At 34.5% G+C, this 62,851-nt stretch overlaps 1 protein-coding gene across 3 annotated transcripts; it reads right to left on the reverse strand.

The window, feature by feature from the left end:
• Window positions 1-36,402: 36,402 nt before the first annotated feature.
• Window positions 36,403-51,859, reverse strand: LOC149801719 (uncharacterized). 3 transcript variants are annotated; one of them, XM_089956022.1, is made up of 2 exons: window positions 51,669-51,859; window positions 36,403-43,296 (listed from the first exon to the last, which is right to left on the reverse strand). In XM_089956022.1, exon 2 carries the CDS (start codon window positions 43,274-43,276, stop codon window positions 41,714-41,716), a length of 1,563 nt encoding a protein of 520 aa, XP_089812148.1. In that variant the 5' UTR covers window positions 43,277-43,296; window positions 51,669-51,859; the 3' UTR covers window positions 36,403-41,713. The 3 variants fall into 3 exon arrangements, with proteins under 3 accessions (XP_089812148.1, XP_089812149.1, XP_089812147.1); XM_089956023.1 differs by lacking the exon at window positions 51,669-51,859 and adding an exon at window positions 51,494-51,640; XM_089956021.1 differs by lacking the exon at window positions 51,669-51,859 and adding an exon at window positions 51,469-51,640.
• Between the last annotated feature and the right edge of the window lie 10,992 nt (window positions 51,860-62,851).

A 62,851-nucleotide genomic window follows, 5' to 3' on the forward strand; every position in this document is an offset into this window, starting at 1 on the left:
AAATATACGTTCTTTTTATATTACATACCCAGCTTTAAATGATTACCTAATTTTCCTTAATTTGCTAAGCTTGTAAGAATTTTGAATATATGTTCATTTGACTGATAAATTAATAAGGTGGAAAAATTAATCTTTTACTTCAATTAATTTAGAAGTTTCTATCAGTAAGTTGTCATCACTAGAGGCGCATATATATAATGATTGTAGCACATTTCAAAACTAATTGTGAATTAAATGAATATGTATGCAAGCTACCTGTCGTTGCTATTGAAACATACTGGCAATCTTGTTGATAAAAACATAATGTGTCCGTTTAAACATAGTATCTCGCCGCTATCGGTATATTTGGGTGACGAGCGGTAATAGTAGCTTTGGTGGATGAATGGTTGGTAATAGCTTTGGGTAATGGGTGGTAATAGCTTTGGGTAACGGGTGGTAATACCTTTGTGTAATGAATGGTAATAGCAGCTTTGGGTAATGGGTGGTAATAGCTTTGGGTAATGAGTGGTAATAGCTTTGGCTAATGAGTGCTAATAGCTTTAGGTAATGGGTGGTAATAGTTTTGGGTAATGAGTGGTAATAGCTTTGGGTAATGAGTGGTAATAGCTTTTGCTAATGAGTGCTAATAACTTTGGGTAATGGGTGGTAATAGCTTTGGGTAATGAGTAGTAATAGCTTTGGGTAATAAGTGGTAATAGCTTTGGGTAATGAGTGGTAATAGTAGTTTTTGGCTGAAAATTAGTAACAGTAGCTTTGGCAGATAACTGCTAATAGTAGCTTTGGTGATAACTGCTAATAGTAGCTTTGGTGATAACTGCTAATAGTTGCTTTGGTGATAACTGCTAATAGTAGCTTTGGTGATAACTGATAATAGTAACTTTGGTGATAACTGCTAATAGTAACTTTGGTGATAACTGCTAATAGTAACTTTGGTGATAACTGCTAATAGCAACTTTGGTGATAACTGATAATAGTAACTTTGGTGATAACTGATAATAGTAGCTTCATCTGGCTCACAAGTATGATGACGGCTCTATGTTATTGCCAAACATAATGATTTGTGTGTGTGTGAGTTGGATTTTTAACGTAGCTTTTTAACAATTTTTCAGTCATATCGCTACGATGGCTGCAGTGTGACAATTTATAGTGATGTCTAGCACTGGGGCATCATGCCGCAGACATGTCGCATGATGTTCCACCCAGTCACATTATCCTGACACCATTCCGACCAGTCCTAACACTAGCCTCTGTCAAACATAATGAAAACTAGTACATAATTTGTATAAAATGTTATTATCAACTTTGTATTCAGCTAAATTATGTCCTTTGAAACAAAACCATGAATTTATATTTTTATTATAGTATCTAAAATCAATAAAATACAACTGTGAATATATAAGAACACTCTTACACGTTATTCGTTTGCCATTTGCTAGACATGTACAGCCTTTGTGCTTTCTGTATATAACTTAATGACAGAAGAGATCAGAGGCGTATATGTTGTGTTGACGACAGGTGACAGGTGTATCAATAAGTGTAACATTTAACCAATACTTCTCTCTCTCTCTCTCTCTCTGATTCCTAGTTACGAAATTAATTTCCCTTTACAAGAAGTAATGGAACATACAGTCTGATCAAAATCGAAGAGGTTTACATGTGAATGCTTTTAGCCTACGACATTTCAAAAATATAACTTCCACATAAACCGGTTGCGTTATTAACAGTACATAATTTCTTTCAGTGTTTCGACGAAGAAAGAGGAAAACACTTCAATTTATTACAGTACATCACGAGTTATTGCCATGAATACATTGTCAACACCGACTGCACAAGTTTTATTGATTTATGCCAAATATTAACAACGGCTTTGATACTGGAACAAGATACAGTTTAGGCAGTCAACATGGATAAAACCACCTACTGATGAACTAGACTTATAAACTGTAATGCCTGCTGCTTGGATAGAAAGCGATGTAGTTACGGTCAAATGAGAGACAGTGCGACAGCTATGTGAAGATCTAAGTCTTCAATTATCGACCAATTCGCAAGAGAAATTAAAGAATTCACATAAAAGAAATAGGAAATACGAATATGCCAGTATAATATAAAATATATCAGTATGTATTATTTGTCCTACATTGAAAGGCTTTTATTTCCGATTGGATGGATCGAAGATACAATATGGGCATAAGATAAAGATCTGTCCATAGCTCTGTGTGTAAGCTGGTTAGAAAAAAAAAACGCATGAAGATAGTTATCTGGTAATACACCCATACTGCTTTCCAAAAGGATTAAAAATTTACTCATAAAACATTTCTTCACGATCTTCTTTTATTGTAAATGAATAAATTGCGAATCTTACAGATTACAGTAAATATTCTGAAACACTTTTAATCTTTTCTAGGGTCGGAATCGTAAAAGATTGGCAGTAAAATTACGTAATACACAAATACATGTTTTTTAGTTCGCTGGCTATGAGTGTTCGTATGCCACATGATAGATAGATAGATAGATAGATAGATAGATAGATAGATAGATAGACAGACAGACTGATAGATAGATAGATAGACAGACATACAGACAGACAGATAGATAGATAGATAGATAGATAGATAGATAGATAGATAGATAGGTAGGTAGGTAGGTAGACAGACAGACAGACAGATAGACAGACAGACAGAGAGACAGACAGACAGATAGACAGATAGATAGATAGACCGGCATATTAAAATTTCTGGATATTGTATTCATAATCATCGATACCGCCATGTATTCTGGTATTGTCGTTAAAATCATGAAGTATACATTCTTGAAAAAAGTAACATAATAAAATGTGTTTCTATTTTACCAACGACATTGCATGCAAACACAAGTTATATATCGATGTGTTTTTGTATTACCAGTGACATTGCTTGCAAACACAAGTTTTACATCAACGTGTTTCTATTTTACCAACGACATTGCTTGCAAACACAAGTTATACATCAACGTGTTTCTATTTTACCAACGACATTGCATGCAAACACAAGTTATACATCAACGTGTTTCTGTTTTACCAACGACATTGCATGCAAACACAAGTTATACATCAACGTGTTTCTATTTTACCAACGACATTGCATGCAAACACAAGTTATACATCAACGTGTTTCTATTTTACCAACGACATTGCATGCAAACACAAGTTATGCAGTTATACATCAACGTGTTTCATCATGTCTAGTAAATAAATATTGTTGTCCTTGTTACACAAGGAACATATCAGATGATTTGCATACACCAAATTAGAATTCACGAGAATAACAAACTCACTAAAAAGTATTAGCTTTTCAAGAAACGCAAAATAAATCACAAGAATAGTTGCCAAAAGACAAAATCGCTAGCACAGACACATAATGGAACTGAAGTCAATGGGTGTTCAACACGAATGTCTTCCAAACACGTATGCATATCCAATTGCTGAAGAAAGCTGCTTTGAAGCTGTAGATATGACCTAAACTGTAAATTAGACATAATTAGAGTTTTGTATATTAAACGGGATGAAAATTGCTGGAATTCCCGAGCAAAGAATTGATGATCTAACCTATTAGATGCTACTATTTAAGCAAATTATTAATTACTAATTAATTCTTTTGCGTATTACACCAAATAAAGCAAAAAACAAATCCTAATTAATGGTGTCAGTTTTTCAAATATTCCATTCAAACATTTTCTCTGGTCTTTTGAACTGATAATATATGCATTAATTTTACATGAATGACATTTTTTAAAAAGTAAACAGTTTTGTCCAGTGTTAAAATACCGAATGGCGGCAAACACACTGTTGATTATATAAACCACGTGACTTAAAATCTAAACATGGCGAACGTAATGTCGAGTCTATGGACTTACTTCACCTAGCATTTTAGTATACGTTACCCTAAAATCCAATATGGCAGCTGTAATGTTAAGACTATGAACTCTTTTCATCATTTAGTTAAATTTAATCTGGTTAAAGAAAATAAATATGTTTATTATTATCTTATTTTAGAAATACAAATTCCACATATTCATCTTTATAATAATTGCAGGAGACAAGGGGTATGCATGTGAAAACATTCTAGAGCTGGTTCTCTTTATTCCGAATGATTTTGAAAACATGCATCGAAGAAAACCAGTTTTGTTTTAGAGTGTTTGATTTTGAGTTCTTTTAAATTTAATTTTTATTTTAAAATTTCAATCCATCAATCGATTTTTAATTTTTAAAAAAATCTATTTTAAAGGGGAAAAACCATTATTTTCATACATGAAGAAAAACATCCACAGTTTTAAGTTCAAACACAACACTTATCAATCCAGTGTGAGTTAAATTGAATAAGTTATTGAAATCGTCTCGGGCATGAGAGATAGAGAGAGAGAAAGAGAGAGAGAGAGAGACAGAGAGAGAGAGAGAGATTGCTTCGTTTTCATTTTAATGGCTCTTAATATTCTTTACTTCTTTCATCTAGGTCGCACACTTCCCCACCCAGTTATAAAATTGAGGGATTGCCTACTCGTGTATTGTGGAAATTCTCTTACTGTTCTTGCCGCTTATAGCTGCAATTTTCAAGATTTTATATGAATCTATCAACGAAAATCCACCCCAGACTATGCATATTCCAACTCTGGCCTGATATAATGTATTTACAGTATACATAAACTTTGCCAGATAGAATTTTATATTAGTTTCGAAGATTGACTATTCGGGATAATTCTGTTTTCAAATTGCTATTACTATGACGAGTTCATTCGATATTTGACGAACTATGAATCTACAATGACGATGAGAATTTGCATATTTAAAATCAGTGCTCTCAAAAACAAGTTTTGGAAGATTTGTCACTTTGTTGTTCGCAAAATAATATAGCCACTGTTTTGTTGGGGTTTTTTTCTTCCTTTCTGGATTATACCTTAAGAGGCATTGCTTGAACCATTTACGCACTTTTATTATGCCAGTATTCATGAGTAGTTCTAATGCAGGACAACATGGGGAATAATAATTCAGAGAGGAGTCATTTTCTGAGAGACTAGTGGGAGAAACCCGTACCATAAGCAATACCGTTTATGTAGATCAGCTACTAATTCAGCATTTGTAATCGTTTCTCATGAATAATTATCATACAAAAGGACCATTTGTCTTATATTACTTAGACAGTTTTCGGACCATTTCAACAAATCGCATGAAACACCGTGGTTCAATGTGAAGATTAATCGTCTGGGCCACACACGATCAAACGCTTTTGATTGATCACAAAATACAATACAAAAATGTTGAGACTTACATATACTATGATTGAGCTGAATACGTTGACAAACAGTGGAGTGACTAAGAAAGAATCCTTGTTGTTGATACTTGTAAGAAAACACAATTTTTATCAAACTGATCTTAAAATATTTGCATCTTTCCAGACATTTTCCGACACAGCTAAGTAGAGATATAGGTATATAATTATATACCAGGTGCAAATGACCATTATATATATATATATATATATATATATATATATATATATATATATATATATATATATATATATATATATATATATATATATATATATATATATATATATATATATATATATATATATATATATATATATATATATATATATATATATATATATATATATATATATGTGTGTGTGTGTGTGTGTGTGTGTGTGTGTGTGTGTGTGTGTGTGTGTGTGTGTGTGCAATAGTTCTCATTTGTTTTGGAAATTTGATTTCCTCTCAATGGAAGATTTAGCCGACTTTTTAGTTGTGCTGCTGTGATTTCTCAGACGTGTTTAAGCATTCTTTGACCCAATAACTTAATTGAAGGGAATGGATTTAATTATATCTGTTATTCCTCTTCCAGAGATCGTAATTCAAAATCATCCTTTTTGAAAAACAGATACATTACAACAATCAATAATCGAAATTGACGTAAAATTCTCATCTAATAAATTGGTCTTTTAGTTTTCATCATAAATCAAACAGAATCATGTTGCTTGCATCTTTGAGTGATGAGAATTGAAGGGATTGTTATTTTTCCAAAATATTTTGGGATCTCTGTTATCTCGGAATCAGAAAGACATACATCAATAGTAAACATATCTTGCTTTCTACCATATTTTCTTCATGTCATTTACTTTATTCTTGATTTGCTTGTATTTATTCGAATCGATTGGCCTTCCAATGATTGGGGCAAATTTGCGTGTACTGTTCGTTTTCCTTATCATTTTCCTTGATTGAGAATCAGACAACGTTTTATCACTCCGGTGAATTGTTACATGTTTAGAAGGAATACATAAAGCTGGAAATTCAAATAAGTTGGTTGTTAATGCATCAGTTGCAGCTTCACTGCCTACTGGGGTTAGCCATAGATCGGTCGGGTTATTTCCCGCTGTCAGAGCGTTGAAATTTGTTTTGCTGTAAATCCAAACACGACTGAGTGTATAATCTCTTCTTTATGTTTCTTTGAGTAAGATTTTCCCCACTAGTCTCCACATAACGAAATCCTTAGAGCAATAAATGGATAGACTTTTAACGATTGTGTAACTTCCACTTATTTTTTTGTTTTTTTTTTTAAATTATTTGCAACAGAACAATTATCCCATATCTCATAAGTATATTTCAAAATATGGACGTATAAATAGTAGATACGGTTAGGTCAAAATTGTTCTGCGAAAAGAGTTGTTATATCCCGGGTTATTTCGATATCCACACATAGAGCTAGTAAAATAAGAAATTAGTTAAGACAAGTGGAATGATTTTTTATGATTGGCAAATGCAGTAACTGGATACGAGTTCTTTAAAAAAAAAAATGTCTCGACGCCTTTGTGACGTTCATGTTAATGCCTTGACCACAGAAAAGCAAAGAATCATTGTTGAATACCGGTGGAGATTCTTTGCTGCATTATAGATTTATCCTTAATAATTATGAATTTTATTAAGTTGGAGCTGTTCTCTATAGTGGTATTCGCTATGAAGACAATGTATGGAAAAATCATGTACGACAATGTGTCCGGATGAACGGAGGACACAAGAATAGAGCTAAAGAGATAAACAAAACAACAGATGAGAACATGTTTACAAGGTCAGTGTTATTCAGATAATTTTCTGGTTAATTTTGGCATACAACTGGAAAGATATACTTACTTTAAAGTTGAAAAGTAGTTTTGACAGTGTTAAAACTGTATACTAAATAATTTCAATACAGATCGAATAAATTCTGATTTATTTTTCTACTTGAAATCAAAGTGTCAAACTATGTAAGACATGACATCACCCTTATCACCTGGAATTAGCCAATGAAAATTAAAATAAAATTTTTTAGTGCCGTGAAATAAAACATTGATGGACATAAAAAGACACACAAGGACAAATATAAGTATTATAATTGGTTACATTTATAACCAGTCTTAAGTCCTATGACCATGTATAGTATGTTTTCATTTAGGATATTCTTACGGCCAATAGCTTCCCTTAGGTTTTTCTTGCCGGGTTTTCCCGGGTTCTTCCTACACCGGTTATAATAGCCGCCATGTATGGCCCATCTTACGCTGATAATGGATGCTTAAAATAATTGCGGATTTTATGGTGGGTGGGGTGGGTATGGACGAGACAGGGAAGGTATTTGTATGTTAAATAATAAATTGAGGTGCATTATTTATTTAAACATACAACGGGTGGAGTTTGATGATTAAGTTTACAAAGAGTACATAATCATTGAGAGTCTTATTCTTGTGAGTTACAAATGGGAGACTCCAGTCTTTTGTTGAATTGATGTGAGTTAGGAGTGTTAGAGGAAAGATACTGGAATATCTGGTTCTAGTTGTACATGAAATAGCTCACCTTTATCTACCTTCCTAAATGAAATATTTCCATCCCTTGTCCAAAACAATGGACTCTGGGAGTTCCTTTTGCATGTTCTCTCAGCTTTTTATTAGGTTGTACCTAATCTTATGTTCTCTCGTCCTTTCATAAGATTATACAAAGTCTTTGTTACATACTCAGTAATTAAAGTTTCATTTTCATTGCTTTGCAGTTTCTTTTGCTCCTGCAAAATAGCACATCACGTGTGCCATAACACAGACTTCATGATTATTTATGCCATTTACGATTTCTTATCGATTGATCCAAGAATGGGATAGTGGTCGATTGCATCAAGGGGCGTATCAAGTCTTTCTCTAAAGAAAGAAATTACCGCAATATTTGTGTTTAACTCATCTGGGTCAGCAGAGGGGATTGGAATATTTATAATCACGTGTTGTTTAGCCTCATACACTGCCCCGAATTAGTCTGGAACACATGTTCTGGTACCTAGATCTTTTAGCATCTTTTGAAATCGTCTGTTGTAATGTTAATCTCTTGGTCCTTCTCAGCCAACTTTGGATAATCAAGATTTAGGCTGCTCCTGTGTGACTGCCTCAATAGCTGATGATACAGCCTCGGCTACGAACACCGTTATCTCTCTACGATAGATGGAACAATAGAACTGACAAAACGCGTAGTATTCAATGTTCCCACGGCGACCTTTGTTAGTGAGGCCTCTGTAGTGAGCGTCGACTGCTTCATTGTAGAAACGGCACTTGGTAAATCCATATCCGATAAAGCATCTGTAACTGACACGGAGAAAACTCTACTACGCTTATTGACACGAAGAATGCTCTATTACGCTTCTTGTAAGGGAAACGATCCGGAGAGTCTTTGATACTTGTGTTCAATGGTCGATTATGTTCAGAGTCAACAAAGGGAGACACAAACTAAAGAAAAACTATGTAAAAGGTAAAAAACTAACAATCCTTCTCTGTAAAAACGTTCCAGTTACCTAAGAATCTGATTTCAAATGAAAAGCATGCACATACACTAAATAAACCAAATCACATCAAACCAGTTGTTTTATCTTAAGATGTTCATACCAGTTTACACACTGCCTCCATGTTGTTTGCAATTGGCAAGAACTAAAGCTTCATGATCACAACATAAGTCTGGAAACGTTTGTATTCATAGGTTCCGAATTATGTGGTTGATTATTAATAAAACTTTAAAAAATTGCGCTTTCAAAAACTAAAGGATTTTTATTATTAGCTTCCTCTTGCGTCAGAAAAAATCACCGTGGAAAGATAATCTTAAAGTCATTTTTCCAAGTAATACAAATTAATCCTTTGTTTGTCATTTCTCCTTCTATCTACTTACTTCACTTACTACCGTTTAGTTCTCTTTTCTTCTTATTCGAGCCGAATTTTCAAATTTAAAGTACATCCTAACCCAATATATTGGGGTGGAAAGGGGTGGGGGTAGGGAGGTATACAGTACCCTTTTCCCTTGGATAGAAGAGGGAGCGATTCCATTTTCCTTTTTTCAATTGATTAAGAAACAACTAGAAACAAGAATGTATTGCACGAAAAATACCTTCAAATTAAGCAACACTGAACATTTTGACACCCATGTCATTGATTTTTTTTATATCAAAGAACGCTTTATTTAATGATTAAATCAATCGAAAGAAATATTACTTTTAAATTCCCTGAACTAGTATGAATTATTTAAATTCTTGTAAAAATAAAAATAATTATATCAAATCACAATTCAGCCAAACAAGATACAACAAAAATGTGTGTGTGATTTGGAATTTTAACGTAGCTTTATCAATGGTTCAGTCATGTCGCTACGATGTATGCAGTATGACAGTTTATAGTGATGTCTAGCACTGGGGCATCATGCCGCAGACATGTAGTATGATGTCCCACCCAGTCACATTATCCTGACACCAGGCCGACCAGTCCTAACACTAACCTTTTAATGCTGAGCGCCAAGCGAGACAGCTGTTAGTACCATTTTTGTAAGTCTTTGGTATGACTCGACCGGGGATCGAACCCACGACAATCCATATCCGCGGCGGAAGCTCTAACCACTAGGCCACCGGAGATTCAAAGGAAGTATAAGAAATTCATAGCTAGAAGATGTTTTTCAACCAGTCCTCCGAAATTTGAATATACTGGAAATTCCCTATGTAGGTATAAGGTATAATCATTGACGAAACGGTGACTGTGACCATAGACAAAAACTGATTGTATATCTACGCGACATTCAAAATGTAAACCCTTATATATATATATATATATATATATATATATATATATATATATATATATATATATATATATATATATATATATATATATATATATATATATATATATATATATATATATATATATATATATATATATATATATATATATATATATATATATATATTCAATGTTTGATCGATATATTAATTATATGATTGATTACCTGATTGAAAAGAAGTACGAATACAGGTTATTAAACACTATGAAGAATAACAACTGTAACGATAGGAGCAACAGCAACAATTGAACACATTATAGATATTTGCGTTTGTACCTTTTGAGGAGAATAATTACCATCTCTCTAATGTGTAAGCAAATGAAATAATCAAAATATGACTAATTAGCTGGCAGAGTTTATAACACGAAACGCTAGTGGGAATGTACCAACGCAAAGGATGACAAAAGTTAGACAGCAGTTGTAACACTAAATGCATTTCGCTGTCACCAAACGAATGTACTCTATATGAATGAAAATCTTCAAGACTTCATGTTGTTGAAACACGCATAACATTTTTATAGAAGTCAGATACAGGAAGGAATTAAACGCTTTTCAGGATAAAGCTTAACATAAGTTTGGGACTATGATCCTCAGATTAGTTTCGATTATTCTGACATTTGAAATCTTTTAACTACAATACGAGAGTCGTTTTGATACTGATAAAATCTGAAGAAATTTAACATAATTCAAAATTATTCTGATTCTATATTTCGATACACTTAAATTATCATTTTTCACGTCTTTTCGCTTACAATATGAAACAAGCATCAAGTTGTCTGTTGATTTTTTAAAAAAAGTATTTTTCTCACACAAAAGGCATGAATATTAATGACAAATGGTAACTGAAATATCTCGAAATATACCCAACCAATTTTTAAAACATTTTTTACTGTTATTTATTAGTAGATTTTGCTGACTCGTGGTTGTCACGAGACGATATTTAACAACTAACTGCTCTCTTTGAACAAGGTATAAAACTTTTCATACTTTCTACCCATTCTACTCCTTGCTGATTCATTGGGTAAATCAATATCAGCCGCTTTTGGAATGACGTCAATCTCTTGAAAGACAAATATTTTACAATTTTATTGTCTAGGCAATTAAATCCAGGTACCAGTGAATGCCGAGATATCTTCACCATACTAATATACAGATTTCAGTGTGAATTTCATCTAACACAATATTAGCATTGTGCCAAATTTTATCAAACAAAAAGGCTTTTGTCATGATGTTTATTTTGCTCTGTAAAATGCTGCACTTGTATTTCAGCCGATTTGCGGATTACTTTGAAATACGCCAAACATAAGGTTCAATTCATAACTAAAAAATGTTGTATGGGATATGGAAACAAATCATTTTTAAATGGTATTAATTAATTTGCAAATCTCTAAACAATATGGAGATTTTTTCAATACATTTAATAGCATAGTAAACCTCAAAAGAATTTTTTTAAACATATTTATTCAGGTTTAATTAGGGTTTATTTTGAACAACTTTTCTTTATATAAAAAAAAAACTTGCATCGCGTAAGCTTCAAGATAATGGTTGCTATCTGTGACATAATCTTAAAACAGAAATATATGTACATGTACTCGTCATCAAAAAACCGTAGAATTTGTTTTGTGTGTTTCTCTGTTACATATATTTTTTTCTATGAAAAAAATCTTAATAACAGATAGTTAACGTTTTGTCACAAACCCATCATTCTACACACACACACACACACACACACACACATATATATATATATATATATATATATATATATATATATATATATATATATATATATATATATATATATATATATATATATATATATATATATATATATATATATATATATATATATATATATATATATATATATATATATATATATATTGACATTAAGTTGACATTCTATTTTTCAATAGCAAATATACAAAAACTGCATTTGTGTTAAGCTTCTGTGTCGGGCCTTACCCTCTTACCCCCTCCGGCATAACTTGCTTGGAAACTTTTGAAACCCTCGCCATACAACTATTTACAAATGCTTTCACGGCATGAAAAGGCCAAGTTACCTCTGGAACCTGCCCGTGTGTTCTATTCAGGAAGCTTTCATAACTCCACTCTAAAGGCTTATCACTGAAAGGTAAATTAAATTATGCACCAGCGTTAGGTCATGGGTTTATCATTCTACCCTGGAACCCAACGTCTTAATTCACAACATAGAAACCGTTAAGATCCCCACTTATAATCATAAGTATTTTTTCTCCAAATAACATTGGAGAAATAATTAGACTATATAGGATATAAAAATGATATGTCTTTTGAAATAGGTTATATACACTCAAATGCCTTGTGTAATTTGCAGTTCTCTTCTTGGTTATTTTAGTAAGGACATGATGGAAAAGTCTTTTACTCTTGTACAGTATAACCTTCATCTTCCTAAAACTGATTTACCAACCTGTCGAGTTAATGATCATCCTTAAATTGACTATCCAACTAATCGACTTATTGATCTTTCTAAAAGCTGACTTTCTTACTTTCAATTTATTATCTTCCTAAGACTGATTATCCAAAGTATCGTTTTATCTATGTTCCTTACACTGACTATGCAACTGATCGACTTATATATAAAAAAATAACAAAGTTGTGCCTTTTCATTTTCTATAATAATTTAGAACATAAGACCCAATTTTTTTATTTTAATTTCCCCATTTGTGTACGTAAAATCGTGAGTGTGGGATGGGTCAGATTTTTGAAGACATGATCATCTTTATCTTAACTTCTTAGCTCATTCTTTAGTACTTGTTACACTTTTTACAGCATGTGACATTTAGAAGGATTAATATGGTAATATCTTCCTCCTACTATTGATGTATAACTGTCAAAAGTTGACGAAATGCGTACCTAGTTCCCTGGAACTGATATTGTCATTAAGAAACATAAAATTCTTTTCTCTTTTCCTCAATGCGTGCAAAAACTTTGGGAAATATATTTTATATGCAAAGCACAATTATATAATTCTCCCTTTCTGTCAAGCCAGTGATGTTTTTTTTCCAGCTTCAACTTGCTTAATATATATTATTGCTCTATTTATCTAATGATAAACACATACTTACCGATACGCCACCCCACCCCACTTGTTATTTACAAAATAATGATAACTTTATTTGATAATCAGCCCACCCCACCCCCACCTTACCTATTATTTTTGCAAATTACTGCGAATATAATTCTTTTATATCGAAAGCACATTGCACTTGCAAGTTCAATAATGTAAATACAGGGATGAGTGATTAGGAACTTGAAGACTATATGAAATGAAAATGTGCCATGCAGCATATTTGTTTCTCCTTCCCTTCACCCATTTCAGTTTGGATTACTATATATAAAGTGACTCTTTAAACGGGGTGGAGAGTTCAAGAGTAAAACATTTTACATTAAACTGAATTGCAGACTGTTCTGGTTTTGACTGTGTTTATTTTTTTATATTATTATTCTCTCTTTAGTCTTATTCAAATGCTATATAATGTTGGGTGTTTATATGCGATAAGAAAGCACCAGAGACATTTTTGTCTGAGACAAAAGGTTTGGGATGGAATTTGAACATATAGATCTCGTATGAATCTGAGTGGAATTTCCCAGATAGCCTAGTTATTATCCGTCGTATATAATAAGTATAGAATAAGTATATAATAAGTATAGAATAAGTATTACTATAGAAACTTGAATTAATTCTTTGCAATTTCACTGGTTGTTTTTGACGACAAGAATACAAATAAAATGAAATTATAGGTGCAGATTGAGGAATTTGTTTCTACCGGGTTCGATTGAATAAGCGTTGTTCATATTTCTTAAAATGGCCAAATTCTCTGTCAGCAACTGATAAAATGTTAAAAACCAAAATGACATTTTCCATCGACCCTATAATACCTTCGATAAATGCCTGTATGATGGATGATTAAATTCACTGGAAATATCTCAGTTCTATGGACGCATGTCCTTCTAATTCAATCATTCTACACATCTACGGTGAAATTCTTAAAATAATTAGTGTTAACCTGACTAATCTGATTTAGAGCTGTTAGAGCGTCTACATGGTATGCGAGAGGTCGCCGGTTCGACCTCCCAGTCGAGTCATTACAAAACTTTATATGAATGGTACTGGCAGCTGCCTTGCTTGTCGCTCAGCATTAAGAGGTTAGTGATAGGACTGGTCTGCCTGGTGTCAGGATAATGTGACTGGGCGGGACATCATGATATATGTCTGCGGCATGATGCCCCAGTGCTAGACATCACCATAAACTGTCACAATGCATACATCGCAGCAATATGACTGAAAAATTGTTAAAGCTACGTTAAAAAATTTTTAAAAAACCATACACATTCATTGTGTGTCTTAAAACTACATGACAGATAGGGTATATAAAGCGGTCTGTTAGGCTAAGTTGACATCATACTACTGTTGATGATGATTGCCACACTAATTATGATAGTAAGACGAAGAAGAGAACTAATAAAGATGATGATGATAAATAATAGTGTTATCATTGTTATAACTGCTGTTTATTATTTTACGTATATCTGATTTAGTTTATATTTATTTTAAATTTATTGTTTGTTTGTCAGCTTTTTAAAAAAAATCTTTACATGCTATTATATAATATAATATAATAGTTTGACCGAGACAGTTCATTTGCAAACACTTAAAGCTGACCTAGTTCCCGACCTTAATTCAAAATTAGAAACAGTCACGTGAACGAGTTCTTTTTTTTATTGATTTTTACTGCGGGAATAATATGGGTGAGATCGAGGCTGTATTGGATACGTGACAAAAACCAAATAGTTTTTAGTGAAGCAAACAACTTTTTTAAAATTTTAATCTTAGAATATGACTGGTTTTTGTTAGATACGTTTTTGCTACCATTCTGTACAACAATGTAACTAAAATCAAAGTTGTTTTTAAATTTAAAAGAATTAGAGGGTTTCTTTGTGTAAAATACCAGACTGGTTATCTTAAATTGCATTGCATTTGCATTGAATTGAATATCAAAGAAAAACAAGCAATTTATCAAATCTGCCAGTAGCCCATAAGTCCTAAAATAATGACCCAATAAATATGGTATATTCATGAAATTGTTAATATAATGTCTGCTTTTCTGTGATTTGATTTCTAAGATGTAATTTATTTAACACGTAGTATGACGACTACTGCAATGCAGGTGTAATATAATCATAGTCATTACGATGGAAACTTTCGATGTCTGCGTCTTGATAAATTAATTCAAACAAAATTAAAGACAAATTGGAGACACGTTGTGGCACGTCACTATTGACCATTAAAAAGATGCTATTAAATACAGTAGCATGCCCAACATATACGCGTATCCTTTCCGATAAAATGCGTCTTATTCTGTATAAATTCAGCAGTTATCCAGAAAATGTTCATGCACCCCGATGTGTCCAGCTCATGGACGTTTACCTGTACAATTTGTAATTCTATTAAGACATTCATATTTATTTCTACGAACTGCAAAACCACCTTGTGTCTACTGACATTCTGTATACAGAAGACTATGTCTTCGTACTTGTAATTACCCTGGACGCCAAATCTTGGCGTTTGCCATCTTTATGAGATTTCTTTCATTGCACCCTTCTCTGTCTCCTAGTTTTCAAGGAACAGAATTATTATTTTTTTCTTGCAATTTGAACTGTTACTTAAAATAATTTCTAGAATTTCTCCTCGTTCAGGCATATTGATTAAACAAATACCCTACAACTAAATGTAGAATGCACCATCAGATCCGAGTTTAGGTTTTACGCGCTACTTGTGATTTAATGCTAACAACGTAGACTCTAATATACCGATATATTATGTGGAGTCAGATCTGAGAACGTATAATGCATGAGTAAAAATTTGGTGGTACCTTATATCTTTCTAGACTTAAAGCAGACTTAATAGTTTTGTACCATGTGGGTAAGCGTTGGTTTTTTATTGGTTAGTTGTTTTAATTTAGTTGGTTTTCAGTGGCACACCAAAACGTGAAAGGCTCTATTGAGGCGAAGCAATCTGAGTAGAGTGCCTTGACTAGGGAAAAACCACGGCTGTCATACCGGTCTGTCTTGGCACGGTTCGAGCCCGCACTTTTCTGTGTGCGAGTCCGGCATGCCAGCAACTGATCCATCGCAGCTCCTATATTCTTTTGCCGATAAAGAAGACCACAAAAGTGCAGCTACTACATTAAAGAAGACCTGTAATTACTCGGTAATTGTCAAGGAAAACGTTTCCTTTGCAAACACTATTTTCCCATCAAAATAATTACATCTCAATTGATTTTTGTGTTTCGGAACATAGAATGTTTATAAGACGTTAAAGGAGTCATACTGCATTGTATAACAAATTATAAAAGTCTAAGAAGCTCAAAAGGTGTACTGTCCTTGTAAAAAGCACAACTTTCTGACCTATAAAGTACATGTCAAACATTTGGACTTGCATAGAAAATATAAGTCAAACGTCCAGATTTCAAAATAGGCGACGTCAGCTTTGAGTTCTATAAAACAGCGCACTAGAATAATGTTTACATATTCGAACAACAGCGGCTGTTACCGTAGAAGCTGTTTGTTCGTTGTTAACATTAAGATTATCGAAGACGCACTTCCAAGAAAAAGAAATGTGTTTTGTGGAAAATCCGCCTGTACAGACAGGATTAATTTGATCAAAAAGACGGAGACAAAAATTAGAAGACAGTATACAAAATACAGTGGAGCCAGACGTTTCCAACCTATATTGGAAATGGCTTAAAGTAAGTTGATATCAGAGAACGCGGGGCGTCTCAAAACCTTTCCACAAACGCTTGATTATTATTGCTCTAGATGGTACCATAATTTCCAGTGCCTAATGTTCTTATGCCACAGTTAGCCTAGTGTTCTTTTACAAACAATTTGCTTAGTGTTCTTATGCTACAAGTTGCTTAGTGTTCTTGTGCCACAATTAGCCCAATGTTATTAATTAGAGACACCCTATAATTCCCAGTAATTCTAAATTATCCATGAATAAACTGTTCTCGCAATGCTTGCTGTTTTCTTTTTGTTGTTATTGTTGGGTTTTCTTTTTGTTGCTTTCTTTTTTACTTGCAGGTAAACTTATTTTGCGTTGCTCGCTTAGTGGCACAATGCTGTTATATGGATCAGCTTCCGTTTCCATGTTTGACCCTAATATTTTGTCGTTTCGAAAATAAGCGTATTAAATAATCAGCAATGCTTGTTTTCCTTTTAATTCGGAAGTGGGTTACGTGGGTGTTGCTTTTGAAGTAGATTTCGTTTGGTTTGGTTTTTGGTCTTTCATGGCATACCAATACAAGAAAAGGAGCAATCAGTCTTGCACAGAACACACTGCGGTAACCTCACCAGGGCTGATGATATTTAAGCCCGACACTCTTGGTGGCTGGTACGGCACTCTACTCGGTCACTGTTGAGTAGTTGCTAATCGAAACATACGTATAACATTCTTAAGAAATGAAAATACTGTGTATGTAAAATTATTTTATGTACTCTCTCTCTCTCTCTCTCTCTCTCTCCAAATATATACATAAATTAATATTAACTATAAAGGAAACAAATTAAATGCTTCCTTAGTTAGGGTGGCTTACTTATAGTAACAAAGAAGCCTACAAGTAAATATGACAAATATACATATGACATAAATATAAGTGACGACGGTAGAGGTGGGTTGGGAGCCATTGATCCCCAGGCGTCAGACGATTTGTGGCATCATTGGGTGCTTTGTTTAGTATTTCACCTCACCTTAGTGTAATGGGGGCAATGGGGCAATATTTGACAAAACGTTTATTTAGGAAGGGGAGGAGGAAAGTTGGCAATTGACATAAGTCTGTTCTCAATAGGAAAAGTAGGGACGCCAATATAAACTTTGACACCCCACCCCCCGATGCCTCGGTATGGGTGTCATTGAAGAAAATTGCATGATGACGTCAAATATAGTAGAATATTGTTAAAGTTACGACCATAAATATTTTTCTGGTTGTGATGATATTACAAACGAGCAACGAACATTTAAAAGTACATTTAACATTCATTAACAGCACATCCAAAAATTTCTTTTCTTTAATCGCTTATTATTATTATTATTATTACTAATTGTAGTAGTAGTAGAGTTAGTAGTAACTCACTTCTCCGCGCACACAGCGAATGGAATGCTATCATATATTTCATTGTGTATTTCAATCAAAAGGTGTCACAAACAAATTTTACAAAGGATAGAAACTATTCTGCAATATAGTTGTTAAGAACTATTTTTTTAAAAATAAAAATAGAGCAAGAACAAAACTAAACAATCTGCCCAAATTTTTTTCTTAATTTTGTAGTTCTGGATTTTGTTTCTATGTTTTGCACTCATAATTTATTAAATTAGTGAACATCTGAGTGTATGTTTGAGCATTTGTTCTTTTCTAATTTCTTTTTTTTTCTTCTTTAATTTCTTTCATCTTCCGTTTAAATTATTATATGCTTATAGTTATCAACTGTATCAGTTGCTATTATTATTGTTGTTGGTGTTGTTCTGTTTTGTTTTGCTTCTTTGTTTAAAAGCTTGTTTGCGTCTTTTTTCGAGTGATGGTGCTTCGTTTTTATGCCATGATCTGCGCCATCTGTCATTCCATCCTAATATATCATACACTTTCATCGAGCATAAAAGTCCAGGAGAAAGATATAATAGTTAATAGGAAATCTATACCAAAAAGGAACCTTCACAAAAACTGATGGTATCTGATGAGACGGTGTGCTACCAATTTGTTGGAGCATCATTTATCATTTCAAATGAAAAAGACGTAATGTGTATGAGACAGACTCATTTTGCTTCCTATGATGGAAGGTTATTGTTACATGGTCAGTCAGGCTCGGTAAATTCGATTCGATAGAATTATTGCTGCGTATACATAGACAGCAAGACGCTCCCAACTATAATATATTGCTTATGTTGACCCAAGTACTTTTGCGATGAATGAAGTTGTTCATACCGTATATGGATAAATATATATGCAGTTCTATTTTCGCTACCTTCGAGGCCGAGAAGAAAATCGCAAAAATTTTGGATTTAAAACAATTAGTGTCTCCAAAATTAAATACACGGAATCTTTCAGAACTATAAATTCTCAAAACGTTTAAGAATATGGAAATTTTCTCCTATTACGGTGTGCAAGGCAATAAGGGGTTGTTATTTTTTGACCGCTCTAAGATAAATTATTCCTCTGCATTTAAAGAAAATCTTAGAGATTTATCTCAGTTACTGGGTGCAAAAGGACTGACTGTTTGACAGTAGTGTATATAATATAATACTGATATAAAATAATACTGGACCTTCTAGAGCGGTGTAATGTTTTCACCTTTACTTATAAAATCAAAATTTCCAACATTACCAAGCCACTAGCGAATCCTACATTTCTAGCGCACTATCATATACTATTTTTACACTAACACACTTATTTTATGGCGGAAACGATCAAGGTTTGTACGAATTGAAGATCATCATTCTAAAAATTCGATAATTTAGTTCTGTGAAATCTCAATTAGACATAACGATCACACTTATCAAGCGACCGACCCAAGAGGGTAGAACAAGTTGAGTATAGGAATATTTACCACAGCACAAGGCCTATAAATATGTTGAACACATGCGAAATGAATAGGGAAACTGGATGTTACTTCAACATTTTACATACCAAAGGTGGTCACAAAATAAGGCATGGAACAAGATGAATGTTTTAAAGGATATAATATTTAATAGTGCACATAAATAGGTATCAACCGCTCAGAGGAATCACATGCATAGATTAATCTAAATAGGTTATAGAACAAAAAAGCTTGTAACTACATAGAAAAAAAATTGAGATAATAAATGTTTTTATTTATTTCTTTCCTGATGATTCGATTTATATGCAACCCCCCTTAAATTATAATCCAAAAGAAACTATCAAAATTCAGTTGGGATACATGCAGTCACTGGTTAAGCTATGTCCGGTAGATACTATAGTGAATTAAAAAAACACTGGAAATTAGTTTGATATATTTGTAAATGTTTATTGTTATAATCGGTTAGAATAACTGAAACAGAGAGACAAATACATCCTCTTCTGGGTAATAATGTTTGAGTATGAAAAACGCTGCAGTGTAAATGATTTGATTGATCTAATAATGCATATTGTTATGTATATTTGATTTAATTTAATTGTTTGTAAGTTTTAAAATCTTTTATTTTTAATTTCATTACTTGACAAAGTAATGTAATCTTGTTTACTTGATTTGTCATTTTTTTCAGAAAATTCAGTTTGACCTGACTCTTTTCATAAACACCTAATAATAGAAACTCTGTTTCTATTTTTGACTTAGTTCCCGAACTTGATTCAGAAATCACTGAGACAAGTAAACAACTTTCTATTTTTATTTTATTCTCGGAGTAAAATGATTGGTTTTTATCAAGGTCATACTGGGAGTATGTGACTTTAGATATGTAAACAGCCTCTATTTCGCAATTCAGTGTTTTCCGAAATTGCGCAGTAGTTAGATTTAACAGTGATGTTTAGACAGATATTTCTCAGTTTTGGCTTTTAACTTTGACACTGGAGAGTGTTTCATTGTGACCAGTTTGGATTTACATTTTAATTTTTATTCAAATTTTTAGATTCTAAAATATTAATTCTTTTTCCTGGAATTATTTGAGTGCTCATACAGAATTCATTGACAAAGTCATCTTTTTAAATTTTATTCGGAATTCAAACACCGAAATATTGTTTGTGGATCAACAAAGAACTGTAGACACATACGTAATATAAATGCTACAGTACAGGTCATCGACTTCCATTTTGGATTTTTCGTCGGGACTCGAACTTGAATTCATTAGAACATTTTTTTACTAGGACTTCTAAAATTTAATTCGTGAATTATTCGTGGATTATTTCTGGATTTGATTCTTAAAACCGTAAGTTCTTAGTTTTTCATTTTTATATTGTTTTCCTAGGGAAATAAATTATTTGTAAACTTTGTCAAAGCTTGTTTTTTTTCACTTTTTCTTTGGTTACTGTTTATTAGAGCCTAAACACGTAACATAAGAATATTGAATTGTAAGATCCAAAAGCTATCCTCATCAGTCAAAAGTTTGAATGTCGTATTTTATAACTTTGAAAGTTACAATTTGCTACAAGCACAAGCTATTAATTAAGCAAAGCACGTGTACAGTCAAAATAACAATAAAATGAAATATCATGAGTACTGAAAACAGTCAAAAACATCACATCCGTGTTCTGGTTGTATTTTTAATTAATCCACAAGAAATATAAACCAATGGATTAATAGGAACATAATGGATTAAACTATTTTACCATGCGTTGAATTTATTTGCAAAACTATTTATGAAGACTTGAGAACAAACAATTCAAAATATATGAAGCAGATGGTAAACATATTTTCCGCAGCAAATAATTCGCACATCTGTGAGCGAAATAAGTGGCACATCTGTGGCGAAATATGTGGTCCATCTGTGGGCGAAATAAGTGATATATCTATGGGCAAAAAAGATTTGAAACAAAAGTAAAAGAGGTCAGAATTACTTAGGATGTAAATACGGAGATCTAGTACATGAGAATGTAATTTAAATTTTACATACGCTCATATATTGTCCATTCATAACTTGTCCAATTATGACAGTCCTTTGTTAATCACGGCCACATCAACGGGAATAAATCATACCGAACAACAGCGTGAAGTACATAATTTAGCAAGAATTTCATAGGTGACAAACTTGAAATAAACGCAGAATGAAAGAAAATAGTTGTAAGTGCAACCCGGGGCTTTAGATCGAGAGAAAACGAGAAAATAATGACAAAATGTTTGCAATAATTACAGCGCGGTAAACAGATGCAACATATTATGGGCATACTTAATAAATTTAATATTATATAAGTCACACTGAGGGAAAAAAAATAGCAGATCTATCTATTTTGTCAAAGTTATTGACAGTAACTCTTCGAAAATAATTTGCAGTTCTTACCATGGTAAATGTAACCCATTCTCCCCAAAACATAATATAATATAATCTGGCCTATCTCCAAAGCAGAGATTAATGAAGAAATGTGTTTGTGGTTCAAATTTTTGTAAATTATATAAGGTGGTTATATATTTTTCAATAGCATGCTCTCTCTCTCTCTCTCTCTCTCTCTCGTGCGCGCGCTCACTTTTTCATTATAAGAGCCTAATTATATGCCTAAATACTTTCTTCAAAGTTTACATTATTTCTTCACCTGTAATAAGCTTGAAGTAAACACATGTACGTTATGTCTCAGCTCTTCATAATACTTCCCTTTTTGACACTGTCTTTCTTCTATTTTACTTCTATTTAAAAAAAAGAAAAAATTCTTCTATTTAGAAATTAAAAGTAAAATAGCCGTCTTCTTTTCTTTTTTTTTTTTGAACACAATTTGTGCCGAAATGTTACTGCTATTAATACATTTGTAAATTAACGGCTCGGAATGTCATTATATAACGTCGCAAGCCGATCCGAAGTCGACCGCTCCGGTGGCCTAGTGGTTAGAGCGTCCGCCATGGATGCGGGAGGTCGTGGGTTCGATCCTCGGCCGAGTCATATCAAAGACTTATAAAAATGGTACTAACAGCTGCCTCGCTCAGCATTCTTTCAGTCATATCACTACGATGTCTGCAGTGTGATAGTTTATAGTGATGTAGCATGATGTCCCACCCAGTCACATTATCCTGACACCAGGCTGACCAGTCCTAACACTAACCTCTTAATGCTGAGCGCCAAGCGAGGCAGCTGTTAGTACCATTTTTGTAAGTCTTTGGTATGACTCGACCGGGGATCGAACCCACGACCTCCCGCATCCGAGGCGGACGCCCTAACCACTAGGCCACCGGAGCGGTGCCTGAAAAATTGTTAATGTTACATTAAAAATTTAAATCACACACACACACACACACACACACACACACACACACACACACACACACCGATCCGAAGTCAAGGGAGGTAATGCAGTCGGTAATTTTGGACAATCTAACTCTTCATTGGTTTTAATGGTAAAATTCAGGAATACAGTTAGAGTTAAAATTTACTCGAGGAAGTGATTTTTAATCTTCGCATAATGTTCTTCGAGAAGCATAAAAAATTACCATTTGGAACATTTTCTCCATAATTGACTTTTGAAGAAATCAGGTCTACCACAAACAGCATATTTTTTAGTTGAAAAAAGCTCGTGATTAAATAAAGTAAAACAATTTTTTAAGTAGCAATTGTAACTCGCATCACAATCGTGTCTAAAAGCAATGGATAAATTAGGCGTTGAGTAGTGTTCATAGCAAACCTAAACCCAGGGACACCAAAGAGTGTATACGGCATTTGAGACCGGGCTAGACTACAAGCGTCTCCATGCCACTCTAAAAATTTATGTTTACAAGTTTAAATAAACAAAACGAAGAACAAACATCATTACTTACAATCATTAAAATATTTTGTTTAACGATGGTACGCTCGTAAGACTGTCAGATATATGTTATGTTTCTAATGACTCCACCTCAAAAGGGGTCTTATTAAATACAGCAAAGAACTACTAAGAACACTAAGAGGTACTAAGCACTTACTAAAGAAAATATTATTAAAAGTCTTATTATTTTTATTTATACAAATCATTTTTATCATGGTAAGAAAAATCAAGAAAGACAAACTCTTTGTAAACAGTTTGCTAAGACAGCAGGCATTATCGCCCATTTGCGTAATTTTGCTGTTGTTATAGAGTTTAACGCCATTTTCAACACAAGATAGGCTATACATGGCCAATATTAACGGTGGAGGAAGAACCCGGGAAAAAAGCATGGGAAGAACCACCGACCCACGACAAGCTACTGGCAAGTTTTCTCACATATCCACATTGGCCGAGCCCGAGACTCGAACCCACGCAGACAGAGGTGAGATGGCAGTGATCCGTGACGGAGAGCGCTTTAGACCACTCGGCCACACGGGGCCCCCTTCGTAATTTTGTGAAAGGTAGTTTGTTGTTTTTGCTTGCTTATTTCCGAACAGGGGCATGATCATGACTAACTGGTTTAGTTTCTATGAGTACGTGAGTGACCGATCAAGCCAATTTGGTGATTAGAAGGTCGTGTTCAGTACACGTCCTCTATAAGTAGGAGTCCATTATTGTAGCATTTACCAAAGCTATTTTTGCCTATGGAAACTGGCTATGTCTGGTGATCTGTGCCAACTCTAGTATTGAAGTCAAAAAGGATGAATATCTTGTCTGTCTTCGGTTATTCTGCGATACAAGATTCCAGGTCTTGAAAAAATAGGTATATGATTTCATCTAGGTTGGTAATGGTGGGTATATAGTTATATGCCGTCTTCCAGACAGTGTGAATATCATTTTAAATTAGTCTGTCATTCATTCTCTTTGTGACATTTTTGAGCTTGTTGACGAAATGTGATTTGATGGCAAACCCAACACCTACTGCACGCCGCTTTTCTTTACTTCTGCCATTACAATTTGTAGCTGGCTCCTGCTTCCGTGAGATATTCTTCCTTAGCTAGACGAATTTCCATCAGGGCTACTATCTAAATGTTGAAACCGGTCAGTTCTCTAATATATAAATAAATATGGTATATTTTTCACATTTATGTGCTCCCACTTGCTTGTTTTAGCGGCATTGTACTGAGAGTAAATTTTCCAATATGAAAAGAAAAGTGAATAAAGTTTCAACAAAAATGCAGTATATATATATATATATATATATATATATATATATATATATATATATATATATATATATATATATATATATATATATATATATATATATATATATATATATATATATATATATATATATATATATATATATATATCAGTTTGCAAACATGTTTCTCAGACTCAGTAACCAAAACAAGTTATCACAATCTTGTTTATATAATTTAAATTAATTATTTCGTCTTCAGGATTTCATTCATTTTGAGATATAAACTGAGTACCAAATCATAAATATTTATAATATTTGCTTTAAATATATTATTTCATCCTTCGAAGACCTTGAACAAAACAGATTCGATGACATGTAATTAAATAAGCTTGCCATCGTTTAAAAGTACACCGGACAAGCGTGACCAGTAACACCTGTGTTGATATGAGGGTCATTATCAAGATGGCATTAAAATGTGTTAGAATATTCAGGTGCTCGGTAATGTGACAAACAGCACATGTTCTATTGCTTTTGATCATGATAATAACGGGTCATATTAGGGTCATAAATAACATGATTATGGGTCAATTCACAAAAGTTTTTTTTTTCTTACAATTATTCATCCTCAGTTTAACCAATTCATGTTTTATCAACAAGATTATTGTTTATGAAATACGACACATGTGAATAATCAATTAATTAATATGTAACCAATTCGAGAAAAAAAAATTGAATTCATTTTAAATGAAATGCTTTTAAATGTTTGAATACATACAGGGGAAAATAAATCTAAAATAGTTTGGTTTTTTTGCCTTGGTATTAAATATATGGTAATTTCGACATAGTAATTTCTTAGCGCTAGAAATATTGTGCCACTTTTTTATTTAAAAAATCTCATATTTTTAAGACAGAGATAACAGAAAACGGGTTTCCTTTTATTTTTTTAACCACTTGCATTGAAATCCAAGAAAGGTAAATCGAGCAGCATAAACCGTAATATATAAAGGGTTGTCTGTTTGTGTCGCTCATATCGCTGCAAATAATTGGTGTAACAAGATAACCGGGTTGGATTTTCGAGATAACACTTTTGATGATGATACAAATACAATGTTTAATGATAGATGACTTGAATGAGAAAAGAATTGGGATTAATGCGTGCGTATATAATATCTAAATATTTGATCAATTAACATAATTCGCACGAACTTAAAAATACAAATAAATGACCTTACACAGTACAAGGACAAAGGGTGAATAATTCACAGTGATTTCGCAACGAAAGAATGATGTGTTTTACTGATATAGTAAAAATGTATTCACTCAAATAGTGAAAATCATGAAAACAAAGGGACAGATGTACAAAATATCTTTACAGTCCCCAAAACACACCGAGTATTGCAAACCCCAAAGATTAGCCCACGGCTAAAAGATTACACTATGGAGTTACACACTCCGTCACCAGCACACTTGGCTACCAGGCATACTGGTAAATCAAACAGTCAGTATTCCAGGTTAGTCAGTCAAGCGCCCACCAATCTCGGTCAGCAACGCCCGATCACCTGCTACTCGACCAGCAACACTGTTTACTCAGATTTACTGCTGCTATGGTTCAGCTATGGTCAGCTTCTATGGTTAGCTCTGCAGCTGGTACCACGTCGACTCCGATCACACCGATAACTCTGATCACTCTAATCTGCTTTACAGTTGCGACTCCGATCAATCTAGTCACTCTGGTCAGCTGAAAATACATCTAACACCGTGTACTATGTATGACACGGGCATATACGATAAAACGTATTGCCGTATACACGGCAAGCTACACAGATTACATTATTGGCACAATAATTACAAAACAATTCATCAGTTCAGAAGTGAACCTAACCGTGCCCGACAAGAATCTTACGGTAATAAACGTTTCTTAAAAATGAAATTTTATATACTGCTAATATAAATCTCTTGCTAAGTCACAAACAAGAATGGAATATATTTGCATGAAACTACGTAAGCCGAATCTACATAAAAATATATATAAAAAAAAATAAACGTGGAAGTACAATAGTTAACTTATGCACAAGAAATTAATAACTCATACCTATACAGCTGAAGACGTGCAAGTCCTTAAACTTATTGGTGTGGTCCCTCTCAGACTCCGTCATAGCGAGGAACCCCTAGTGCCGAAATTTGAATGATGTGTTGTGTTTCCCCCATAGTATATGCAGTGTGTGCATATTCAAATAGAATTAACAGATTTATTAATTTGGATTATGGTTTTGTATACCGTATTGTAGGTATTAGTTCAGGAAATTCGAGTTACGGCAATTAAAAGTAAATCTGGTGAAATCAGAGTAACAAATATATATTTTAGGAGTAATTTCGAGACAAATCTAATCTAATTCGGACAGTTTTGAGAGTAATTCTTTAGTATAAATAAATAAATAATGTAACTAATAGTGTGTATGTTTGTTTTGTGTTTGCATGTTTGTGATTAGCAGGGAAATAGTAAGAAATCTGGCAAATTGCCTGTTTATGGTGTAGTTCATTTTTTTTTTGTATTCCCTAATCAAGAATGTCCATTTGTAGTCCATAAATTGTTGCCATTTCGTAATCAGACGATTTTGTAATCCATTTCTTAGTCATACGATTTTGTTGTCCGTTATTGTAAATTTTCCATAAATTCTAGTGTAATTGTCTTGAATCTGAGGTCCGTATTCGTTCCATTTCATGATTACGTAAGGTATTAAATCCGTTATCCTAAATCAGAGTCCGGTTTCGTTCTTTTTGGTGAATTGGTGGTTCATTTTCTTTTCTTCTCGATAATTACCTGTTTGTGGTGTAGTCCATTTGTATTGTATTCCGTAATCAACAATGACTAGTTGTTGACACCACTTCGTCCCACTTCAGCATATATAGCTCGTTAGGACTTAGAAGTCACACCCTGGTTTTCCAAAAGTGTTATGTGGTAAGAGTCTCCCTGTCCATCCTTTTGATGTTATAAGTGTAAATGTCATAAGAAGAAAATAAATAATAAAATAAGTGCAATTTAGTCACGGTTGTTCTCTGTTTTGTTCATCAAATAGAGTTTTACGTTATCCCAATAACGGTTAGGTAGTTATTCTTTCTTCCCTGTGCCTGGGCTGGCAATGGGCCTGATTTCTAACCACCCTCGCTTGAACTTAGGATAGTACTAGCTTCCCTTAGGACTATTACGTCCAAGGGGGGGGGGGTCCTTTCCTTTTTTGTTTTTGGTGGTTACTCGTTTTAAAATGACTCTGCCAAAGTCGTTTTGTTTTGTGTTGTGCATTGATGTGCGTTGTGCTGTAGTTGCTCCCCCTTTAGATGTAAAGACGGCACTATCTAGGTCAAAATTCATTATAGTTGAACGTTCGTATCTAAACCTATTTGTGTCAAAGAAATTTTTGAATAAGTATTTAAAGCCGAAAATAAAATATTTAGTGTTGGAAAAATAATAAAGTGTTTAAGTGCTTGAGTTTGTATGGTGAGTGCATGTGGTGCATATTATTACTGGTGATCTAGTTATTCTATATGCCTTAGCATATTGTGACTGTTGCTAGGTTGTTTTATATTGTCAATTGGTTGTACTTAGTTGCGTGATAAATGCCAAAAATCCGGAATAGACAGTTATTCTCTTCCAAGATTTTGAAGTATATTCAGATTATTAAGGTTCGTTATCAAAATAATATAAAAATAGCAAGTACTGCCAATAATAGTAAATAGTAAGTCTTGCTTCGGCAAATTAAAAGTAATTCAATCGAGCTGAATTGTGAAAATCACTAGTTGGTAGTAAAATATTTAAGTTGTTGTAATCAATATTTATAACCAAATTCTTGGCTGTGTGTTAAAATGCCGATAATATTATTCAGTAAGTTCTTGCTTAGGCAAATTGAAAGTAATTAAATCGATCTGAAATGTTAATAATCATAGGTTGGTAATAAAAATTTAAGTTGTTCTAATCAATATTTATAATCGAATTAATGTTTTTAATAAGAAAAAGTTAATCCTATGGCAATTTTGAAAGTAATCCATCAAAATCGCTATCCAATAGGTTCTTCTTTCCTCTGGTTCGTTTTGCTGGGTACCAAGATTCTCCTCCTTTGAGTTTTCTGGGGGTGGCTCCGTTACAGAGTCAGAGCTAAGCAGGGTATACTTCAGACGAAGTACCATAGTATTCTTTTTCTAATTTCGTTATTTTAGAATGTCTTGTCCATGTATATTTGTGTTGGTTCAGAATTCTCTGTGTCTTGAATCGGTATTCCATATGGTTAAGTCGTTTGTTTGTTTGTTTGTTTTGCGTTTTATACCCCTTAGAGGTATTAATTAATCAATCTGAGGTCCACCTTGCTGACGTGTCAGGCACGTCCGCAAAACCCGACATTATGTCTGCTATGATATCCACAGATTAGTTCTTTGAGTTCCCGTATCTGAAATCACTTTCCTAAATCGAAATAATAATAATAATAATAATAATAATAATAATAATAATAATAATGAGGACTTCGTATAGCGCCTAATCTTTAGAAGCTCTAAGCGCTTTACAACATTAGACACCACCTATAAGATAAGAAACATAATAATATTATTACAAAAACAAACAACATGAAATTAGAAAAACATTAAAAAAAATAAAAAACATGCTGAGAATATTTCAGGTAGTTTCATTCCTGTTCCGTAGAATAAATTTTTTGTTGTTGTGGTTTATACCCCTTAGAGGTATTAGTGAATCAATCCGAAGTCCACCTTGCTGACGTGTCTGGCCTGGCACAAAAACCCGACATTATGTCTGCTATGATAGACACAGATTAATTCTTGCATCAATATAGTAGACCGTTCACTGACAAGACGTTCCGTAATGTAAAAATTTTGACCTACAGTGAGGTATTTATACGCAGACGATGCCGCAATACATTGTCTGTGCGCTGGAAGTATTCGGTTCTTTCCATCGAAAGCACTTCGCACGTGCGGCATAGGATCAACAGAACTCACTATTTCGAAATATTTGTACAATGTACATAAATCACCCTCGGGTATCGATGTAAACAAAAGATGAAACCCGAGTACATGTATTTAATAAATAAAAGGATTTATACAATTCCGTGACAATTGGATTTTTATTAAAATTTAAACGAACGTTGATTAACAGGCAATTTCGTTATAGTTTCTTTAATAAGTGCTTTTACAACTAATTACTGCTACTTTATTGTGCTTCGTGATGCTTTTGCTTTATAATTCTATTTGTATTTTTAAAAGAAATAAAGAAAGAAAGAAAGAAAACACCCCGACCACATGAGCTCGTTACACAATAAATTAGAAGTACCGGAGGGCTGTAGGGAACCAGTCTGCAACAGTATAAGACACTCCTTACAACACAGTACTTGGGTGTGTGAGTGGAGCTGGAAATGTCTTCTTTTTTTATTCTGTTATTTCTTCGATGAAAATAAATACCATAGATCTTGTGTACAAAAGAAATATATAAAATTGTAAGAGTTATAGTTTGGAGAGATGAAAATTGAACCCTTTTCATGTGATACGCTAATTCTGTTAAGCCTAATACATAACAATATTTATGTTCCCCCATAATATATACATGTTTTTATCAACATATTTATTATCAGTTATTAGAATAAATGACAGACATTATTTTATTAGTAGTTTTCTGACAATCTTTTCTTGTGTTGTGCCAATGATTTTCACTACCTTGCTGTCTTTCTTTAATAATCAACAAAAAGTTCTTTATTTTATATAAAGGCTTTACGTCATCTAGTCTAATATTTTTGTTCATCTTTCCCTTTCTCATTCTGCCATATTCATTACTCCATGTAACTTCCAGAATCCATACCACATCACTATAACTATTTTGATTTTAAGCAATAAAATCTTGTTTCTATTCATGTTCTACAAAATCTCTTCCTTATTTTCCTCCACTTTCATCGCGTGTCCTCCAGTTCTGTAGTCATTTACGAGTAGACTTTGGTTTTTAAATTCAATATTTTTTCTGGTAATTGTAAAGCTTTCTTAGAAAGTGGTGATTCTAAAGCAGATTGTAAGGATACTTACTTCCAATCCTCAGATTGTTGAAAATGTATCCAATTTCTTTTTCAATGTCATTATTTTTCAATGTGATTTTACTTTAATAAAAAATAAACAAAAGTTGCACATATACACACGTGTACAAAACTTTCTCTATGCATTATAGATCTCATGTTTTATCATCTGGTAATCATAATTTTGGAACCCTTTCTTCAACTATTGATTTATGTTCACAGCACTAGATGATTCCTATTAAATTTACATCAAAGCATTTTGTACTGTTTATATAATAGTAATTTGGATGAGAAGCTCGAGGAAAGTAATATATTCTTAGCATAATGTCTCTATCTAGGTTTTCTGCATTAAACATTCCATCTCTTCATTGTCCATGTTTTCTATAGATTTAAACTGGTACATCTAGAGCAACTACAAGTCTTCTTATGTCTCAGACAAAAGATTTTCGAGTCTAGGATTTGGCCAATGTGGGTACGTGAGAAAGCTTGCCAGTAGCTTCTCGTGGGTCGGTGGTTCTTCCCGGGGTTTTCCCGGGTTCTTCTTCCACTATTAATACTGGCCGCCATACATAGCCTATCGTGTGCTGAAAAATGGCGTTAAACCCCGACAACAACAACAACAACAACAAAAGATTTTGGTCTACAATTCACAATAACAGAGCTACTATAAGTTTTTGCATGTAACTCCCCTGAAACAGAGACACCTTATGTGACAATGAAACAGGAACACATGCATTTTATTTGGTTCCTTTATCAGTTTTGTAATGTATTTTTGGCAATATTTTTATTTAGAGCCAACGAGATTTCACAAGAAGTCTTTCTTTTGTTGATCTGACCATTCAGTCAGGAGGGGTAGCAATAACAAGATTGTCATAATGGCTACTGTGTTGACCATAATGGATATCTGAATGGCGCCATTTTAAACCAACTAGACATCATAAAAAGTCTTTTGGAGAAAATGCCATGTTGCTATGATTTTCTGTTCAGGAGGAGTAGAGGTAGCAAGGTTTTCAAGATGCCTGCAATAGTGGCCACATTGGATCTTCATTATTGGCGCCAATAATAAATATATCATAAGATAGTGAAAAGCCATTGTTGATAAGAAGATTTACAAGATGTCCACTGGTGGACATATTGGATGCCTCATATGCACCGCTTAGGACTTGGATTTAGATAATGGGATGATTTTGTATATAAGCACAGCAATCGAACCAAGTAGTTCAGAAAGAATAACAATAACAAACTTGTATTAATGGATGGCCAGACAACCTAAAACAGGCCATCACATAATCTCTTCTGGTCTGTGACCGGTGGAGCTAATAAAATGAGTCCATCGACCATCTGAAGTATCAAGTACTGATACAGGTATTTATGTTCAATATACACATTCCAGGCCTCATGTTTGAAACTTACCATATATACCTGCTTATAAGTTGGGTGCAAACTGCACAGACCCAGAACTACAATTACATAATGTGCCAGCAGATCTGGGTCTATACAGCTAGGAGTAATCAGGGGAATAAATGACATAGATCCTGATCTGCTGATGCATTATGTGATGGTATTTCAGGGTCCATTTTGATAGATTTGACTTACGAGTGAATAGATACATTAATTTTGTCACAATTTAAAAAAAAATATGAATTAATTGTCCTTAAATGTACTTTGGCCGAGATTTTACTAAGGGGATAATATTTTATTTTTGGATGGTTGTACATGTTAAGAAATGCACTATAAGGGGATAATAGTTTATTTTGGGATGGTTGTACATGCACTATAAGGGGATAATAGTTTATTTTGGGATGGTTGTACATATGAAGAAATGCACTATAGGGGAATAATAGTTTATTTTGGGATGGTTGTACATGTACTATAAGGGGATAATAGTTTGTTTTGGGATGGTTGTACATATGAAGAAATGCACTATAAGGGGATAATCGTTTATTTTGGGATGGTTGTACATATTAAGAAATGCACTTTATAAGGATAATAGTTTATTTTGGGATGGTTGTACATGCACTATATTGGGATAATAGTTTATTTTGGGATGGTTGTACATTTTAAGAAATGCACTATAAGGGGATAATAGTTTGTTTTGGGATGGTTGTACATACGAAGAAATGCACTATAAGGGGATAATAGTTTGTTTTGGGATGGTTGTACATATGAAGAAATGCACTCTATAAGGATAATAGTTTATTTTGGGATGTTTGTACATATTAAGAAATGCACTATAAGGGGATAATAGTTTATTTTGGGATGGTTGTACATGTGAAGAAATGCACTATAAGGGGATAATAGTTTATTTTGGGATGGTTGTACATGCACTATAAGGGGATAATAGTTTATTTTGGATGGTTGTTCATGTGAAGTAATGCACTATAAGGGGATAATAGTTTATTTTGGGATGGTTGTACATGTGAAAAAATGCACTATAAGGGGATAATAGTTTATTTTGGGATGGTTGTACATGTGAAGTAATGCACTATAAGGGGATAATAGTTTATTTTGGGATGGTTGTACATGTGAAGAAATGCACTATAAGGGGATAATAGTTTATTTTGGGATGGTTGTACATGTGAAGAAATGCACTATAAGGGGATAATAGTTTATTTTGGGATGGTTGTACATGTGAAGAAATGCACTATAAGGGGATAGTATTTTATTTTGGGATGGTTGTACATGTTAAGAAATGCACTATAAGGGGATAATAGTTTATTTTGGGATGGTTGTACATGCACTATAAGGGGATACTAGTTTATTTTGGGATGGTTGTACATGTGAAGAAATGCACTATAAGGGGATAATAGTTTATTTTGGGATGGTTGTACATGTTAAGAAATGCACTATAAGGGGATAATAGTTTATTTTGGGATGGTTGTACATGCACTATAAGGGGATAATAGTTTATTTTGGGATGGTTGTACATGTGAAGAAATGCATTATAAGGGGATACTAGTTTATTTTGGGATCGTTGTACATGCACTATAAGGGGATAATAGTTTATTTTGGGATGGTTGTTCATGTGAAGAAATGCACTATAAGGGGATAATAGTTTATTTTGGGATGGTTGTTCATGTGAAGAAATGCACTATAAGGGGATAATAGTTTATTTTGGGATGGTTGTACATGTGAAGAAATGCACTATAAGGGGATAATAGTTTATTTTGGGATGGTTGTACATGTGAAGAAATGCACTATAAGGGGATAATAGTTTATTTTGGGATGGTTGTTCATGTGAAGTAATGCACTATAAGGGGATACTAGTTTATTTTGGGATGGTTGTACATGTGAAGAAATGCACTATACGGGGATAATAGTTTATTTTGGGATGGTTGTACATGCACTATAAGGGGATAATAGTTTATTTTGGATGGTTGTTCATGTGAAGAAATGCACTATAAGGGGATAATAGTTTATTTTGGGATGGTTGTACATGTTAAGAAATGCACTATAAGGGGATAATAGTTTATTTTGGGATGGTTGTACATGCACTATAAGGGGATAATAGTTTATTTTGGGATGGTTGTACATGTGAAGAAATGCATTATAAGGGGATACTAGTTTATTTTGGGATCGTTGTACATGCACTATAAGGGGATAATAGTTTATTTTGGGATGGTTGTACATGCACTATAAGGGGATACTAGTTTATTTTGGGATGGTTGTACATGTGAAGAAATGCACTATAAGGGGATAATAGTTTATTTTGGGATGGTTGTACATGCACTGTAAGGGGATAATAGTTTATTTTGGATGGTTGTTCATGTGAAGAAATGCACTATAAGGGGATAATAGTTTATTTTGGGATGGTTGTACATGTTAAGAAATGCACTATAAGGGGATAATAGTTTATTTTGGGATGGTTGTACATGCACTATAAGGGGATAATAGTTTATTTTGGGATGGTTGTACATGTGAAGAAATGCATTATAAGGGGATACTAGTTTATTTTGGGATCGTTGTACATGCACTATAAGGGGATAATAGTTTATTTTGGGATGGTTGTACATGCACTATAAGGGGATACTAGTTTATTTTGGGATGGTTGTACATGTGAAGAAATGCACTATAAGGGGATAATAGTTTATTTTGGATGGTTGTTCATGTGAAGTAATGCACTATAAGGGGATAATAGTTTATTTTGGGATGGTTGTACATGCACTATAAGGGGATAATAGTTTATTTTGGGATGGTTGTACATATAGAAATGCACTATAAGGGGATAATAGTTTATTTTGGGATGGTTGTACATATGAAGAAATGAACTATAAGCAGAGTCACTGTATGTTGTTTAATATCTACCACATGATGAGTAGTCTCCCACATAATGGGTAGTCTCATAAGAGAATTAATATAAAATAATAAATCCTTTTTGTTGTTATTTGTAAGCAACAATACATCTATTTATCTTTCTATTAGTTATGGCATCATTCTATGATAAACTGTCAATGTTCAGCTACACTAATTAATAACTTGTACTTAATATAAATGTCTCTCAATCACGGTTTACAGTTTTATGAATCCCTGTTGGTGCCTCTCCCAAAAAATTTATCAACATGTGCAAGGCAATTTAAATTTAGAATTTTTTGTTTGTTTTCTTCTTTTGAATGTGATGTGTAATGTGATTTGGATTTTTAATGTAGCTTTAACAATTTTTCAGACATATCGCTGCGATGTGTGCAATGTTGCAGTTTATAGTGATGTCTAGCGCTGGGGCATCATGCTGCAGAAATGTAGCATGATGTCCAACCCAGACACATTATCCTGGCACCAGGCCGACCAGTCCTAACACTAACTCTTAATGCTGAGCGCCAAGCAAGGCAGCTGTTAGTACCATTTTTGTAAGTCTATGGTATGACTTGACCAGGGATCAAACCCACGACCTCCCACATCTGAGGCGGATGCTCTAACCACTATGCCACCAGAGCAGTCTCTTCTTTTGAATCTTTTAGAGTACAGTACTGGTAGGAATAGAATAAGATGTGATATTTCTTTACACACTGTGAAGTCCTAGGTAGAAACAGAGCATCAAGATATCAGTAAAGGTTGTGAAGTTTTAGTTTTTAGGTACCAGCACAACCTTGTCCTTGCTCCAAGATATTTTGAGCATCATTCTGTTCATAAGAAATACATAATTTGCTGAAATTTCTGTGCTCATATTTAATTTGGGGTTTGAAGTTGATAATTCCCAAATTTCCAACACTAGCCTATGTTAAAAGGTATTGTCTGGGTATGAAATAGAAATATGTAAACATAATGAATCTTGAAGAGTTTGATTTATATCTTAAATAGCAAAGAATCATGAAATTTATAAATATTTAGTTTTCATAAAAATGGGGGTAGAAATAGGTTCTTGTTCAATACAGTCTTTTTGACCCATTCATCGTCCACTAATGATGTACCTAATTCTCTCCTTCACATATACATTGTTGAATCAAATCAACAAGGAACAATAAAATCATAAGCTTCTTAAACAATTTTAATGTGTCATAGCATTCAAGAATACTAAAAATACATGTCTATTTCTAAACAGATCCATTAAAAAGACAAATTTTCAACTACATGAATCCAACAGTAAGCCAAGCAAAATTTAAACAAAAGCACTATATACTAACTTGTGCATCTGTGTGAAGAAGCTACATGTAAAAAACAGAGGTGATAGTATACAAAATAATACTTCTAACTTCATTTAAAACAAAAATTATAATATTTAACTTCCATCTACAACCAGCTAGTACTTAGCCTTTCCACTCTCTGCATATAGCGAGTTATTTTTGTCCATGTAAAAGTAAATCAAAATAATTTAGCATCATTATGTTTTCACAAATCATCATCAAGATCTATACTTTTTTCAAATTAAAGTCTGGCTCAATGTTTCATGTGTAAATTAAAAACTGGCTAGATGTACTATATTTAAAACTAAAGACTGATGTGTTACATCTAACTGCGTCAAATAATTATGCAAATAAAAGTTTTTCAATAAATTAAAAAAAATTATACATTGCTACATTTTGTAACTGTTCAGTCGATGATATCCGATAACAAAAGAATAGGTGATTTAAACTGAAATGATATGGAGGTAACTGAAGGTAAACTCTACACATATTATGCACACAAAGTGAAACCTCTTGAAGATAAAACATATGGGGCTGAATCAAACTTTTTATTTTTGCAGGGTTTTCAGATTACCAAGAAAACATTACTATATAAAGAACCATTCTGGAACAGGAAGCTATTTACTAAATAAGGAACCATGTTAGACCAGAAGGCTATTTCATTTTTGGAGGATTTCTGTTTACTTTGGTTTCAGGCTTGAGAGGTTTCATTGTACATGCATAAATTAAAGATAATTGCCTGTGAAATGTTGAAGCATTCAGCCTTCTCAGAAATTTATATTTTTACATAGCTGAGGGTCCTAGTACTCTAAATTGCATAAAGGTTTATGGGTTGATGTGCATTTTCTTGTGCTATTCTTAGTTGGACATGATAACGGTCACTGCATGAAAGAGTATGGAGAAAAGTACCATCACTAATTGTCCATGAACTTACAGCTAAATGAGTTTTAAATGTTCATTAAATGTGTGCAGACTGAAGATGACAGAGTTGTCTCATGAAATACACAAAGTAATGTTGATGAGTGATTATTTTCAGTAGGACGAACTTATTAAGATCAAATCAGATTTCCACAAAAGAAAGCCTGGCCTGCACTTCAGAGTTCCAGTAGTTCATAATCACTTTCACTGGATAGTTGTTACAATTATTAAAACTATACACATTTTTCTTGTTTATTATCTAATAAGAGACAGAAGTCATAACTGAATCATTTTATGTTCAAGTTCTCCCAAAGTTCATAGTTTTATGATATACTTTGGTAGATAAAGTACTGTGAATGGCACATTATGTCCAAATGACTTTTTGAACCCCAAATCAGTGAGCTTCCTTATACCAAGTGTAAGCCATCCCTAAAAATTGGTACACATCTGTCATGTTGAATTGATGTTATTGTGTGGAAACTATTTTTATTATTTCAGTATCAGCTGAGCTATGTTAACCTTTGATTTTTTTTATATCTCAAAATCGATTAGAATCTTCCTTATCCCAAGTGTAAGCTATCCTCAAAGTTTCAAGGAGAATTTTAATTAATGTGTGGAAGGTATTTTACTTCTTGCAGTCACAGAGACCAAAGACCTTAAATCTACAGGTTTCTTTCTTACCCCAATCATAAGCTATCTACTTTAAGTCTGGTAACCAAAGCTATTTAAAGTTACTGTGCAGAAAGTATTTTTCTTCTTTCAGTCAGTTTTTGATTCCATCAACAGGGTTGAACCTTATCCCAAAGCCATCCATAATGTTTGGTAACTCTTGATAGTAGATGACTCAAGTTATTGTTCAGGAAGAAAATTAACAGACAAGATGGGTGAAAGGACAATATGCCTTTTGATAAAAATATAAAAAGTTATGTCGCACTCATAATGTCATAGCATGACAAACATACCACAATTTAACAAAGGCAGACTGAATTTAGACAATACTTGCTGGTAAACACACACATGCACACACACATAAAAGAGATTGAGACAGTTAGATAATACAAAAAGATGCACCAATGAAAAAAATCAACAAATATATACATGATCACAAACTGTATAAAATGCACCAATCTAAGGTTGCTAATAATTAAGTCTTAAAAAAGTGATATGACCAAGATGACAATATAACTGATCATTCATTTTATGTCAGTCTTTGATTTTCTCAATTATACAATGCTACACAACAAACATCATGATTGATACAGCATTTCTTCCATGATAAAAAAATAGGGGGTCAGTGTAATCAATTTGTCAAATAGCATGGATCAATCAGACTAAAATATCTTAATTATTTGCCAAAAATGTTCAAAAACAAATGAAGAGAATGCTTATCATTGAGCCTGGTCTTGTTACTAATAAGCACAATATGTTCTCACCAGATCTGTATCATTTCAGAATTTTTTTACACAAAATCTGTAAACTTACACCCAAAAAATCCACACTCTTACAACTCATTAAATCCATACTTCTAAGAACCAAGTGCAAAACAAGTTCACATTTTACCAGAACATATTATTTTACAAATAACATGGCATTACCAACATGGACTTAACATGAAATGTTTACATGCAATTCATAACAAACTAACCAAGATCACACAAGTTTTGCATTCATTAGTTGGATTCAACATTTTCACATTCATTGGTCAGATCTCAATTTTTTGCATTCATTTGTCAAAAGCACGCATGTAAAGTGTATACAAATTATGTAAATGAAAATGTCTTAAAAAAAGTCCACAAAATTCCCAAATCCATCACAAATATGCAAAAGCAGTGAAAATTACACAATTTGCAGAAATATCTGCAGGTGCTCTCAACATGAGACCCAGTTCTGTCTCTAAGACCATGAGTAATCAAATTATAAAGTAAGGTTGTTAACAATTTACTTTTTTTGTTTCTTGTAGCTACCTTTATAGACATAACATTATCAAACACTTAAGCATACAACTTGAGTTCCTATGCTGGTAATCAGATTAATTCTGTAAACTTTACAACAGCAACAACAAAAAAGTATGGAAATTGTGGAAAAAGTTACAAATGCTTAAGTTAATCTGGATATAATAATGAATTAAGTATCTGATATTAACCCAAACTGTATGTAATTTGCTAGTAGTCTTTTGAGAGGAGCACATGTGAAGTAACATCAAAGCTGTGTACTCTATACCATAGAAACATCCACCAAACCCGATGTACAAGGGGCATCATACACCCCAATTAATGGAATTACAATTGATGCCTAAGATATACCTGCACAAGGTCTATTTTAAATTACCAGGCTAACTAGTGAGGAATACATGAGAAATTATTCTTTATAAAAATCAAAACCCCATGCAAAATATGCAAGGTCCGCTAAAACTTGGATATATACAAGTCAGTCTGACAAATAAGATCAGTGATTCTTGTTGTTGTTGTTGTTTGTAGGGTTGAAAGCCATTTTCCAGCACATGATAGGCTATACATGGCGACCAGTATTAATGGTGGAGGAAGAACCCGGGAAATCCCCAGAAAGAACCACCGACCCTTGAGAAGCTACTGGTAAGCTTTCTCACATACCCACATTGGCTATGATCAATGAAGTATAAAAATGCAAGCAAATGACTTTTGACTTTTACCTCATCATCAATTTTGGTTTGGTTTTCCAAATTCATTAGCAAAAGTGTGGATCTGTTGGTGGTCAGAGTTGCACCATTTTCATTTTTAACCAATTTAATGTGACAGGAATTGTCTTAGTGATGATAACAAGATTACTGACATTAATAGTATGGTACCTTCTTGAGGCCTGATGAGAACCATTTTCATTCAGAACCATATACATACTGGTGCATTTTTTAAATTAAACTTGCCACCATAGTGGCCACATGCAATCTTATACCAGCACCAAAGGCAATCTAAACAGCATAAATCTTTAAGTGAAAATTCCATGTTGATATGACTATCAATTTGGCAAGTAGAAGTATAAGATTTTCAAGATGGCCACTGTGGTGGCAATATTGGACTCGGGATACAATTTGAAGTCTTTTAGTGAAAAACCTGGTATGGTCAAATATGACCACTGTGATGGTCACATTGGATATCAGATCAACACCATTTTCATTTAGGACTAAGTAGACATAATATGAAGTCTTTTAATAAAAAATCCATGCAAAAAAGATCTGTTCACGTGGAGTAACAATAGCAAGATTTTAATGTGGCTTCTATGGTGGCCATTACCAGATGTACTAGAAGCACCATTTCCATTTGGGATCTACTAGACATCATAAAATATCTTTCAATGATAACCCTGTATCAATATGACTTTCCAATTAGGAGAAATAGCCATAAGATTTTTTATATGGCCACTACCAGATGCAAGATTGGCACCATTTTCATTAGGGCAAACTAGACTTCACAAGATATCTTTGAGTGAAAACCCCACGTCAATATGACCATCCATTCAGGAAGAGTAGTGATAACAAGATTTTCAAAAATAGCTCTTCTGGTGGATATATTGGATCTCTTTGGGGCATCGTTTTTATTTAGGACCTACTGGAAGTTGGGATAAGTAAGTGTGTGTGTGTGTGTGTGTGTGTAAAGTTTCATAGCAATCTTCGCTGTTTACATGATGTAAAAATAACAACAGATTAATGATTGATGGACAACTGACAACAGGTCATCGCATGGTCAATGACCATTGGAACTAAAAAAGAAACAATAACTGATATGAAAAAAGTTATTTTAAGGATGGTAAAGACTGACATGTGTACTGGTGTACACAAATATACCATCTAAAACATGAAATAAGCAACAATTATGAGTGACAATGAAAAATGCCTATCAGTATTCATGCAGAAATGATGCATGCTCCCCTCTTCTTAAGCTATCTCCCCTCTCTCTCTCTTTCTCCTGATTAAATACATTCCATAATAAAAATTTAATATTAAGCCTCGATTCCTTATTTCCATATCTGTATCATTCATAATGAAAAGGTAGGCTTTTATTCATGATTTTAAGACAATAGTACCGGTATACTTAGTAAAATATTTAGCTGCAATATATCTATTCATCACCAAAGAAAGGCCCTTTACCAGAAACAAAGCATATATAGTGAATAAGGCACACTTTTCCCCTCTTCTCCTTAATTGGGGCACAGTTCTGATAAAACTGACCATCTACAATTACAGATGATGTTTCTGTTCTGAAGTGATCACATAGCCCATCCAGTCTTGTGCTGTCTGCATGAGCAAATGCCTTTCAGGATCTCCTGAAGTTGACTGTACTTAATTTCCATCCAATTGCTCTTAAGATAGTGGTCATTAAGCTTGACAAGGTCAGGTGCCCCTTCAAGCAGAATGTCATGAAGACATCGGATATTCAGCTGTTCTGCAATGACCAGGGGACCATTCCAAGGATGTCGTGCAACATGGAACTCTGTCAAATGGGGTGTATTTAGGTGTTCAATGTAGAAGCCTCGACACTGTGATATGTCCAGGTACTCCAAAGATCTGGAGGTGATCGAGAACATAACTAAACCCTGTCCACATGGAGTCCAAACCTCCAGCATCAGTCGTTTTAGATTTGACAGACCAGAAAGAAGCTTGTCTAATAATGTTTGACTCAAATACTGAAATACAAAGTATTTCTCTAAAACAAGACTGTGTAATTGTTTAAGTCTCAGCAAGCTCTCAACACTCCTCTCTGACCAATCAAATGGAAAGATTAGTGTAGTGATGTTGGGGGTGAAGAGAGTGAAATGGGAAAAGAAATTGACAAACAGTCTTTGTCGATGACGATGCTTCTGAATGACTTGATCACATTTGGAATTTAATATTGATTTGTCCAGCCAAAATGGTCGGACAGGAGTTGACTTCCAATTCATGCTGACATGTTTCAAATTGTAAATATTTGCATTCTGAATAAGCTGCTCCAGTTTAAACAAATAGCCATCTTCTGTGTCTGCTATGTCAAACTTAAACTCCAGACTGTGTAGCACTGGTTGAATATCCCTGAGAAAATCCAAGAATTGGTGAACTCTGTGACAGTAATGGGGATAGCAAACTTCCAAACAGTTGTGATGTTCTTTTGTAACACAATGCATTTGAATTTCACAACATGAGACATGTGACCACAAACAACAACTCCTCAGCAGGTCATACCAGCACTTACATACCAAAAATAACCGGCCTTTTTCAAGGCTTGATAAATATGAAAACACTTTCAATTGACAGATATACGGTAAAAGCTGGAATGAGAAGGACATATTCTTTCCACTATTCTTTCCTGACTTTATGGCAGCCCTAACAGTTTGTAAATTTCTTGAAATTGCTGAAGGTGGATGGGGAGGCAAAAGCACTAAAGCATCAAGTGAATCATTATCTGACACAGAAGCTAATGTCAATCTGCTACCCCTGGTGCATGATTCCTCAACTGGTGGGGGACCATTAGCATCCTCTGAATCACCACCATTATGAGGAAAGTGCAGAGATAACTGTCTCTGGCGAGTCCTTGATTGTCGTGTGGTGTTAAGATTTCGGAGTGATTTACTTTTTCTGGACATGGCATTTTCAGCCACAAGTTCATTGTCAGCATTTGGTCTTGAAAATAAAGGAAAGCTTGAGGAATTATACACAGATGACCTTCTTGGTTCAAGCTGTGGCTGATCATGGTTTTGTTGGGTCTCATTTCTAGGTAAACGATGCCTTGAAGTCTTGCGAGGTTGATACCGCAGTCCAATATTAAGGCGTCTAAGCCCATATCGTCTGTCTCCCATCCAATCACAACAATGAAAATCTAAGAAACAAAGAATAAAAATATTTATATTATATCATTCATACTTGCTTGTAAGTCAGCTCCAAGTGCATTGACATAGGTCCATGTAGTTTCTTAGGAGTAATCAATAGATCAAACAAAACAGACCCTGATCTTCCTGTGCAACTTGCGATGTCAGATCAGGGTCTATCTTGTTTCTAGTTGGATTCAACTTATAAGTGACTAATATATGGTATATTGTAATCATGACTCATAAAAAGCTGGCAGCCACAATACTGGAAACACTGGACATTAAAATTCTTGTAGCATCATTACTTGTCTTCCTGTAATGTTACTGGAAAATACTCAACACCACATTAACAACACTGGAAAACACCACATTAACAACACTGGAAGATACTCAACACCACATTAACAACACTGGAAAATACTCAACACCACATTAACAACACTGGAAAATACTCAACACCACATTAACAACACTGACAAATACTCAATACCACATTAACAACACTGGAAAATACTCAACACCACATTAACAACACTGAAAAATACTCAACACCACATTAACAGCACTGGAAAATACTCAACACCACATTAACAACACTGAAAAATACAGAATCCTGATGTGACAATACCAGAAAAAGTTTGGTAAAGTAATCATTATCAGCTTCATGTACTGTATATTATTCTAAACTGCTGACAACCAGTTTTGCATAATTTACAATACAGGTACACATTATGTATTAGTTAAACAAAGTCAATGAAAAAAGTACTCAAGATGTATTTCTATTTTTAAGGTTTTAGAATGTGATCTTCTTGGCCGTTACACCTTGTAGCTTGACCATATGGCTTCACTTCAGCACAGTTAAAACTATAAATTGTAATTAAATCTAAACTGATAGGAGTACATGTACCTACATTAAAATAAAACAGTTACAAATAGTCAATCAACTGCTACTAGAACAATCAATATACCTTTTGTTAGTTTTCAAACCTTCACCAAAACTTGAAAACTTTGTCTAAAACTCCAATAAGATTAATATCTACTTTTGAATTAATTTCCTTAAACATATAGTTGTCCATTAAGATTTATATACAAGTTTGAATTAACAACCCTAAACATACCGCTGTCCATCAAGACTGATATATAATTTGTAATCAACCCCTGTAAACACGCTGCTATCCAACAAGACTGATATATAATTTTGAATTAACCCTCGTAAACAAACAGCTGTTCATAAAGACTGATATCTAATTTGAATTAACCCCTCTAAACATGTAGTTGTCCAATAAGATTGATATTTAATTTTTAATTAAGCCCCTTAAATATGTAGTTGTCCAATAAGATTGATATTTAATTTTAAATTAAGCACCTTAAATATGTAGTTGTCCAATAAGATTGATATTTAAGTTTTAATTAAGCCCCTTAAACATGTAGTTGTCCAATAAGATTGATATTTAATTTTTAATTAAGCCCCTTAAATATGTAGTTGTTCAATAAGATTGATATTTAATTTTTAATTAAGCCCCTTAAAAATGTAGTTGTCCAATAAGATTGATATTTAATTTTTAATTAAGCCCCTTAAATATGTAGTTGTCCACTAAGATTTGTATTTAATTTTGAATAAACCCCCTTAAATAAATTGTTGTAAAGTTAAGGTTACTGATCTGTAACATCAGTGACAACTATGGATAAACACATGAGCACAATGGTATGAAGTCACCTGCCTATGTGCTCTCATGTACATTTTATAAGGGATATTTCATAGGAGTTCTGATGTTTTGACTCATTTTCTGGTGGAGTTTTAGAAATTAAAAAAATATATGTTTAAGTGCTAGCTAATTAAATATTTTTTTTACTTATTTGTAATTAAAATACTGTTATCTCCTAGCAGTTAAAATAATACCAATGGATAGTTTCTGCTCTGCTAATTTGAGGTCATATGACCAAGATATATGGTGTCTTGACTAAAAAGGGCATATAATCCTTGACAGTTATTGTGATATATGTAAAACACTTGTCATCAAATAAATGGATTCCATGGGATATTATTTGCATAGTCATTGTATGTCTATGCAATCCACACACCTGCTATACAGTAACCTGTTTATTCATGGCAAATATAATTATTTGTCAACAATGCTGTTATTTCCTGTGTTATCAGTCAATGATAATGGTGTTCCAGTATTCTTCTAAAACAATATGTAGTTTTATGGAGGGGAGGTAAAACTGATTTTAATGATGTAATACTTGCTTGTTGCTTGTGCATGGATGGTACTTTTCCTAGAGGAAACTACCCTGCCTGTGTGATGAAAATCCATCTCCATTAGCATGAACCAGAATGAGAACACTAGATCATCTCCCCACAACTGCCCATGCATCCTGCTCTTTCATTCCTTTTGGACAGCAGCATAAACTTAGTTGGACATCAGTCCAGAGTGGAATGAGGGAATATGGCAACAGTTGCAGGAAAGTATTACATTATTAAATACAGTTTTACTATTTCATCCATTCCAAAACTACATTTTAATAACAGTTTGGCAGGAGGCTGATGATCCCACAACTGGCGAATAACAAACAAACACAAAGGAATTCTCACCCTCACAGAAGACAAGATACTACTGGGGATGGGACTGCCATATGCTGTGCAACGATGACTGGCCCCAGTTGAGAAAATGTATTCACTTTGATGGGTTAACAATTGACGGTGAAAGGAGAAAGGAGTACAGCAGATGAATGAATTTTATAGTTCATTGAGGAAATAATGGCTAGAACCTCATGGGCTTTGATTTTCATGAAAGACTGGTCCCTATCGGTAAGGGACTGGTAAGTTCTCTTGACAATTAATGCAACCCCCTAGAAATGGTGGAAGCTGAAACATCAGTTGAACCTTTATAAAACGGAGGAAAAGATGATTCCTACCATTCCATCTCCCTGTAAAGGCTACCAAAAAACCACCCATAAAGCCCTAAATGGACATAAATATCTATATAGATCATCCCCAGCACAGATATGGCTGAGTTTGGTGATCTAAAAAAAAACATGATTAGCAAAGGAGAGAAACTGATCTTTATTTCCACCACACTCTGGATAGGACATGCAGCTTGGTCCTTCAGCTGAAGTCCACTAAGGCAAGCAAGAACACTTGAGGTTAAGGTTCTCGAAGGAAGCTTCACCCAAAGGTCTGAAGGAAGGTTTATTAAGAGAACGCAAGACAACAAGAAAGATTTCATTTAGGCATTAGAGAGTGAAACACTGGTCTCTGCAGTTTGAAATACATGATCAGGTCTGCTACATTATAATCTGAACCAATGGACAGGACTTTTGAAAATTTTAGTGTGTTGGAAACAGGTGCTCAATAGCCCATCAGTGTAGAAAATATACATTTTTTTCTCTATGAAAAGGATGAGAAAAGAAATTCATGTGTTCATGGAGGGACTGCTAGAATTGACATGTTTTCTACTACACCAATCAAAAAAGATTCTCTACTTGGCATTACACCTCAGACATCGATCTTCTCCTGGACTGAATGATGCACTTAGCAATTTGACTGAAAACTTTTCTCTGCAGAGAGATCATCTGAAATGAGCAAGCATGAAGGTGGAGAATCTATAGGCTGTTGTGTAGGAGAGAGTCCCTGTGCTGTGACAGGAGGTCTCTCATCTGAGGTAAAGTCATAGGATGGTCCACCAGCAATCATTGTGGTCACAGAGGGCTTGTGGGTTCATCCTGAAAGGTGTGATGGCATAAATGATGGCATAAATGAACAGACTATTTCACTTCAGGCGAAAAGCATCCACTGCCTAGCCCCTCTGGTCGGAGACTAGGGAAACAAAAGAATGTGTTGTTTAGCTTGGTGGCAAACAAGTCTGCCAATGGAGTCACCCAAAGTTGGAACAGGAACTCTGCTATGAATAACAGATTGGTGGAATGACCATTCCATGAGGACTATCTTCCCTTTCCTTGACAGATTGTCCTAGATAATAATCTTCCTGCAGGAAATGTTGCAATCTTGGAGGGTAATTTCTACTGAAGTTGCTCAGCGACAGAGGTTCATAACCTTCATACAGAGACAAAGTGCATGTGTGCCTCCTTGTCTCCTACTACTGTCATGTTGTTGTTTTGGAGACAATCGTGTAGCAACCTCTTATTTGGTGGATGCAACCCTTAATGCCCAAGAAAACTTCCCTAATTTCCAAATTGTTCATGCAGAGGATAGATTCTTTCCAGGACCATAAACCCTTAAGAGCTCTCTAGATGAGTACACCATCCTTAGTCTGATGCAGCTGTGAATAGGTAAGAGTGAGGTTCAGGGGTCGGAGTGCATGGGGTCTCCTACCAGAAACCAGTCCTGATTTGTCCACCAAATCTGGTAATGGTGTAAATCCTAACCCAGGGAAATCAAAGCATTCAGAGAGTCTCTGTCCAATTTCCATGCCACTAAAAGAAGAAACTAGAGAGGATGCATGCACAGTCTGCCTATGTGAACCAGGTCTGCTGCAGAGTTCAAAGTTCCCAGCACAGTGAGAAAAACATGAACTGAAAGTGAGGTCTTTACTCTCAGCACCTTAAACAGGGACAAGATCTTGTCTACTCTGTCTTGAGGGACACAAAATAATTTTTTGTTTTTATGAAAATTCATCCACACATAGATAAAATCTCAAGCTGGAGTGAGTTCTGATTTCATTCTGTTTGGCAGATAACTCATCCTGATCGCAATGGACCAGTTTCAAGGAGTTTAGTTGGCCATTGTGGATCAACTAATTGGCAAAATATCAGGGGAATGAGATAACTAATGACCTTAAATGGGCTGCAACTAGTACCATGACACTGGTAAAACGTGTGTGTGACAGCCTGGCTGGATGGCACAGTTCACAATTGGAAGGCCTCCTATTCAAGCATAATTGGAGGTGCTTCTTGTGTGAAGGAAAGATATGAAGGTTGATGGAGACTTCCCAATCGCCATGTCTTATGGCATTTCTGTCTGAGGCTGTGGTCTCCATCTTGAATGGTTCCTCCAGCAGGAATCTGTTTAGGCCAAAAAAGAAAAAATGTGTTTCCGATTGAACTGGTTTTAAAATTAGGGTAGGTAGGTATTATTTTTTTAAACATTATATATATTATGATGATTAGTATATATAATGTAAGAAGCATTTGAAGTATTGGCTCAATAAATAATATGCATAAAGTAATTTCCTGAATTTTTTTTTTTTTACATTTACTCAGGGGGAAAAAAGTGCTAGGGTTGGCAACATAAACAGGGATAGTCTTCCAACCAGAAGCATACATAATTTTTGGGGCCTTAGGGAGGAAAGGTCAATAGGCTAAACTAACTCTCTGCCCTTCTAGATGAGAGAAGGTGCTACTCCTCCCTTGGGAGGGGTTCTATTTACTCAAGAGTTGCCAGAGAAACTTGTGTAACCCTTCTCTGAGAACATAGGGACATTGAGAACATGAACCCGCAGAGCTATGAAGAAGACAAGGATATTTTTTTCTCTCACTTCATATGTGTATCTGTTCTCTGAGATCCCAGATCTCATCCGACCATAGGCTACAGAATGGACAACCATATGTCTTCTCACAGCATGAGCAAGATAAGCAGTATCTGCATTGTACTACTGTACAGCATTGTTGTTCCAAGACAAAGTAGCTGCAGTTTATAGCATTGCTGTCCCAAGACAAAGTATTTGCAGTGTATAACATTATTATCCCAAGACAAAGTATCTGCAGTGTAAAGCATTGTTGTCCCAAGACAAATTATTTGCAGCATATAGCAGTTATCCCAAGATAAAATATCTGCATTGTATAGCATTGTTATCCCAAGACAAAGTATCTGCAGTGTAAAGCAATGTTGTCCCAAGAAGTATCTGCAGTGTATAGCAGTTGTCCCAAGACAAAATATCTGCAGTGTATAGCATTGTTATCCCAAGACAAAGTATCTGCCGTGTAAAGCATTATTGTCTCAAGACAAATTATATGCAGTGTATAGCAGCTATCCTAAGATAAAGTATCTGCAGTGTATAGCATTGTTGTCACAAGACAAAGTATCTGGAGTGTAAATCATTGTTATCCCAAGACAAAGTATCTGCAGTGTAAAGCACTGTTGCCCAAATACATAGCATCTACAGTATTATCTAGTATTTATCTTAAATTGTTCATTCACAAAATACGGGGTTAATGCTAGTGATAATAATGGAAGAGTTTCAATGCCCTATTGTTGTATTGTCAACAATATTGTCATATCCTGCATTATGACTGCCAAGTTTACATGATTCTACATTTGTTTTCCCTTTCTCAAAATGTTGCATTGTTGTGAACAAGCAACGCAATCATTTTCAATTTGCAAGTAATTCTGTATTCATCAAGCAAATTCACATTCAGCTGAATGCAAACTCATTGTAGCATTAAAGTCATTAATTGACTATTAATATCAATTTACCATTAATATAAAGCTTGTATTTATTTACTTCATTAACTTGTTCTAATACAGACATTTTTCCACAATAATTATGTACATGAGCAACTTTAAGTAACAAACACAAAATACATTAACAATGTCGATTATTCAGTTTATCTGCAGTAAAAGTTTTGTTTGGTAGGACTATACGTTTTTATTTTTTAAAATCTACAAGAAAATCTGATAATGGATTGCAACCTTGATTGATTTCAATAGATAATTTTCCATTATTGTAATGGAATCCATGGAAAATCTTAGTACTGCCTTAGGTGTTCAAGCTAAAAATAAATAGAGGGTCTCCAGAAAATGACACCCCCTCTCCCCACCGCCTTCTTAAGCTGAACAATTAGTATCTTTACAAGCACTATAAGTTATTTTTTTATATGTCCCACTAGTTAAACTGATTGTTTAAATTGCTTCTGAAACTTGAATCTCTCTTTTAATTCAACGCAAACCACATTCTAATTGGGTAAATCCAAGTGGCACATCTATATTCTCACCTGAAATTAAGAGCAGAGGCATTGCTGCTTGGAAAAGCATCTGTCTCAATGAAGTTTTAACACCTTTAGTACAATGATGCATACAGAAAAATGTCAATTTTCCCAGCTGGAAAATCATTTCATAATGTCCTTTTTGGAAAACAACAGTTCTGCATTAAATATCCAATTTGTTTGAGATGATAATGTTTGCAGGTGCCCAAAGATTAATAAGTGTCATCTTGATCCAAAATGACATAATAAACCAAAATATACTATTCCAGTGCCCGATTATGGAAGAAGCACACGAGTTAAGGCCCCTGTGCCCACTAGCTGCCATTGATAAAATTATGTGTGTTTAAATAAACCATATATAGGTTTAAACACTGGTGTACCGAATAGGGGCATATCACCCTAGGTGGCACTTCTGTAGGGGCTGTGGGCAGCAAATAAGGGGGAGGGGAAGAAAGAGGACAAAAGAAGGGAAAAGAAAAGAAAAGGAAAACAAAAGAGGGGTGAAGGAGGATATTTTGACAAGGGTATAGCTACATAAAATACATGACAGAGGGCAGCATCAGTGGTTCTTCCATTGGTTTTCCCAGGTTCATAGTCCACCAAATATACTGGCAGACATGTATAGCTTATCATATGCTGAAAAATGGTATGCATTATACCCACAACAAAAACACTGACATGAAATCACTACTGGCATTACAGAATCATGTAGGAAGTTTTCTCCAGTTGTCTTCATGTGTAAAATGAGTTGTCACAAGCTTGCACTGGACAAAAGCGCAACCCAGGTGAGCATCATTTCCACCTGTAAGAAATTTCTGATGGAAAGCTGGCTTTTCGCACATTGGATTGTTTTATTTATGGACACAATATTTTAAGGCATCATTATGTTATAAAATACAAAAACTGACAGTGTGCAAAATTTGTTTCAAATCTCAACATAAGGTTTTCGATAAGTATAGAAAACGGGCGCCTGTACAAGCTCAAACAATAGCAGATCTTCACTGTATGTAGTCCGAGTTTCCTCTAACCCGTTTCAACACATTTTCTGATATCTGGATATTTATGTTGTGATGAATGTCCAAATATTAAAACAATGGCATGAGAAGGGTCAGAGGAAACTTGCGGACATTGTATGTCAATACATCGAAATCTGGTGTCAACAATGTCGGAACAAAATCTGATCAAATATCTCATTTTTTACGGCATTATGATTTCATCATATACTTTTCAAATGCTCATACCTTGCATACAGAATGAACACTGTACCTTTTCAATAGCTTCCTCAAGTATGTACAACCCTTAATGCATGAACAAGTCGGGTATCCTGCCATTCTTTTTTTTACGTTTTATAATGAGACTCAAGTATGAGTAGGGACAATATCAGGCACTGTTACCATAGAAAGTGAGACTATGATGATCAAAATTTATAAACATTACTTGCCCTTATAAAATGTATATTTAGTCCATATCGTCAGGTAAATAGGTCGCGATATACGTCAGAAGTATAACAGTCCAAGTAGCTGAACCACGTATTTACGTTTGTTTATGCCTCTGTTGACATTGGCAAGCTCTTCTGTGCGTGAAATAATATTTTCGTGCGTTGCTCGCGGCGAGCTGTCGAGGCTTATCGCTATCCTCGTCCTAACTCTCGCGTGGTTCATGGAGATATTTGCCATTAGAAAGGGGGCGCTCTAGATATATACTTTTCTGAAAGATTAACCCCAAAATCCAAAACATTATCCAAATAATTTTTGTAATATAAATTCTTTCAATAAAAAGTTCAACACTACAGACCTAAGAATGGTACACAAAATTATGAAATCCTTTACAATTTTTGGCGGGTGGGGTAGGGGTGGGGGTAACTTCTCAAGGGCTTATCCGCTAACAATGCAACAGATATATAATCATGCAGTGCAAATTTTAGAACTGTACATTTTTGCCATTTCATTCTATCTTATTTAGAAAAATTAATGTGTTGCTAGTTAAGATATGAAATCTTGACATCTGAATTTCTCATATATTAATATTAGTCTACATGAAATACATACGTACAGAAGAGATCTATATCTTAAATCACCGTTTTGTTTTGAGATATAAATTATTAGATTCATGAAGGTTATAAATGAGCAATGTTAAAAGGTGCTCTACTGTAAGAAAGTTGCCAGGTTTACCAGTCGTTGTTAAACACTGGTAATCTAAGAGGTTTTTGTTCGAAACTAACTCATTTGGGAAGTTAATAATATTTTCATTACAATGTTGTCGGACATTGATGATAGTTTGTTGTCGGGATAGATACTACTGGAATTAAAACAGTATTGATAGCTTAATGCAATTTTGGAAACAGAGAATATTGCTTATTGCACACATACCACCAATATACAAAAATACATCAATACAGATATAACTTATAAATTAAATATCGTAGGCGGGTAGTGATTATATTGCGCGGAAGATACCACGATTCCGTAAATTGCCGAGTTTTTTCCGAGCTTTGATGAGACGACAGATCACGTGGTCCCGTGACGCAATACTAGCCAGTCCTCAAATACGAATATATACATGGCGAGCGAGACAGACTGGAGGAGACCAGATTTGGGTTGCTCATTCAAAAGTTGAATATGCTTTCGAGTTATGCTCATCACTATATCTGTTGAACTGTGTATTAACAATGTGTTTAAGACCTGAGAGCTGAAAAGTACAACAGTAAGAAGGTGCTCTTATTTCATATTTTGGAATTTTTAAAATGCAATGTAATTTTTAAATAAATACTTACACATCGTGTGCTGTGCAAAAATGTGATAGGGATTAAGTGATGGTGCCCAATGTAGAAATTAAAAATTTACCACAATGCAATAAATTCATTTAAGAAGGATGAGGTTTAATCGTATTATATGTAAATGACATATTCATTACCTACCCCCAACACACACACACACACACACACACACCACCACCACCACCACCGAAGGTATGCTATCTTGAAAATATGCATCCAACACTGAAACGCTGAGAGATAATACTAAATTCTGGGCGAAGAGACTAAAACGGGGACCGACTTGTGTGTGAAACAATATCCATTACCTTGAAGGTGTAAAAGGCATTGAGAACGGTTTTCATCGGTGGTAACTTGAGCCTTAGTTTTTCACACACAAAAAAACTCAAAATAAACCTGCAAAGCAGAAATCATAAGTAATTAATTTAAACATTAAGAAGCTTCCTTCTTATGATTCAATTACAGTGTAATTTACATGCAGGCTACAGTTAGCGTACTGACAAATATGATAGTATATACATGTCCGGTATAAATTGTTTATGTACTGTACTGGTCAGTGCTGAAAGAAATTTTTTAGGCCCAGGCCCAGGGCTGGTGACTTAAATAAAACTAACTAGCCCTGACTGAAATTCCACAACCCCGGACAGTTCATACCTGTCCATACCTGTCAACTCTCAAGCCGGGAGAAAAAGCTCCCGTTTTGGGGGGTATTTCCACATCTACCTCCCGATTTCGTACTATATCCTGAGTTTTCTCAGTTAACTCCCTATTATTACATTATGTCTGCCAATTTTCATTTCTCAGAAGAAGAAAAATAAACATACATAAATAGATAAAACGTATACAATCCACCGATGCCATATTCTATTTTATCACTTGTGAATATTGTAGTGACGCTATAATAAATATCACATGAGTTTTTTTCTTCAGTAAATAGAATGTTAAGATTAAACATTATTCACGTAAATTTCAGATATTTTAAAACACTACAACAGAACTGTAGTAATAAAAAACATTTAAAAAATAAAATTGTCACCAATTAGCTTAAATCCCATGAATGATCACTGCGAATGCTGCCTACTTTTCTCTGCAAACAAAATCAATCTCCATTTCCACCAAAGAAACTCGGCCGTATATGTAAAGTTTAATTACCATGATTAAATTAAAAGAAGGAATAAAAGAAAATATGCCACGCAGTATATGTGCCCCAAAAGAACTAATTCAGAATAAATATTTTATTCAGTAAACAGTGTTACACGCCTTAAGACTTAAACCTAAGGAAATAAGGTAGGATTTAAATGTTGGAAAAACAGATTTTAACTGTTAAAATGAAGTCCTAGGCATCATAAGTTACCATAAAATAGGGCATCATTTATTTGCCAATCAATGCTGATGTTTACATATACATATTGTAGAACATGGTTTCTTTGAAGTATGTCCGAAGGGCAGTCCTTTTCACGAGACAAATGAATTGATAAGAATGAACTCTTAATTAGTCACACTAACCTTTAGCTATTATGTAGTTTAGCCACAGCTGACCAGAATATGAAAAAAGGGTCTTGTTCTGGGGGATAATAAGGCGTATCACAGGGAGAAATGGCGCGTCCCATGGGCGCTCGCACATTGGGGCAAGGGGTGGGGTCAGTAGTAGCCTCCCCATAATTTATATTGTCAGCCAGTTAAATTGAAACTTTGATTTTATAACTGACCTCTTTTCTTTTAGTCGCTGCTATTTAAACATCCCAAGGGATAATTTTATAACAATTCCAATTATTACAGATTGCCGTTTATACATACTACGTGTAACAGGAATAGGCTGAAAGTTTTTTTTATATAATTTTTTATTTTTTTTTAAGATTACTGAAAATTGTGCTTTCTCGAAACATGACCGTGTCAGGGGTTTAGAATCTTATTTTAGCAAAGCTTCCATTTGATTAAAATCAGATCTCAATTTCACCTAGGACAGAGGTGATCGGTTTGATTTCGATTCTGCCGTGTTAAGGTGTGTTATGTCAACATCTTGAAAATACATTTACTCACTTCATCAGCGCGATCAAAGTTTCCTCAGGCAAACACTTTTTTTTCCGACAAACCCGACGGGCACCTAACTTAGAATACAGGACGGGTCCGAACTAAAATTAGAGGGGCTCCGGGTGTCGGGCTATCACGCTTTCTGCCTATTTTCATAACTCAAACGTTTAACACTTTTCCCAGGATTTAAAATATCCAACAGTATGTCTGGAACAGAGACAACTTTTAGTCTATGCCTAGCATTTGCGTATCCTAGAGCTGTCATTTTATTTCAGGATCCTTCTCGTTACATTCCTTTAGAAATGTAATGATCACAGAGTGCTGTATGGTGTTGCTTTGAAATCGACTCGCTTGTAATAATGTATCCATACTTTCTTTATGCCTTTATCTTTGGATATCAAAAAAATGTTGTCCACAGGCTTTTCTTAATGTGCTATTACACCCGTAAGCAAGGCAAAACGGCATTGTCTTTTACTCTGGCAACTCCCAATCGGGATGCTGGTGTCGCTACTATGACGTCACACCCCGAAAGTAACCGAATAGGCGCGGAAATTTTGCATACGAGGTCACGGAAATTCAGCTCCTAGAAGATACGCCAATATTGGCATTACGGTCCCAGATGATACTTCAGAATCAGGTTTTTTTCTTAGTGCTTTTATTATTATTCTGTATTTCGATTGGTTTCTGGTTTCCTTTAAGCTTCTGTTTATTTATAACCTAATCGTAGGGTTGTCTATGACCTGTTAGAACTGCTGCTTAAGCTGTGGTAATACTAAGTGTATCATAATACTAATGCATTTCTGAAAATGTTAAAAGTCGTCTAAGTGTCTGACGCTCAGTTCACTGCATGAGCGTTGTATATTGCTTTTTAAAACAAACATCTTGCCCTTGTGTGTGTGTGTGTGTGATTTTTTTTATTTTTAACGTTGATTTAACAGTTTTAGTCATATCCCTACGATGTCTGCAGTGTGGCAGTTTATATTAATGCCTAGCAATGGGGCATTATGCCACAGACATGTAGCATGATGTCCCACCCATTCACATTACCCTGACACCAGGCCAACCAGTCCTAACCCTAACCTCTCGCATCTGAGGCAGACGTTGTAACCACTTAGGGCCCCGGAGTGATCACCTGTCTTTATGAAGCAACTAGTTCGTACAAAAAAAAAAGAAAAAAGGAAGATTACTACCAATGTATAATCCTGCCAAATAGACTATTTAATCATCATGGTGATATTAAATTTTAAAGTTCAAGGTTATCAAAAACAAATTAAATGAATCAACTGAACGTGTTTGCAGATGCCACAATTTACCAATATAAATAGATATATCATGCAAAAATTATGAACTAATAAACCCATAGATTGGCAACATTTAACTAAAAAAAAACAAAAACATTGTTACTACCAAGTGTACCTGTAAGATTTCTAAATTCTTTTAATGAGCTTCTGTCTCCAGGGTGTGCCATGCCGTTATACAGAAACGTAATGTGAATGGTATAATAAAGGTAATATAAACAAAATCCTACATGAAACACAAGAACGTAACATATTTATGCTATAAGAAACACAAAACACAGATTTTAAAATGAAAGCACTACGATCGGAATAATTAAATGCAATAGTTTTAATTAATAACAACATCGCTGAAAAAAGCACAGTAGTAGCGACTACTATAAAACTACAAACTCCACCAATGCGTTGTGAGGGATTCCAAATAGCGAATATTTCAAGGGCAGGTTACTGCACATTAAAACCAATGATTGACGTTTGTTAAATGTACATATCCCATCAAAATATTGCACAAAAAGCGGAACTAATGGAATGTGATGTGATGTGATTTGGATTTTTAATGTAACTTTAACAATTTTTCAGTCATATCGCTAAGATGTCTGCAATGTGGCAGTTTATAGTGATGTCTAGCACTGGGTCATCATGCCACAGACATGTAGCATGATGTCCCACCCAGTCACATTATCCTGACACCAGACCAACCAGTCCTAACACTAACCTCTTAATGCTGAGCGGAACTAATAAAAAAGCTAACGAAATACATTAAAATTATTCAATGGAAAAATTTATAATAGTTGCAGATTCAACTGGGTAGTAACGGCGATAGACATGACATGATAACGGACTGAACAACAAAAGACAACATATTAAGTAAATCAATAATAAAATTCATCACACGCACACACCCGCCTGATATATAGTTAAGGTTAAATATACAAAGGGGGGGGGGGGAATAATACATGAATACAGGGTAAATAAGATTAGAAAATTTCTATGTATCACATACAGGTCTTGAATATTTATAAGAAAGTAAAATATATAAAACAGAAAATATCAGACCATAACACAATATATATATATATATACATATATATATATATATATATATATATATATATATATATATATATATATATATATATATATATATATATATATATATATATATATATATATATATATATATAAACTAAAAGAGAAGGCAAAAGGGGGTGGGATCATGTAAGTTAAACAATGCAATCCTAACCGATAAAGAGTACAATAATATAATAAAGGGAATTCTAGAGAGCTTAATGGAAAAAGTACAATATAACATACGACAGAAGTTGGAAAAATTAAGAATGTAAAGTAAAAGAAAATTAAACAGACTGTATAATTAGGTGAAAGCTGATACCAAAGAGGAAATATGAACTTAAAACAATAATTAAAAAATAAAATAACAAACATGTAGGTCATACAAACTAGCGATGATGAAACTACTGGCAGAAGAAAACCAAGGTATAAAATAAAAAGGGGGCCAAACTTATGGTTCTATCAGAAAAAGCTAGAGGCCTAAATATGAACAAATAGATAAGAAGAGGTAAGGAAAAATATACGTATAAAATAAAATATGGGGATGTAATATAAAATGGGAAAATGAAGTAATGGAAACAATATGACAATATTATAAGAAACTATATACTACTCATAACATAAGGGAGGAGGAAATTAATTCGTACACACAAAACGTAAACTTCGAGCGAATAACAAGAGAGCAAAAAGAAAAGTGGAAAGAGCATTTACAAAGTATAGAAAATGTCATGCGAAAGGAAAATCGCCGGGCTTAAACGGTTAATTTGGCTGTACCTGTCGCACACAGTAAAGATTTTGTCGATTGTATGCAATGGGACTGCAGTGACTTTGGTGCAACCAGTCTTCGGAATTTAGAAATATTGAATAATTTGGAGCAGAAACTTTCGCATCTACAGCCAGAAGATAGGAATGAACTAAAACAGCTATGATGTGAATAGAATATGAGCGCTTGCTTCCAGATGTTCCAACACGAATAAATACAGTTTACCATGATGTTGAAATTGTAGATTATACACTTGTGAATTGGCATTCATATAGAATGAGTCTTCCTAAAGAGGAGTGTTTGAAAAAGAAAAGAAGAAATTCAAAATTTGCAGAAGAATGATTTCATGGAATCAGGTAAATATGACTGGAGTTCACAGTGTATTCTTGTGTATTGACCAGATAATGCTTTCCGAATGTGCGCCGACGATAAATAGGTAGAGTGTCACCTAGACTGATTCATTTCGAGTCCCAAGAATAGATGACTGCATTGACAAAATCGGAATGAAACTATGTAACCATGTTTGACTTTTTGAAAGGATTCTGGCAAATTCCACTCATGGCAAAGGAAATTTCGGTATTCGTAAGAAAATTCTCTTTCAACTTTCCAGTGTTAATTGAACAAGATAAAATTTGGTTTAGATAACTGTGACGCTTACATCGACGATGTCAAAATCTAAAACGACACATGAAAGTAGTAAGGTGGGGCACTATACGTACAATGGAAATTAGCATTACGGAGACCCCTGGGTGAATATACGTACAATGGAAATTTAACATGGCGAAAAATCGTGGGTTAATATACGTACAAGGAGAATTAACATGGGAAAAAATTGTGGGCCGATATACGTACAAGGGGAATTTAACATGGGAATAGAGTTTGGGGGTTGTTTAGGGACAAAGGGGAATTGAATATGGGATTTTTTTTTTTTAAATTTTTTTTAAAAAAGGGGTAGGCAATGGAAAGGCTATCTCTTTTCGAGAAATATGGCTGGCCCTGAAAAGGGCCTTTGGGTTTTCTTCTTCTTCTGCTTCTAGTTTCTTCTTTTTCTCCACCAAGTTCTTATTTTATCTCCAACACTCTTTCTCTTCTTTTCTTTCTTTTTTTTCTCCTGCTCTTCTTTCTTCTTCTCTTCCTCCTCTTCTTTCTTCCTCTTTTCATTTTCTTCTTCTTTTTCAATTTTTTCATTCCATGCTCTCATCCTTATCCTTTCCTCTTCATCCTCCTTCTCCTCCTTTATTTCTTTCAACAGATCACTGATGATTACCTTCATTTTTCGTAAATTGTTTATCTCCATCTTCACTCGATGGGGACTATAAGAATAGTGATCCTCGTTTAGGTTAACCAACATTTGCTCTATCATTCCTAAATTGTCGAGCACGTTTTGCAATTTTTCCATTTTGTCCATTTGGTTAGAAGCCATCTTCTTTTTTTATTCTTTGCAGAATGGTTTGAACGACGAATACTGTGGGTTCTTATACGAAAAGCGCGGACGTGAAGGAAAACATCCCCCTACTTTTTCCTTTCATATAATAAAACCCTAACTATACTCTCCACATACGCTAAGAAACAATTAACAAAATCCATAATCTACTATCCACACAATCGTACGTGAGCGCTTACAAAACCCAAACTATACTCTCCACATACGCTAAGAAACAATAAACAAAATCCATAATCTACTATCCACACAATCGTACGTGAGCAGTTACAAACACAAACACACAAACACACAAACACATACCCTCGCACTATGAAAAAAGAGTTAGTGTTTATAATCACACTACTCTACCTACACACACACACACACACACACACACACACACACACACACACACACACACACACACACATTGGCAAATCGATAGTTATTTCTTTTCTAGAGTATTGGGTAGCCCTTAAAAGGGCTGTTTGTTTTTTTTTTGAACTCCAGATGCACCTATCTAATGGTTGCACCTTCCTGGCCTGGCGCCACACACGCATCTTCTTCCCCAGTCTCCTTTCACCTTTCTTCTGGGGAGCGCAGAGGGAGGATGATTCGCTTCAACACCCCAATCCTCTGTTTCGGGAATATTGTACGACATCCTCTCTTCTAGTTTCTTTTGCTCCTCTTCCCTCTGTCTTCTCTCCTCCTCTTCGTTCTTCATTCTTTCCTCTTCTACTATAGCCTCCGCGGCCAGTTCATTTAACAGGCGCCTGACATATTCCAGATGTATCTGGAGTTCAAGAAGTTTGCTTATTCTGCTATTCATTCTTGTGTTGATCTATCAACAAGGGTAGCTAAACTACCCAGCGACTTTCAATTTATAGTGAAAGCGCGGACGTGATGGAAAACACCCCCTAAAACATAAAATTGATCTTACCTAGATCATAACCAAAAAACAACAACGTGCCGACCTAAAAGAAACACTCACTCACTTTTTTATGCTACCCATCACTATTTTAAAAAATTTTTATAAATCACTTCAATAGACTATCCACATACGCAAAGCAATCCAATCTAACCCCAAATTTACACCTCAAACACCAAAAAAAAGACATCATTTTAATCTACTATCCATACCAACTTACTTAACCACTTACAAACACAAACACACAAACACATACCCTCACATTTTTTTTAAAAAAAGAGTTAGTGTTTATATTCACACTACTCTACCTACACACATTGGCAAATGGATTGTTATTTCTTTTCTAGAGTATTGGGTAACCCTGAAAAGGGCTGTTTTTTTGTTTGCTATGGCATTCTTTTTTAGTTTCTAAAAATGCGATGTCCTCTGAGGATAGACTTTCTGGCGATAGGTCTGCTTCTTCGAAAAGAGAAGAAGAACTCTTTGGTGTCGATACGACAATCGACAAAGCCTCTGTCAGCTTCAGGTTGCTGCTGCTGTTGTTGTTGTTGCTGCTGTTGCTGTTGTCTCTGAAGTCTGTACTTCTCTGTCCATTCTTCTTTTTCCCTGTTCATTTCTTCTCTGAAGAGCTCTTCTATCAGGTCTTCAGTGATTTTTAACATTCTCACATTCTCTATTTCTTCTGGCTTCGGTATCAGACTGTGTCTGACCCTATGCAAATTCACGTAGGCTTCGTTGAGCTTAGCTAGTTTGGAGCACATCTTCGTAGGAGGATGAGTCGACAATGGATGGTTAGACTGGAAACAACTCCGGTTCTTAAAGTCAAAGCGCGAACGTGAAGGAAAACATCCCCACGGTTTTCGAGTCGCAACGTTCAATGAGTGCCATGAGAGGGATAGTAAGAAATGAAAGAGCATCAATCCAACATTCTTATAGCTAAACAAAAGACAAAGGCATTTTTTTCAAAACACAACATTTTTTATTCAAAAATCACTTAACACTAAACAACAACTCTAACATTTTTAACAATAATCCAACAATATAACATCAAACAATTTTTTCAAAACACAACATTTTTTATTCAAAAATCACTTAACACTAAACAACAACAACTCCAACATTTTTTAACAATAATCCAACACTAAAAGTTTCTCCACTAGGTAAAGAGGGATAACAGTCTTCCATGGTTTCTAGTAATCTAGGATGACTTCTCTCAAACTGTTGATTTCTATGGTATTATCGAATTCTGCATACAGGATGACGTTCACCGTTTCATCAGGGTCTCGGTCTTTAAACTGAATTTCCACACGAATCTGGCCGGATTTTATAGGGTGGAAATGTCCCTCGTCGTTGCCTTGGTCTGGAGTGAAATCGAAAGCCCACAAAGCGTAGCCTCCTGCATAATCCTCGTACGTAATACCGTGACTGGTATTGGTTCCTAACTGTCCGGTGGCTTCGTACAGGGACAAGTACGATCTCAAGTAATTCTTCTTGGTAAAGTCAGGTTCGAAAGGTCGGGTACACAAGGTCTTGACATCGCGACTGACTTCGATTTTGGACACGCCAAAGTGTTGAAAGTAGAAAGGATTTTTTTCGGCAGCTCCGTTGAAGGCTGTATTCTCGACGATACCAACGATCAAACGTTTGGGTAACTGTCCTTGGAACAGATGATCTTCGATCATGGATCGCTGTCCCTTGGGAATGGTGAAGGTTTTCACTTCCACGCGTCGTATGGGATACTTGGCGGTCGTTCTGCTCAACGTCTGACTGATGTCGTTTCCCACTTTAGGTAACACTTCCACACGGCGTACGTAGAGTCTGGCTTCTAGGATTTTGGTTTTGTAACCGTCACTATCAGCCATCAAATAGAAAGCGGCACTGCTACGATTCAGTCTCAGGCGGACATCCACCCCGTTCAGCAAATACTTTTCTTGCAACCACATGTCCAAATGCAAACGATCCATCAGTTCTAAACTTGTGTCGGCTCCCGTGATTCTCTTTCTTCGTTCTACAAATCCATCATTGTTGTCTTTCTTTTCATCAGTTTCCAATATTTCAAACTTGGTAGGTTCGTCAGCTTCCTATACCACACAGGCATTGAGATGAGTGTTCTTGGCATCTATTCCGTACGTCAAGAGATTTTCCAGGTAGGCACAATAAGGGTAAGTATCCATGCTGCTACTGACCAGTTTGTTATTCAAGTACAAGTCCACTCCACTGAACAAGGAATGCATGAAATTGTTGACGGGAGCTACTGCTTCATCGTCTATAGCACCTCCAGTCTTATCTAGAATTTTGACTTTCAGGTACAAGTAACTGCTATTCAGATCGATGTAATCTTCG

The sequence above is a fragment of the Sinohyriopsis cumingii genome, chromosome 4 (assembly GCF_028554795.1).
Source record: "Sinohyriopsis cumingii isolate HCF-2022 chromosome 4, ASM2855479v2, whole genome shotgun sequence".
In the NCBI taxonomy this organism is placed as follows: domain Eukaryota; kingdom Metazoa; phylum Mollusca; class Bivalvia; order Unionida; family Unionidae; genus Sinohyriopsis; species Sinohyriopsis cumingii.